Source organism: Rhea pennata, chromosome 14 (genome assembly GCF_028389875.1).
Source record: "Rhea pennata isolate bPtePen1 chromosome 14, bPtePen1.pri, whole genome shotgun sequence".
In the NCBI taxonomy this organism is placed as follows: domain Eukaryota; kingdom Metazoa; phylum Chordata; class Aves; order Rheiformes; family Rheidae; genus Rhea; species Rhea pennata.
The window spans coordinates 21,163,852-21,235,940 of NC_084676.1; the positions used below are offsets into that span (position 1 = coordinate 21,163,852).

Genomic DNA, 72,089 nt, shown 5'->3' on the forward strand with positions numbered 1-72,089 from the left:
TGAGACACAATGTGGAGTAGGGGATGAAACACCTTGGGAAGATGGGAGATTTTAATAACGTCTATTTTTGTATCTGCTAGATGGCAACTATCTGAGCTAATAGAATTTAATGGGAAGACTAGATTTAGTCATTTTCTTTATTATTAGGTCTTGATGTACTTCTGTCAACTCCAAAATACTCATTACATGTAATTAGGAAGAAGATTAGAGTGCAGTTAAGATGTAGAATAATGATGCAGCTCAACAAGGGCCAGTGGAAAAAACAACCCATTTAGGAAAATATCTCAAAAGTGCTGAGAAGAAGAGGGCATTTAAGAAAATGATAAAGATGAAAACTGGTGCTAGATAATGAAGAAGAGACTTTGAAGTGGGAAAGAGTTGATATGCAGAATCAAAGCGTTTGATGACTATATCGCCTTCTAAAATGAATGCCTTGTGTTTATTTAGGTGTTTGAAGTAACATTGCTAAGACAATTCCCTAAGACCCTCTCTCTGTTTCTTTTCCATAAACTCCCATCCCCAAATGGCATAATTAATTTCCACAGTTGTATAGAATAATAATACAAAAATCCATCCTTTGGGATGTAGGTGGTAATTTCTATCTGATAGAAATTTTGATTAGACATAGCATATAAAACTTTCTGGTAATTATTCACCAGAAATTGCCATATTATATCTATCAGAGGGCTGGTGATATGAAACTTAATAAGCTGATTTTTCAGTCTGATTTCCTTGAGCCTGCTCCAATTTATTAAATCAAATTGTAGATTAGCTTTAATATGAAAGAAGTTTTTTTATATTTGAGAGTAACATACATCAGAATTCATGAAAAAGATAATGGCACAGCTAATAGAAATTAAGTTGTGTGTAGAGTGGAAAGAAGGATTAAGAAGAAAAAGGAAAAAAATTTCTGAATTTTCTGAAAATTTTTCTAAATCTAGGGGATAAAAGACAAGAAGAGAAAGCAAGACTGTGTCCATAGCACAGTATAAAGTAGCACACCACAAGGTATTACCAATGTGGGAATCTACTTCTGGTTCTATCATCAACTCCCCATATGACTTCAGATGAATTCTTTCAGAACAGAATCACTTTTCCAATAGATATCTACTAAATAGCAAAAGAGCTGTGTAAACGCAGCCACAGTTTCACATCTCTTTCTGGCTGATTCCTAGCTGCATGTGGGGCCATGCTCACCACTATCTCAGCACTTCAGCGTCTTCATGCTAGCGTGGATGGACGTCCCCTCTGGATGCAGTCTGCCCGTGAAGGAAGTTCTGCCTCTAGCGCACTCGCAGCAGAGCCTGCAAGTAGGTCTCGCATTTATTTTGTTGTTCCCTTCTGTGTGTGGGTGAGCTCGGATGGTTTTGTGAGGCCTGGGACTTGCTCATCCCTGTGCAGATCAGGTCCTCAGCGTGTCCACCACCAGCGCACCATGCCTGGGAGATGGGACTGAAATAAGTGTGCAAGGGAGAGAAAGCCTCCGTGGCGGCAGTGCCGCTTCTGCCTCCGAGCTGAGGGATTCGTTTTCAGGAATAGGGATGGGGAGGCTGAAGGTGCCTCAGAGTGGTCTGAAGCTGGTCTCAAAAAATAAAACCTACATATAAATGGCTTTTAAGGAGCGCTGGGGTCAAAGGGCTTGGGGAGAACAGGCAGATGCGGTTTCCTCACGGCACTTCCCTTTAGTATATTCTGCTTCACCTTCTCCTTCCCCAGGAGAGGAAGGAAGGAGCTACTGCTACTGGTCCGGGTGCAGGACACTCTGCGAGAGGGACCTGGGGCTGCAGGTCCGTGCCGGTGCCCACGAGGAAGGGCACGTGCAGGAGTCTTCTTTCGGTTTTGCTGCTCTTTGCGTGAGTGAACACGCAAACGTGAAGCGTTTGAGGCCGAAGGAGTCCTCTCTCCTAACAGAGACACAGCAGAGCAGTCTGGGAACCGTAAACGTCCTTCTCTTTCCTTCTCCAGACGTGCCTCGTGGCACGCACCATCTGGCTGGTGGAAAAGGCTTCGGCCCGGCCGCCCCCGGCCGCGCGGGCCTGCGGGGCCCGGCCCCGGCGCCGCGCTCTCGCGGGGCCGCCGCCACCTCGCAGCGGCCTCCGCTGCAGCCCAGCCGAGCTCCTCTGGCTGTTTGTAAGTCGCTGTGACTCACAGACGCTTTTCCTGCTCCTTAATTGCCAGTTTCCTGAGAAACCATTTCAGGCAGCCAATGGGATGCAGAAATACTACTTAGCGACTAGATACAGTTGGGAAAAATAAATACAGCATTATTGGTAAATTGAACAGCACTTTTCTAAGTACATCACGTATTTATAAACAACACATACATTGCAAAAACTGAGAACCCCCTCGTCTGGCTGAGCGAGGTCCCCCAAGGCCTCGTGCTGAGGAGCGGTACCCGCTCAGCCTGCCTGAGGGGCCGGACGTGGAGGGACGGGGGTCCACGAGGACCACGAGGTGCCGGTCGGGACGCGGAGGGACGGGGCGCCACGCGGACCACGAGGTGCCGGTCGGGACGCGGAGGGACGGGGGTCCACGAGGACCACGAGGTGCCGGTCGGGACGCGGAGGGACGGGGGCGCCACGTGGACCACGAGGTGCCGGTCGGGACGCGGAGGGACGGGGGTGCCACGGGGACCACGAGGTGCCGGTCGGGACGTGGAGGGACGGGGCGCCATGTGGACCACGAGGTGCCGGTCGGGACGTGGAGGGACGGGGCGCCATGTGGACCACGAGGTGCCGGTCGGGACGTGGAGGGACGGGGCGCCACGTGGACCACGAGGTGCCGGTCGGGACGCGGAGGGACGGGGCGCCACGTGGACCACGAGGTGCCGGTCGGGACGCGGAGGGACGGGGGCGCCACGCGGACCACGAGGTGCCGGTCGGGATGCGGAGGGACGGGGGCGCCACGTGGACCACGAGGTGCCGGTGGGGACGCGGAGGGACGGGGCGCCACGCGGACCACGAGGTGCCGGTGGGGACGCGGAGGGACGGGGCGCCACGCGGACCACGAGGTGCCGGTGGGGACGCGGAGGGACGGGGGCGCCACGCGGACCACGAGGTGCCGGTCGGGAGGCGGAGGGACGGGGCGCCACGTGGACCACGAGGTGCCGGTCGGGACGCGGAGGGACGGGGGCGCCACGCGGACCACGAGGTGCCGGTCGGGACGCGGAGGGACGGGGGCGCCACGTGGACCACGAGGTGCCGGTCGGGACGCGGAGGGACGGGGGCGCCACGCGGACCACGAGGTGCCGGTGGGGACGCGGAGGGACGGGGTGCCACGGGGACCACGAGGTGCCAGTGGGGACGCGGAGGGACGGGGCGCCACGCGGACCACGAGGTGCCGGTCGGGATGCGGAGGGACGGGGGCGCCACGGGGACCACGAGGTGCCGGTCGGGACGCGGAGGGACGGGGGCGCCACGCGGACCACGAGGTGCCGGTCGGGACGCGGAGGGACGGGGGCGCCACGTGGACCACGAGGTGCCGGTCGGGACGCGGAGGGACGGGGCGCCACGCGGACCACGAGGTGCCGGTCGGGATGCGGAGGGACGGGGGCGCCACGGGGACCACGAGGTGCCGGTCGGGATGCGGAGGGACGGGGGCGCCACGGGGACCACGAGGTGCCGGTGGGGACGCGGAGGGACGGGGGCGCCACGTGGACCACGAGGTGCCAGTCGGGACGCGGAGGGACGGGGCGCCACGCGGACCACGAGGTGCCGGTCGGGATGCGGAGGGACGGGGGCGCCACGGGGACCACGAGGTGCCGGTCGGGACGCGGAGGGACGGGGGCGCCACGCGGACCACGAGGTGCCGGTGGGGACGCGGAGGGACGGGGGCGCCACGTGGACCACGAGGTGCCGGTCGGGACGCGGAGGGACGGGGCGCCACGCGGACCACGAGGTGCCGGTCGGGATGCGGAGGGACGGGGGCGCCACGCGGACCACGAGGTGCCGGTTGGGACGCGGAGGGACGGGGCGCCACGCGGACCACGAGGTGCCGGTGGGGACGCGGAGGGACGGGGGCGCCACGTGGACCACGAGGTGCCGGTCGGGATGCGGAGGGACGGGGCGCCACGCGGACCACGAGGTGCCGGTCGGGACGCGGAGGGACGGGGGCGCCACGCGGACCACGAGGTGCCGGTGGGGACGTGGAGGGACGGGGCGCCACATGGACCACGAGGTGCCGGTCGGGACGCGGAGGGACGGGGGCGCCACGCGGACCACGAGGTGCCGGTGGGGACGTGGAGGGACGGGGGCGCCACGCGGACCACGAGGTGCCGGTCGGGACGCGGAGGGACGGGGGCGCCACGCGGACCACGAGGTGCTGGTCCGACATGGCCGGTGCTGCGTGGCAACACTTCCCCGGCCCGGCTGGCCCGCCTCATTCCGGGAGAGCCGCGGGACGCAGCCGGAGCACGAGGGGGCCTGGAAAGCCTCCTCCACTGCCCGGTGTTGGCTTGAGGCTGGAGACGTTGCCTGCTCCGGCGCACCACGTCATCCTCGTGCCGGCACTAGGTCAGCGGAGCGCGCAGGGAGCAGCGAGACGGGGGCTCCGCTCTGTTGTCCGGCTCTTCCGAGCGCTTCGTAGTCCCGATTTGAACCCTTTATCTCCTAAACCGTACTGATTTCCTAGGAGCCTTATGGATCAGCGCAGTCATTTTAATAAACAAATTGAGATTGTCGCAGAAACCATAATATGGTGTTATTAGTATTCTTCAGTATTGTTATAAAAGTTATGCACAAGATCTAAACAAGCGAGATAAGACAATCTGTCTTCAGTGTTAGTTATTGCTCAATTACAGCTTCATTCAAAACCATTAATTGGTAGAAAGAAATAAGCCTGTGAAGTCACTTTAACACAGCATGCTATTTCCTTTATTTTTTTAATACATGATTATGTTTGGGAGGCTTAAAAGACTTCTTTAGCAATCATTTGCTAAAGCTGCTTTAATAGTTGTTAAAGACTAGGAAACACAATGTCAGTTAATTTTGTATGAGATCATTGGGAACTAGGGGAAAGAATAGAAAAAATATAATGGAATAAAAGAAAATGATAAGCTGGAGGAGTGAGCATCTAAACAACTGCATGATAAGTTAGATGATTCAGCAACGCAAGCAAGGTAATTTGAGAGTCATGTACTGATAGGTTTTCTTTTCTGCAAACAGTACTAGTAGTCAATGTACCCACATCATTGCTCCCCTCAGCTGGATACCAGAACTGCCTGTCTGCAGACCTCGAATTACAAGTACCGCAGGTACTTCAATTTTTGAACATTATGATAGTGGGGAGCATGACTCCTCTGTTCCTTGTTCCAGCACAGAGAATATTAATATCTCCCCATCCTCCCTGCACTGCTGGTACAGCTGGGAAACTGAGGCAACAGGACAAACGTCTCCTTCAACGCCACATGTGGAACGTGGTGGGCAGGAGCTTGCATTCCGGCCTTGCCTCCCCGCAGCATCGCCTCCTGCCCGCAGAGAGCATCTTCAGCCCACGAGGCCAGCGGAGACGGAGGTTCGTGGTGGCCGACTGCCATCCTCGTGCCGAGGCAGTTAGCCCTGCCATCAAGGCAGCCCTGGAGATGAAGAATTGTATTGATGGGGAACACCAGCTTTCCTACAGCGAAGCTGAGGCTCCCTCTGTTTGAAGGATAACTTCTCTCAATAATCTAAAATGTACATGTCTACCTGTAATGCTCTGAAAAACTGTGTTCTTCAGCTGGATACAGAAGAGACTTAAAGTCCTAGACTTGGACTAATTTCAGTTAGGGATTCTTGGAAATAAGGCACTCAAGTTCCTTTCCTCTTCCCCCATTCCAAACACGTTTTACTTAAGGCTGACAGTAGGCTGCTTTTGTCTGCAGACATAGAGCTCAAAGCATGGTTCTGATCACAACCAAAATAATTCCACAGAATAATTTCATAGACAGGAAACAACACGGATGCCGCAGCCTTGTCGCTGGAGCTGGGGAAGAGGGGTGAGAACAGCCACTGAAATGTTCGCACAAATGTGCGCTTCTGTTCGCACCTCTCCACATTACTGTCTCAAGCAATATTCACCTCATCTTTCAGGTGCGAGCACCACGTTGAAATCAATAGATCTCTTCACATTTCTCTTAAAAAACCTGTTTGTTTAAGTGTCCAATTTCCTACACTCTCAACCACTGACTGCGCTATTGCAAATTCCCCTGGAAGAAGAACATTCTGGGAACAGGTTATTGATCAAATAATTTGGATCATTTGTGTGAGAAATTTCCGAAACAGAGCCCTTTCTCTTCTTTCCCACAACAGCATTTTTGAAAATTTTAAAATCTTCTATCACATTTTCCTTTGAGTAACCCAGACAAAACTGCAGCTCTGTTCATCTCAAGAGAGTTTTGCCATCTTCACATTCACTCCAGCATAGAAATCCTTTCTTTTCCCATGCAGAATAACCAATATTGAACCCAGCTCAGTGAAGTGCTGAGCAGACAGGCATGGACTTAAGGATGGATATACAAGTTCAGATCTTTCAAAACCAGAAAATAAATGAAGATGACAACAGTCTGAAAACATCAGTTTCTGAAAACCTCAAACTTATGAAAAACAGAAAACCATAAGTTAAGACATTTTTAGCTCCAGTCCCTGGAAACCATGAAATATGTTTAGTACTGCATGTAGGCAGGCAGCAGCAGCCAGTCTCCCCGAGGCTGCTGGGTGCCTTCAGCTGAAGGACAGAGGTGGGAGCGCAGACAAATGAGCAGCGACTGCTCACAGCAATGGGCTGGGAACCTGCGAATCGCCAGGGAGTTTATATGACACGTTGTTTTTTACTGCAGGGTCCCTGTCGAAGCACTGGTGGTGCTGAATGACTGCCCACATCTCCGGCAGAGCAGAGGTGCCTCTGCCCAGTGACAGCCTCGCAGCTGCAAGCTGTTGCTTCGCTGACGGCCGTGCAAGGCAACCAGAGGATTTCAGTGCAAGATTATGCGCTGGGCCGCACTCTTTATCTAAACAAGCACCTTTACTCCCAGAAAATTCTTTTGTACAGGTTATTAAAACCATCTCTCCCTATTCTGTTCAGGGAGTCTTTAACCAGCATGGCAGTAAGGCCACATGATAACAATCCGATGTTTCTGCTTTGCCTAGATAAATTAGCTAAGGAGAGCAGCCAGTCGGCTTTCATTCTTGAGTTAGATGCCAACTAGTAATGAAGACTGATGATAAAAAACAAATCTCTTCAGTTTTATCTAAACCTTAAAATTAGGAACCAAACCCAAATACATGTTCTTGGGTAAAGCCTGATTTAGTTAGTTTAGGTTTGGTTACAGAGGTTGGAATAAAATGCACGCAAAAGTTTGCTTAACATAAAATTGTATTCAGTAATGTCAAAGTAGAAACCTCTGCAGTTGTGTTTTCTTAACACCTTTCCCAAGTCCTCAGTACTGTGCCACCAACCTCAGCGAGACCCAGCCTGAGGGCCACCTGCCCCTGTATGACTCAGCTTTGCGCTTTTCAAGTCCTAATGCTCCAAATTTGCCTGCCTGCAATGGGATGGAGACAAAGACCCAACACAGCGCACGTGCTGTGCGCGGTGGGACTGCAGAACCTGCAGTGAAGCTGCATTTCTGATGCAACGTATTTCCTATCACCAGTGTACTGCTGATCGTCACCTAGCCGTGGAGAGTTAGGGGCTTGCAAAGTGACCAAGTCTCACAGAACCGAGAAGACTGAGTTCTGGAAACAATATTTGGAAAGATCCTGAAAAGAACCCCAACAAAGGAATCATACTATTTTTGATAGCTAGCTAAGCAGGTAGCCAAATAATAATAATAATAATAATAATAATAATAATTAATAATAATAACAACAAAAATAACAACAGTAACAACAGCATGTACCATTAATCAATTATTCAGTGGAAATACATCAAAGTTTGTATTAATCTCATAACTGGATTGCCTTTTCTATTTAGACTTAGATTAAATCTAAATAAGTAAAAGAATCTCTGTGAAATTTAAGCTTAGTATAAATTCACAGCCACTAGTTTGAGCAATTCAGGTGCCCCTTATTGTATTATGTATTTCTCATCAACCACCTTGAGCTGTGTTTTACATTTCATAGAAATGGGAGGAGTAGAGGGTTATACCCAGAGCACACATCTGATGGACACAACAGTCCCAATAACCGTGCCTCTGCTATGCTGTTGTACTAACTGCTCCCGTTGTTCAGCAGCATTTCCTGAGGCCTTTGAAAGGGTATTCTGTTTCAAATTACTTTTAAAATCTACTTCTTTTTACACTTCCCACATCATTTTGTATCATCCTGCCTTGTGCACATGGAGAACGAAGTAATTTAACGTTGGCATCAGAAGACGGACAATAGCTGCCATTGCCCACACCGCAGTAGGTAGTCTGGTCTTCGCTAGCGGCAAAGGGTTGTAAATATTTAATGTGATAGCAGTCTGGCCAGACCCGAGACTCAGAATTTTACCTATTCAGAATTCTGGTGCAGCTCTTGCTGCCAAAGACTATTTTTACTACTCCTGCTAATGTGCAATATAAGATAGCCAAATGTAGTTGATACCAAAACTCTGTGTCTCATCATTTGACAAAATCCAGCTAACTGCATTGATTAACTCTTCATTGTCCAGCCAGTTTTAGCAATTTGCTTGTATCTTTCTCCTGAAACACCCCTTGGCCTTTTGAGACATTAATATGTACTCAGAGTCAGATGAAGCTTTTGCCATTTGACTTCTCTGGAGGCTCAAGCCCCATGTTGGATCTGTAGACAGCAAAAACAGGCAGCAGTTTTAATATAGAGGATTTTTAATTGCCATAAAGATTGTGATAGTGCCTTAGTTTGATTATTTTAGCAAATATAATTATTTACTACATGCACAATAATATCTTTTATTACTCTAACTGAAAACTGAAGGACCTGATTCTGTTCTTCTCTTACTCTTGCTTAGGACAGCCTTGAAGATTTGATTCTCATATATAAACACTGACATGAAGTACATGCAGAATCTGGCTCTAAATTTAAATTATAGCTTGCAACAAAAACTGACTTTGGCATTTTGAATACTGGAGAGAGCAGCAGTTTTAAATAGTCATCCATCACACAGGAAAACATTCAGCTGTGAATCTGAAGTAGAAACCTTAAGGCATGAAGCTAGACAAACATTTTGGCTGAAATCCACCATTAGGATTGTCAGAATAAACATTAAAAAGGGTTTTGTATTCAGCTAGAATATCTGTTTACAGCTATCTTTTGCTGAAGCCGCATATTGTACAATGAAATGAGATCCCCAAAAACATTTTTGTTCTAATAACTTTATAAACTCTGCTATATATTTTATGTAATTTAAATGTATGACTTCTTGGCCCTGAACTTCTTCTGCAGGAGATTATTGGGAGAAAACATTACCATATGTCAGCAGAATGGCAACATCCCATAGATACTCAAGAGGATCTCAGGCTTAACATGGCTCTCATGTTTATAACGTAGCAATATTTCTGTACTTCGTATATGGGTACCTCTGCTTATACAAACAACATTATGGCAATGATTGTCAAAGACACTTACAGGAGTCCAACGAAAATAAGCATACATTTCTTCTTACATACTTTCAAAAAATAGCATGCTTCTGCTAGCACAGCTGGTGAGAGATCACAGGCCGCCATCCCTATGCCCAGCACAGTTATACTGGAAAAAGTCTGTAATGTAGACCTGGACTAAATGTTTTCTGTGTTTCCTTGGGTGGTCATAAGATACCACTTAATCCTGCAGAGTTAGCTGTCCTGCAGCTTGCACACTTTCCATGGAGAACTTTGGAAATTGTGATATTAAATCATGTGCCCATTAACTAGCACTCTTGAGGACTTTACAGAAAACTTAGATATTTGGTATTCATTGATGGAGTTCTCAAAGGAAAATTATTTTCCTCCTGTGAACACCTATGCTTTCACTGTCTTCTTCACTGTTAAATTCAGTGCAGTCCCTGATCTAACCCATACAAAGGCAGAGGTTGAGAGGTTACTGCTTCTCCCAACTTCAGCAGTTACCAGTCGCTAGGTTTGGGAAGCGTTATAGACATACATCTCGGAGAGCATCACGCTGACATGGGGGTGCACATGATCTATAAAACTCCTCCAAAATGCTGGGGAAGAGGTGATAGTTCAGTACTCACATGACACAAGCTCTAAAAAACCAACAATTTTGAAATTAGATTCGCCAGTCTTTCTATTTAAGTTTTTACCTACTCTCATAAGTATTTCTTATATTTAGGAAAAAAAATTGTTACAGTTAATAAGGCAAAACCAGTCTTCTGCTTCAATAGTTATGCTCCTGCATCCAGCAGTACCTTAGAGAAAAGAGATGTTTTTCTTGTAAGCAAAATCCATGGGTTCGTTGCACTATCAGGAGGGAGAAGCAGGTCAAAGTTTCCATTCCTCAGCAACAACTGCAGTTATGGTCCCTGAGCGCTTGCAGACCTGTATCCAGGACAAGTAAATGATGGGGCTGTGGAGAGGCATCAAATGGGAATAGGGCTGAACGTCTGCTCCTCGCAAGGCCAGCTGTGGAGAGACTGGCTGAAGAGTCAGAAAGAGTCCTTGCTTGCAAATGTATAACAGTGTGTAAACTACATAACTAGCTTTACTAGCATGTGATTTTAGCAGAATCTTAAGATACGGATTTTGCTCCTTAAAAAGTTCTCTTTAAGTCTGTGAGGATTTTTTAAAACGAATTCCTGCAGAATATGTTTTCAGCCCTGATAGTTGCAGAGAAAAATTGAGCTTGAAAATGAGGATCCAAAAGTCTAAAACCTAGGTGGCCTTATGAAGAATTACTGTAGTTTTAAAGTCAGTCTTGTGCTTTGTAGAATACAGAGAGGGATCGCTTGGCTTTTGAACATGCCTGCAAGTGTGGGAAGATTACTAATCTCAAACTTAACAGAGCTGTAACAGATTCGAACTCAGGGACAGCTGTTACCCTGGGGACGGAGGTTCGTCCCCACCTGAACTGTACAACAGAAAACCTTTCCGAGCCTGAGCATCCTCCCGCACGAAGCACGGTCCTGGGTGTTCCAGCGCCAGCGCAGCGCGGGAGCCGGGGACGCTGCGCCCGCCGGCACCTCCGGCCACACCAGGGCCCCGAAACACCGGGGCTGCCACCGGCAAAACCGCGGCTGAAGGCAGTATGGGAAGAAACAGGTCAATTCATGCACAGCTGCATTTACAAGAGTTAGGAATTAAAGAAAAGAAAACCCAAGTAAGCCACGAGCGTAGGATGAAATTAGCCGTGTTGTCTTAAATCAGAGATCTGAACTCCTCCGAGCGATTGCACGCCAAACGGTACGTGGCAGTATGTCTGCATGCAGCACCACCACTGTAGGCACTTGGTGCCAGGAGTACACAACAACGCCAGCCACATTTCCTTAGCTTTGCAATTTTTATGGGCTTTTTGGAGCAAAATCAAGTTATACACCTGCATATCATTTCCAACGCACTTGCTACTAGAGCACATTGCATTGTACAAGTGAAAGAAACAGCATCAAGCTGCTTAATCAAACCTTTGGCTCCTAAAGGAATAAACGACATTTTTCCAGCTGCTGCAGAATATGTCTCAGCATAAGAATAGCCATTTATGTTTAAACATACAGAGAGCTGTCATCTGGTTTACTTTTACTACCAAAAGAAAATTGGAATAGCTGAAGATTAGCAGTTATACACGCATCTCTTCAGGAAGGCACTTTTACAAGGGCTCCGCTGTGGAAGCGCTGGACTACGAGGCAAAATAGCTGAGAGCGAGCTCACCATACTCAAAGCATTGCTCAAAAGTGTCATTGCAAGATCTTGGAAAAGCAACACCTCAGTGTAAGCAGCAACATCTTTGTGGACTTACAAACAATTTTAATTCTGAGCAAAAGCAGATGCAAATTCCTTATTTACCTTATAAGAAAAATAAACAGCTTCGTACTCTAGTAATAAAACGCTTTAGATTTAGTGGTTTATATTGGACTCATTTGAGATTGTTATGCGTAATTAATATCACTAATTAGTATCTGTTCCTTTTTAATCAAGTGAAACTCAAGACTGGAAAATGTTTATGTTATTTATTTGACTTTTCTGTGTTAATTCCAGAAGCTCCCTAAGGACAGAACATCAAAGACTGAAGCTGCAGGAACTACTTTGTTTTGCTTCCTTTGGCAAATACCTTTTGTGCACGGCCAATGGATGGGAATGAGCAGTTACATCATTGTCATCTTAAACTACCATACAGAGGCTAGGTTAGAACAATTCAGGCAATTATTGCTAAAGAATTACTGGAAATAAGCCTGTCTTTTAGAATTTTTATATTTACAGGACAGATCATGATCCTAGCTTTCCTATACATATATGTACATTAATGTCTCACTTTTAATTCTGGGAAGTATAATTAAAAATGAATTTATAGCAGATGAGAACAAATCCTCCAAGCAAATAGAAATAGCTGTCTCTGACAGTTGAAGCAAAGCCAAACAGAAATATTAGATTTCTTGCTTTCTGCATAGCACTATCAGTTTTTAAGACACGGATGTTTTTCCTACTTACTTAATGTGTATTACTTAGCCAAAATCCTTTACTTGAAGAGTGGGTGTCCATGCAAACTTTCAAAGGCTTTTCAATAAAGCAGCAATTACAAGTGCATATTATCAATTTTTTTACTCCGAGGCAGAAATGTATTCCAACCTGAATATCGCCACTTTGCTAGAGCTGTAGTTAAGCAACACTAAAAGTCACGTAACTAAAATTAGCCAGAATTTGCTCTCCTTTTACATCCTAGGTGACAGAGGTCAGATCTGTAATTCTAGGTATTTTACGCCTTTTATGAGTGTTTTTAAAGCAGTGTACATTCCTTGGCAAGAATGATTTTTCTGTCTTGCATCACTCTCATGTTACATAAATCCCAAAGAATGGTATCTAAATGCTGTAAACAAGGGTTCATATATATAAGTTAGTTTTATGTATTATCTAAGGGACTAACAACGCTTACTGGCCTAACAGTAAGGTCGAAATATTTCAGTGTGTTGGAGGCGAACGATTCCAGAAGTGCAGCTCATGAAATCGAATTTTAAGTCAAAGCACTCAGCTTCTTAACTCACAACATGTGAAAAAATGCTAATTAATAAGGTTTGTATTGTATCAAGGATTTACAAATGATAACAAGGATCTGTAATTCAGAGATTTGCCAGATAAAATATTTAGTTGTTAAGGAAGATTACGTGGAATCGTTTTCTGTCGCACCTTTCAAACTAGATCAGTCACCTCCCACCATAGTGGTGTGACAGGCTTATTGCTGCAATAAAGTAGTAGCTTGCTACGATTTTTTTCAGCGCAAGACCACATCTGTTTTCATCAAGAGTCTGAGCTGCTAACTGAATAATCATATGGATTTCCTATAATACTGTATCAGACTTGGCTAATGTGAGCAAAACAAAAGCTTTGCTCCTGCATTACGAGGGTCAATTATATACGGGGAAAGTCATTTCGTTTGTTGCAAGCTTCAAGTGTCAAGGTTTGACAGCCCATCGCTACGACCTCAATCACAAGGGGAGAATCAGATCCAGAATGGTTAGTAAAGGGCAGAGAAGCTGCTTCGGAGAGCTGACTTCAACGGCTTGTTCACGCAGGAAGGGAAAATAACTTAGGAAAAATGGAGTAGCATGAAAGAAAAGCTGAAATGTGAGAAATGCAAATGATTATACAGATAGTAGCAAGAGGCGTACGGAGTGATGCAATATAAAGGGCAAAGACAGGTGAACAGAGTTTAGTGTGAATATTTTTGTTGGTTTTAAAAACCTGACTTCTATTTCCTGTGATTCTGAGGTAATGAATTGTTCCACTAGCCCAAAGTGTTTCATATTACAGCTCTTATGTTGTGGGTAACCATAGAGAATATACAGTTCGCTACTTCCCACTGGTAACTGTTTCTAATAACAGATGTGCTAGCATTATTGCACAAGCTTTAGATGCATGTCACACAGAAGGTTTGTTAAATATCAGGCAGTAAATACCAGTTTTCTTTCATTTTGCTACTTCCATTCAGCAGATTGATTCAGAGTAAATTAGAAAACTGGAGAAGCATGCATCTGCGCGTGCATGCAGGAGAGAAAAGGAGCTGGGGAAAGAAGAACCCACCCCCCTTGCCTTGTGAGAATTTAAAAGTTATTTGATTACTTCCACTTTTCTCTAGATCCAGGATTTTGTTGCCCAACTTACAGAAAGCACCCGCAGAGCACTCACATACACCCCCAAATTTCACCTTTGCCTTCGGGGTCTGGAGAACGGCGCTAACCCTTGAAACAGCCTTTGAGTTTGAACAAAAAGATATGAGATGGAGAAATCTATTTTATCAGCGCTTCCCACACTCATTTGCCGATTGTAGCCAGATTTAGAAACTCAAAGGTTATTTGATGATTCCCTATTTCACTATCTAAATGATGCCAGTGCTTTCTGCTGTGATTCCTCATCAGGCTAAGACTTTAGAACAAAATATGTCACTTTTTAAGGGAAGATAAAATATTTCTCAGTGTGCTTTTCTAATCTACATTAATGATTTCACTAAGGGAAATTATTAGTGGTAAGAACTCTCAGAGTAGCTGTTGCTGAGCACACCCCTAGCCCCAGCACCGAGCACAGCAGAGGAGGAAATGAGCCCCAGCCGGAGAAACCAGGAGGAGCTCTGCGAGTGGCGAGGACAGCCGGCTCGGGAAGGTCCTCTGGCTCCCGCACGCGGGACCGAAGGACAACGCTGTTCCTTTGGGTGTTTAGGAAGGTAGACTGGACGGCAAAAGGTTCCTCGAAGGCGTCCCGCAGGAGCGGATAGCGGGAGGCAACCCCTGCCCCGGGAGAGGAAAGGGGGCGGCCCGCCTCCCCCGGCCACTGCGGGGGCTCGGGGCGGCTCGGCACCATGCTCCTTAAAAACCAATTCAAGAACTTCTGCAAAAATCCCGTTGCTTTCCAGTTTTATAAATAACTTTTATTGAAAAGCAATTAACAGGTAAAAAAGCCCCCCCCAAGCCCCCAGCAAACGGACCAAAAACCGCTGACAAAACACCGCGGCGTTATTTCCACATGTGTGATCCTGCACTGTTACGAGCAAATGGTTTAATTTCTATGAGACCAAACAACATTAGCCTGTGCCTCAGCCATCAGTCTCCTCATTAGAGCTACTTCATCAGTACCGAGTGTGTAACGGAGCCAGTATTTTTGCACCGCTCCAGTGGCATGACCCTATGTTCTTTACCTTGTTTCAACTTGTTATTTACCTTGGCCCCAAGTCCAGATCTTGACTGCTGCTGCTTTCACCTGAGTAATACTAATCTCATCTGGAGCTCCCTGTACTTAGCCTCAACCCACAAACATGACCTTGTATTTAAGAGAACGTCGCCCCATCGTTGTTGAGGATATCCTTCTTGTAGTGCCACTGAAGGTAGCGTTCCCTCCTGCAAACCACCTCGTCTGCACACACGGCAGTAAATCAACAACACACTCTCAAAGTCCAACTTGCAGTTAAAGGACAGCAATTCTTACTCCCCCCCCTTTTTTCTTTTTTAAAATCAAATTGCAAAAACATCAGGACTTTACAATTGCTGCCGAACTGCACGTTGTGGAGCTTGGAACGCTCTAGCAAGGTTCATATTTTCTGATTGGAAAGAGAGGCCCCTCGAACTATTAGCAGTATAGATCATCTCCGTAATTTGCACGCGGTCTAGCTTCCCCTAGTACACGTATGCAGGGTAAGCCTGCAGACAGGCTCGCGAATCTCCCTGGCTGCGTGCTTCAGCCCCTCTGAAGTCACTACGTACTTTCTGTCACTTTTCCATCAGAAGGAACTCACAATATATGCCTCTACTTTATGTGTTTTCAATTAAACACAGTAAAATCTTCCATCAGTTATTTCCGTTGGCAGCCCATGTGACTGTCCCAGATTTCTCCCTGCACATTTCAATACTGGCACACACAACTCATTTTTCACCGGAGCTAAGAGTCTAAATACACTTTACATGGTGCAAAGTCCACAGTTTATCAGCAACTAAACATAAAACAATGACCAGACAAAATGAAGAACATGCAGTAAGTAAAATTTAATTTGATTTCCAAACAGGTATTAGAACCATTCAAAAATTATTTTTTAACACTCCATTTCATCCAAGACGAAAAAGAAACTACCTCACCTAGAAGGCACTGCATGCTATTTTCCTCCTGGTAGTACAGAAGTGGATTTTTGGTCAGATGTCTTTTGATCACCCAAATGAAGACAAACAAGTTACAGATTTGTTTCTTGGAGCTGTCACCAAAAGAAATGTAATGGCTCTGGAAATAAGGAACAAGTGAATTGCTCCATTTCTTGCAGGAGATTAAATATACACTACCCAAAAATAGCTAATGTACATATTTTGCTCTGGAAAATGAAGACAACTTCCAAAATCAAAGGTGTCAGCCAGGGATAGAATTGACACTGCAGAGGCAACACAGCCAGTCAATGGAGCTGTGAGCAATTTTCATAGCAAAACCCTGGCAAAACACATCCAATTTTGGATATGATCACAAACCCCAAATTCACTCAGGCTCATGAAGCTTTCAGCCAAGTTAAGCCGTATACGAGTGGTTCCAGTGGGATGCTGCAGAGCTGTGGAGTTCAGTTCCTAGTAGGTGAGGAAGGAATAGCTCAGCACTTTTCAGAGATTTCCTCTTGGTCCAGTTTGGGACAGAAAGCAGGTCACTTCATCTCCGTGCAGAGAGGAGAAGGGAAACTCATCTTGCTAAGCCTTAAGGAGGGGTTCAGGGACAGAAAGGTGCACATTTGCTACGCATGGCAGAAACTGGATGCTAGAGAAATCTCTGGCACATAGAAAATGTATTTGTTAACAAAATAGAGGTACAGTTAGAGGGAATAGTAGCTATTTTTGATTAAAAACTTTATTGCTGAGGTGTGGCTTTAATCTGCAAAATAAAATCATGGCTATATCAAAGAGCTGTCAGTGACTCACAGAAACTATAGGTAAGGACTTATTTTGGACATATTCCTAGGCAACCTGATCTTATTGGATCAGGAGGCTGGACCATGGATCTCCAGAGGTCCCGTCCAACCTAAGTTTTTCCGTAATAATAAGGTTTCATTTCTTTCTTCAACACTTAAGATGTTTATGACAACAGAATATTGTAAATCGTCTTGTTCTTTTCCTCATTAGCCTTTTACCTCGATACATAGGGAAAGGGAGACATATGCTGGGGTGAGTCTATGAAAAAGTAACAGCAGATAAACTCATTTTTTTTTTAAAAAAAAAAACTTAAGTCTGTTGCTGCTGGAAAGATAAAGCATAGATGAAACTGGATCCTGAAAAACATTTAATGTGTGGCTGCTAAGTTTTACATAGGAAAATCTCGGAAGCTACAGAAAGCAATAGAATGCTACCTTAGTGACAAAATTCAGGTCCTCTTTTTCTTTATTTCCAGTTTGAAGGCAAACAGACATTCAGAAGCACACAGTCCTTTCTCTGATGTCTTTTTAAAAAAACATACATAGATACTTCTTTCTAGTGTCTATGAAAGACATATATGCACATATGTGAGCTCTAGTCAATTCACACAGAAATTCTGCATAAAGATCTGAGATTAGAAACTGAGAACTATTTTCTCATCATGAATTCAAGTTCTTCTCTACATAAACTCCCTATACTTAACCTATGTTGTGAAGTGAACAGAGAAAGCAGGGGTCTGAATTTGGAGAACCATAGGACTTGATGAAGACTTAGCATTTCTGAAGTCTGATCTGTAAGAACCAAGGGTATTTGGTACTGGGTCCTTCTGCTCCCCCTGTCAAAATGAGGGGGGCAATTACTGGGCATAGCTGTTTCAAAGCCAGAAAGCTGCCTTGCACACAGTGTTGTTAACTGCTCAAAGTTGTGTTTCACAGACTTTTGAAATTCTGAGATAGCTCTTAGATGGGAAAGGAGCTTTGCTACTCTCATGTGATCTTGGCTGAAAATTCACAAGCGTCAAAGAAAGAGCTACAATGGTTTCAGTAAAGCCACACAGCCGTGGATTTAGAGGTTTTTAAAGTTATATGGTTACAACCTTTGTACACTCCTCACTCATTTCTTGGCCAGGCCTAGGTCAATGGATTTCATTTTCTGAAAAGTATCCTCACTTGGAAAAACTGCAATGAAATAAAACCCAGGGTGGTTTTATTTGGCAAAAACTCATCAGGCAAGTTTTTCACATTCTAAAGCCAAAATCAGTTTTGTGGTTTGCATGAATATTCTATTTTAATTCCAACCTGCAAAGTCAGAGGGATTTGGAAAGTAACTCAAGCTTTGGCCCATCTCTATCAGGAAATATTAACTAGAGTATATCTGTTATTAGTATTGCAGTTTTCACTGGGTATTGCCTTAGGCTTCCAAAGCTTTCACTGAGCAAGACTACTTTGTGCCACTGAAATACCACCTTCCAGCCAATATTCACCCAAGAGCAGAGGCCTTCTCCACAGCATTACAGTCTCCTTCAAACAAATCATGTACAAAGTTTCCGGCTTCTGCACATGCACCTACCCCACCTCATCTGACTCCAGACTTTGGCTTCTCCCCAGGTATGGTTTCAGTTCCTCAGACCTGGAGTGCATCCATGACTACCAGCTTTATCTTCACAAAGAGAAGCTGCTAATGAGCAATCAAGTGCCAAATGGGCAGCCCTCCAGAAGAGCTGCTTGGCACCTTGGACAACTCGCAGTACTGTTCCTGCAACAGACAGCATTCGGGTAACGGCAGGTCATTGACAAAACTTGTGACAGCCCTTTATGGACATTCATTCCTGCTGTCAGCGTAAATATTTTTATTCTGAACAGTAATGTTTAAACTTGCAGGCACTCAACCTAAGTAAAATGTACAAAAGAAATGTTAAATATATTTAAGATTATGCACATTTTTTTTCTGATTTGGGATATGTGATTATTCTGAACATTCACATCTGAACTGACTGCTATAGCCTATGAGAGGGAAACAAAACAAAAAATGCCTTTGCATATGAATTTTAGGTATGACACGCAGCTATTTTAAGATTTCTTTCTCTTCTGTCCATCACTGCAATGACAGAAACAGGAAGCAATCAGTATACCTTATAGTGTCTTCTTTTGGATACAACAGGCCATTTTAAGTAATCTAGCTTTAATATACAAAGCTAAAATGCTGATTCTGATCATTAAAAATTGCAAACATATCTGCCTGTTTGAAGAAGCAAATGTAAAGAACAACTAATATTATCGCTTTCCTAAAAAATGAGCAAATTGCAACTTTCATAAAGGTTTTAAAGGTCAAAAATACCATCAGCATTCTGCATCAGTTTTGTTGTTAGTCAGTTCCCGCATGTATTTAATAAAACAGCCCTCAAGACAACATTTCAAGATAGTGCATGCTCTTCGCCCTCACAATGAGTCATTTTCTGAATACTCTGCTCTTCCTTTTAAATTCAGTTGAATAATATTTGCTTAAAACTTTGTTCTAATTGTTATTTGTGGAAATTGAGCCTTGGTCAGCCTTACCATGCAAGGTGGTTGCAACCGTGCTCTTTTCACTATAATTGCCTAGATTTCAGCATCAGTGGAGAAACAGCAATTCAAAGTGGCTGTTAGCAATACACCAAACTTATTAAGCAAAAAGAGAGAAGGAAAAATATTTAAGTATTTAAGGATGTGGAGTTACATCCTCAAGAGGTTTAGACCTTGACATGTGACATAAATCACAAAGTGTGCTCAACTATTTGCACGTTCAGTTGAAATTTAGTGAAAAAATCCCTTAGAAAGTGGGGAGGGAACATTTGGTAACATTGAATCATTTAATCGTAACTTTTTATTTTTTAACTCTTGGAAATCATACAGAACAAGAAGAAATCATCCAGTCCATTCTCTTGCTCCAAGTCAGGACCAATTATATCTCAATCATTCCTGAAAACACTTGCCAAACTTATTCTTAAAGATTTCCCATAATGGAGTTTCCTTAGGCTGTCCTGGCAACTTATACCAGTGCCTCACTATTTTAATCATTAGTTAGGTTTTCCTGATGTCTAGCCTAAATTGCCCTTACTGAATGGGATGTTTTCATCAGAGCTGTTTTCATGAATAGAGAGTTTGATTATATTAAAAGAAGTTAGCATGCAAAAGTTATTTGTGCAGGAAGCCTTTATTTAAAAAAGGGGTTGTAAATGGTTACCTGAAAAAACCCACACCCAAAACCAAACAATATCCTCCCTACTCCTGCAAAGCCAAAGGAACAGCATGACTGCTGCCAGTGCCCATCTAAGATGCAAGAGAGTCCAGTGGGGCAAATTCCTGCTCTGAGTAAGAACAGCAGACAAAAGGGATAGATTTCACATCCTGGAATAGTCACTGGCTTATTCATTAGGTTACTGTTTGGACAAATGAGCTTACAACCTGGCCCCAAAAAGGGGCCTGGGAAAGAGGAGCAAGAGAATTTAGAAGTCATTTTCCATACTCAAGGGATGTGAACTAAGCAGGCTCAAACCTTCATCCTGGAGAAAAAGCCTGGCATGCTTTTGCACCTGTGCTTTTCCACTTTGCCTTAGAAAAACTATTTATGGCTAAGAGCAAGATAGAAATACCCACTCCTTACTGGATTGGCAATAGAAGCACTGTATGAGTCCCACCCCTCTACAGCCCATTTTCACCAACTGGTCCAGAGGTCTCCTTGCAGCCAGCTTTTGATGGTACCACTTTTAGGCATATCGCTTTTTTCAATCGCTTTTTTTTATTATTTTTATTTTTTTTTAAATTTTTCTCTCTTGTGTGGGAAGTTTGGAGTCTTAGCTGGAAAGGGAATAGGGTGCCGTAGGCTAAACCGCATGGATCTGAGGCCTGTTTACTGGGCCACAAAAACAGCTGAATATTTATTACAAGAGCTGATAACACATTTGAAAATAAATGAACTCACAAGCTGGAGGTCTTTGTATTTCCAGGGCAAGCTGGGCCCCTGCTCTGGGTTTTCTGCTGAGGCCACAAGCCTAGGCACAACTCTGCATTATCAATAATAATATCCAATAACAACTGCAAGAACCCCTTAACACTGATTCTAACAGCATCCTGAGGGAATCCCATCTGCAGCTCTCCAAGGAGAACAGTTTTTCCACTGATATTCCCCAATAAAGAGCCTTAATTCCAGCAGATTGGAGATGATGCCAACCACAAATTTGCCTGTGCTGCAACTAATTTTAGAGGATGAACAGATGTATTTGGTATCAAGCACACCAATGGATAAGGTGTGTGGATAAAGAGCATAGCCTACAAATAATAAAATAATAATAATAACAAGCTAAACAAAAACCAAACATTACTTGACATCAGCTGGAAAGCTCAGCAGAGCTTGCATGGGAACACATGAGGGAAGGTGTCTTGGTTGGAAAGCAGCTTGGGAACGCAGCAGGAGGCTGGAGGGTAGCGCGGGGACTTGCTGGGTGCACAGAGGAGCACGGTGCCAGCACAGTGCTGCAGCCATCCACCCCACATCAGCACTTGGTTCAGCACCGGGCCGCATAGATGTGGCTATGCAATATCATTTCAGTCTGATCTACACACCTCTGTCCCAAAACAGGCCTGTGTTAGCATGACGGGGTGCAAGCAAAACCACATAAGTGGTACAGAGTGCAGAAAGCTGTGCAAAATACTGTAAAATAGAAAGCGGTTTCCTTACAGTCAATGGAACTATGCCAGTGTATAAGTAAGCAAATAAGATTAGAATTAGGATCATATTACTTATTTACCAACTACAAGAGTTAGGCAGTATAGAGAGTTGCTTTTTAATTCATTGATTTAGCCCAATTCTTCAAAAGATGGAAGTAAAACAGATAAATACTATTTAAATCAAGGATTTAAATAAATTTATTTATTTGAATACTATTTACTGATTCTCAGTCTGCATCCTAATTTAGTGCCTTGAAAAAGGCAGTTCCTCCTAGGCTGCTTGAAATGAATAGAAGTTACTTTTGTACTTTAAAAGCTAGTCTAGGAGAAGAAAATTGCAAGAACATTTTCAAGTTAATGAGTATGAAAAGGAACATGACACTAATCACTAAATCTATGCGACTCAGCACAATTTTGCCCTGAAAGTCTCTTCCTTTAGCTATTGTGACAGTGTAAGAGCAGCAATGAAAGAAATTTGTCAAATAAATTATATTAAAAAATAAAATGGAATTCATCAAATTAAGTAACAATTATAATGTTACTAGTCCCAGTGATAAACACTTGGTGCAAATTTTGTGAGCTTTGAAGATAGCTTGGGAAGCGTCTTGCCTTATTTCTAAAGAATACTGGATGTGCCTCTACGCTTTTGTTTATAATAGATCATTTGCTATGGAGCCAGTACAGGAACTGGCGTAAGAGATAAGGAGCATTCAACACATGAGCCAGGACAAGGAGGTCTTCTTGGCCTCACCTATGTTGACATAACTGTTTTGCCAGTGGTAGAGTCTGTGGAGAGACACCGCGAACAATCTGGTGAGGATGAGCAAGCCCTAAGACACTACAGACTGACTCAAGATACTTTACACAAACTAGGGGAATTGCCTAGGGGAACTGGAAGAGGTAAGTCATGTCCACATCAAGATTTATGAGAATACCAAAAAGAGATGAGTTAGTGCTTACCCAGGTCTCAAAATCACAGAATGCTTGAGGTTGGCAGCAACCTCTGGAGATCATCTAGTCCAACCCCCTGCTCAAGCACGGTCACCTACAGCACATTGCCCTGGACTGTATCAAGACAGCTTTCAAATATCTCCAAAGGAGGAGACTCCACAACCTCTCTGGGTCTCCATTTAAAGTCAGTCCTGTGATCACCACAAATCCTTTTGTAAAAGGAATTTTATTTTTTCCATTGCTGAAAAAGCTGCTTTGGTATCGCTACCTATCTGTACTTTCTCAGGCTCCCAGCAGGTCAGCACAGCAGGCGCTGGCTGCACGAGCTGGGGCACGAGCACAATGGCACAAGACATGCAGGGTGGCCAGGTCCCACCAGCGGTTCGAATCACAGTCCATAGACACCTCAAACACCACATCTCCTCCAGGGCATTCAGATATGCCTTTGGATACCGTCAGATTAATGCACAGCACAGCTCTTCTCACAGGGATAAATACAAAGAACTGCCAGAGAAAACCACTTACCTGTACCGCATCGAGCCCTGCTGGTCCTCCAAAGCCCAGAAATGATGCTGCATATTCTTGAGTGCCATCTACTGGCACCACATCCTATGCCAGTTTATATTTACACACTCACCCACCTGCTTTCCCACAGCTTCAGAGTGAAGAGATGGTATCTCAGAACCACAGCTTTCAAAAAGGTTGAAACACAGGTAAGAGCAAATGGCCAAAATGTCCCCTCTGTCTGCTACATTCCCATAGGCTCTGTCCCCACTCACCATGTTCCCACTGCTACGGGATGGAGAGTTGGATAACCTTCTGCAGGTCTGGGATTGGCCATCACTCGGGCACAGCCTTCTTCTGGCCTCTGGACTCCTTGGACTATAGGGAGAAAGAAACAATGCTTTTCTACAGACAAACTAAGACAGCATTGAAATCTATAGATCAACATTCCTTATTTTGCAGATGTTTTAATAACAGCAATATACTTAAAGGAGTTTGACATGTAAGAAGAGTCATCGTTAGTCAGAAGAATTATCATTTTGTTGAGAAAAACAAGTAGCAACACTCAACTCTGAGAAGCCAGTCCAAGCTGCCTGCAAATCACACATCTGGTTTCTAGGTAGGACCCCTTGAAGTCCTGCAGGACGTGTTACTTTCTCCCCTAGTTCCCTCTGGTACATCTCAGTTCAACAGTGCTGTGCCCCAAACAACATTTATCTGCCCCAAACACAAGCTTGTTTTGCAAAGCCTTATCTGTAATGGGCTTAGAAACCAGTAGTATATGCAAGCTACAGTATTCAGCCATTCAAAAATCTCCCCTTAAGCAAGAGGGATCGATTTTAAAGGTAAGCATGAAACAGGCTTTCCTCTCTGGGGAAAGCCAGAATGCAAAATTGGGCTCTGCATCATCCCTCAAGGGGACGGTCAGGACTTATGAGCCAAAGAGGGAACCAAACCTTTCACTGAAGGCCACCTTCTGCCACGTTCAAACAAAACAGTCAGCAAAGGCATCCCACCTGAGCTCAGCTTTACAAGGGCTCCTACCAAAAAAAAAACCCTAAAGCAACCAACCTAGAGAGGTTTCTCACCCACAAAGCCCTCATGGATTTCAGGTTATCGCTTCCTAAATGTAGAACATAGCAAACAGAGGCCAGTAGGAAACTCCTCTAACACATGGGACTCTAGTGAATGTTTCCTATCTGCTAAGCAGGGAGTTGACATTTCCAAGTATTTATCTCCTTTGACAGTATCATTGAATAGTTACTTTCCATGAATATTTTTGTACCCTCCCCTCAAACTTTTTTCCTCAGGCACCTTTACTTCTAGACAAGTGTTACAGCACTGGAAGCAGCTCGGTTTTGTGCTTGCAAATGCAAATATTAACAGCAGCTGCCTGGGTAACATTTCTTCTTTTGGCAACACAACATGAGCTTTCCACCTGCAAGCACAGCCGTTACAATTTGAGCAGCAAACACTAAATAACAGTGGAAAACTGTTCAGAGTGAATCCAATAAAATTAAAAAGGGAAAAATGATTATCAGTACTAGAGGAGGAAGAATAGAGGAAATCAGCAAAACTACAACAATACAGTTCGAGCTTAATTTTAATAAATTAGAGAATAGAAGACACTTTTCAAACTATTAAATTTACGCGGGTCCGGTACTACTCCGCTGAAATGCTGAATAAGTTGGTTTCCCTCTCCCACTGTGACATCTTGATCCTGTTCGCTAAAGCGCAAATTATTTAGTCTGTTTGGTCTTCTCCTTAATCTTATTCAAATGTTTTTTTCAAGGCCAAGCATGCCTATTCACATGCACTTAGCCTTTGCTGTTATTTTCAATTTCTAATTACACACAACCAGTAGGAAGAGAGAGAAAAAAACCCACCCCACCACCTCAAAGCCAGCCTCCAAGTGGAAGAATTATTTCAATTATTTTTTTTCCTCAGAAATCTACCATTTTTAAAGTCAGGTGTAGGCAGGAGCATTTTTATTCTTCTCTGTAAGCAAATAACTTCCACGGGCAGCACTGCAGGCTGCAGGGTTGCTGCTGCCTTGCTTGGCTCGTCCCACCTCCCTGCCCCCGGCAGTACTGTGTAAAACAGTGTTGTTTGCACGGCAAATAAGTGTCTCCTGCTGGTTAAACATATTTATTATTTACCCCCCCCCCCTTTTTTTTTTAAACCAGCTTTCCTTTATTTCACTCTTTCGCTGCAACTTCAGGTTTAAACCTACGGCACCAGCAATCTCTACTACCGCGTGGCAGGTTGAAGAGGGCTGAGTACTGCTCTAGTTCTAGCTGAAATTGTTTTCAAAGAAAATCAATGCTGAGTATAAACAAGAACATTTTTTCCAAGCCTCTGTGAACATCACTCTGGATCGGTGACACTACTGCCTCCACGTCCCTGTGAACTGTCCCTCCGCAACTGCCACAGAAAGGCTGGAAAGAAATATTGTTCGACTGAAATTACCTGTTGCTGAGAGTAGTATTTTGTTATTTGCAAGCGTTCTATTTTTAATTTTGCCTTCTGCAGCCTTCGTGCAATCCCTGCAAGTTCAGCGTGCGCCTGGCTGACGTGGCGCCCCGAAGGCGAGGTGCTGCGCCCGGCGGAGACGCGGCGCGCTCCCCGGCCCGGCCCGGCCCGGCCCGCCGGGGCTCGCAGCGGCCGTGCCCTCGCCCTCGCGGATGCTCTCCTCGCGGCGCGCTGCTCGAGCGCCGGCGCCCGCCCGAAAAGCGGGACTGGACACCAGAACGGCGAGAAGCGTCCTCACGCTTTTTACCAAAAATGAAAGTTTCACAGAAACAAAATTTTAGAAATCCAGATGAATACTGCCAGAAACACGTATGCAGTGGTGTTCTTGGAAGGTGCAAAATATTCCCCTGTATAACTGCTTTTCTAAATGAACACACTGCAATTTTACCCTGTAAATTATTGTCGATCTTCCTGATCTTACAGCTTGGCAAGAGAGTTTTGTTTCCCACAAATGAAACCAGCACAACCGGCAGTGGAAGCCTTGGGAACGACCCTTGCTCTGTTTGAAGCCCAAGGTGGTCAGACGACACCGCGTTGAGCGGCGCCCAGGCTGCCGGGGGCCGAGCGGAGCCCGGGGAAGGCAGCAGGGCCCGCGGCACCCGAGGTTAGAGTTGGCTGCTTCTAAAAGCAGAACGCATTTGTTAAAACCTGGACTTTCAGAGACCAGAACTAAATCAAACTAGAGCAAGTCATAATTGATGCAAGAGGAAGGGGCAGGGGGAAGAGACGCACAGAAATGGGAGTAAAAGGAAGGAAGTACATCTAAAAGGTGCTGCAGTGTTTAATTATGGTATTTTAATAATGCTTAAATATTTTATTTCATTATTTTTTTTCCAAATAGCATTTGATTAAAAATCAATTCAATTAAAGAAAATATTTTCTATTGTTCTAAGCCTGAAAAAAATATATATTTCTGAGGCAGAGAAAAATGATCAGGAGTTGACCTGAAGCAAAGCATTCCCCAGGCCTGAAAGAAGTCATAGCTGCTCTTTCTGCCTCGTTCTGCTCAGTCACCGACTCAAATCCCTATTTCTCCCATTCTATTTAAGGGCTTGTCTTCAAGTTTCGCATGATTCTCACCCCTCTGGCGAGGTGCAGAGATTCCCACGTCGCCTTCTCAAGCGCTCTGTCTCAGCCAGCTGTACTGCAGCCACGCAGTATTTGTCAAATTCGCCTGCCTGGAGGTAGTACATCGCACACACCCTTGTGGAATTTCATTTTCTTTTAAACTCTCCTTTTTTCAGAGCCAGGCAGAAGAGAAAGCAGAAATCTTCATCTTACCTTTCAAACAGGAATGCAATCTTGCAAAACAGCGGTAAGGATTCCTGCGCGCTGTTACAAGGTCAAACACTGATGTAGGTTCACTTGGTGGTCACTCATCCAGCAGATGCTTATAAGGGAGCTTAAAAGCCAGTCCCTCACTTCAAATAAAATTGTGCTTTGCTTTCAATATATTGTAACTTAATTTGGAAGAGAGAAAACCTGGGAAGAAATAGTTTTTTAAAACCCTAAACCAACAACTAAATTCAGATGTTTTTCCTGCATATCTATTTATGATCAAATAAAGAGCCTGGAGTCTTAAGATGTAATTTGAAGAGCTGGATTCATGGTCATATAGGAAACAACATGCCTTTCTATTGATTTGCCACTGTTACTCATCTTCTCTTTACTGTTGTCAACAAGACAGAAATAGAATGAACAGGCAGCTAAACAATAAGGAAAAGTTCTGCAGCTGCTTAAAGCCAATAAAATAACTGTATTATTGACAAGGTTATCAAAATGTCAGATGTGCCAGCTCAGTTGGCATTCTTTTTTTGCCTTTTTATTAAAGCCTCATTACAAAGTAGAAGAGAAAAGCCAGGCAAACAGAGTTTAGTATTCAATCCCTTTTCTGACCCAGTTGTTTGGACTGTCTTTTTAAAGATTGGTTTTCAATTTGCACCTTTAAATCAGTGAAGCCATCAACCCGCATGCATTTTCTTGGTGTGTTCTTTGCATACAGAGTCACCCCTCCTCCTCGAGGCGCACTGCTGAAAGAATATTCTCTCCCCAGGCTAAGTTTAACACCCGTATTCTTGTTCTGTACAAATACGCTCCTAAGATCAGCCCAGACCTTAGGAAGGTGCAGGAATGACGCGCGAGTCGCTGCCGTCCTCCGGCGCGGACGCGGAGCTCTGCGTCACGCCTGCCTCTCGCGTTACGGCGCAGAGCGTCGCTGGACTCGTTCCTACGGCTGCTTTCACTGCTCAGACAGAGCAGGAAACCCACGTTCACGGGGTTTCTGGAAAGAAAGCCTGCTCTGTTCTACTGTTGTTCTACTGACCCTATTTAAATGACTGCGAGGAGAAAAGCAACTAAAATCTGAGTTTAAATGAAGACATCAGTGACAGGAAAAAAAAAAAAAAAAAAAGATTACACCTCTGTTGTCTGGTGTGAGAGTACTAAAATTTATAGTTCCCAGCACAGGTTTAGCTGCTGAGATCTGTGGCACTAAATGCGGCATCATTGCGTTGGCAACATTTTTTTTATACTTTGATTAAGGAGCAACTGATGCAATATTTCAGGAGATGAGGGGGAAAAAAAGAAAGGTTTGATATTGAGAAAAACATTCTGGCTGTTCTGTATTGTCCTTGAGGACTTTACTGTGTGCCGTCACTAACTGCTTAGCAACAGATTGATAGTGGCTTGCAAATCAATCTTTTCAGAGCAGAAAGCACAGTATACAATGCTGCGTGTTCCAATTCAAGAGATGCTACTGGGAAGCTATATAAGCATCAATTATGGTTTTTTAGATGTAGTTAATTATGGTTGGGAGAACTCTGATCACAAACCAGCTTTCCTTACTCCCTCTTTTGCCTTTTAAAAATCACAGGAGAATTACTATATATTAACAAATTAGAAATTGCAAAAATGTAATTATCCAAAATTAAGATGAGTTGGCAAGCACTGTTTCAGGATGGAACTGAGCCAGAAATGTGCAGGAAGGAAAAATGGCATCCTTTAAAGAGTTTTAAACATAATTGTAGTTATTTTGCTGGACATTTTTTTTTCCTTCATAAAACCTCATTTCTTAAACAAGGTTCTATTTGCAACAATGCCCCGGAGTTCGGAAAAAACATACACAGAAATCAAAATAAAAAAAACTCAGAAAATTAAAGCAATACGGAATGGAAAAAAAATTAAGGCAAACAATACAATCAAAATAATATACATCAATTAGAGGTTATACTACAGCCAGGAATGAGCTGCCCGGGCATCGTAACATTTGGTTTTCCGCAGGAACGAAGATTTGAAGCAGACGTGAACAGTAGCTCATGAAAAATCATGCAAGTCCACCCCACTGGCCTCCTCCAGCTTCCCTCCCGCACTCGGTGGCTGGAGCGGGTCGGGCGCTGCAGCCGCGCTCCCAGGGCCGTCGGGGGCGACGGGCTGAGCCACCTTCGTGTCCTCATCCCTTAGGGCTACACGGGCAACAGGAGTATCTCCACCCAGCCTGGTCCCGACCGTCACCGACGCCAAGGCCATAGCTGCGAACGAGGCGGACGCCGAGACTGCGCGCGGGACAACAGCTCTTCACGCCTTTCTAAGCGATTTCCTGACCTCTATCAGTGTTTATCTCCAAACGCAAGCGCTCAAAACCACACGCAGATGAGCGTGGCACATGCACGGAGGGAACCCGGGCGCCTTCCCGGCAGCCGGGCAAGCCTTCGGGCGCATCTGCTCTGCAGCAGACGAGCAGCCCCGGGCAGAGCAAGGTCGTTCTTCCCTCCTCAAGGAAACCACGTGTTGCAACCAAAGCAGCCCGGAGACACGCTGTGCTGCCAGCTGTGCACTCAGTCCCCCTTTCAGCATTGAATTACAACATCCAAAAAACCCCAGATGAGACTGAAAGGAGGGAGAGAAGCCCGGGGAGCGGTCAGTGCCGTCTCCCGCGGCCGCGATGCGGGACGCGTTTCTGCGGTCACCGCTTTCGCCCCGTTGTGTCTGCTGACATACGCGCTGCCAGAGCGGTGAGAGCGCTCAAGGCGTCGCACACATTTCCAGAGCTCTAAGCAGCAAGAGCTTCGCCCTGTTAAACCAAACAGCAGGAATAACCAGCTGAAGGGCTGCAACGTCAGCGGTTCAGGTGTTCAGATCCCTCCGAGCTCCACGAGGTGAGCACCTCGCACCTTTAAGAGTCGTGTAAAATCCCAGCCAAAACCCCTAATCAAGAGTTTTTGGAAGAGCTGCCACGCAGAGGTAACCAGTGCTGCAGTTCTTCGTATGGCTCAGAGCAGCACTGTGCTGCGAGTGCACCCTACGGCACCATTTCATCTACTGCTTTCCTGTAGCAAGAAATATATCCTGAATACGTGACCTTTAAGTGATACATTTGTCATTTAATGCGTACTACACATCTCCCCATATTGCTTTAGTGACTCTGTTAGAAGCCTGCTGCGCAGAAAAGTCTCCACAAGACAGATTTTACAGAGAGGTCTTAAAACGCAAGTTTAATGGTAGTTTGAGTATCTGAACGTTACTGCCCTGCCGCAGCTGCGGGGCGGACGTGCTAGGAGTCAACACCGAGACAGCTTCACGGCGGTGCTGCTCCTGGATATTCTTGCAAGAGATTAGCCGGAGCCAGACCTTGGTTTGCACATCTATTCTCCACCTTCACCAGCAGTTTCAATTAAAAATGCCTGCTCTTGAGTGTGGAGTGAAATGCATATAATCAGTCTCCTGATCTTGGGGTACTTATCTAAATTGCTTGCATTTGCAGAAGTAGACTGGAAATCAGGCCACCCACTGAGATTTCTTACGTCTTGCTTTTGACAGAGTGAAAATGGTGGAAGTGGCATTCTGACGTTTTGGAGTCTTAGCCAGCACCTGAAGAGTTCAGCATTGTGTCAACTTACAAATATACCCCTTCAACTTTTTAATGCCTCAAGTTTTATTATTGGCTGGTTCAGATTCTGAATGGTTAATATTTTATCTGAAATAGCAAAATTAGAGGTTGCAATGCACTGATATGAAGAACTCATGTGTACTGGCATTCAAAGGTAATTTCATTTCCCTTTTGGAGCTTCCCCTTGAAGTTGAGGCTAGAAGCTTCCCTTTCCTGCATGTATCTTATCAAAAGATTATTTCATATCTCTGTAGCCTTCTTGAATCCCTCAACTATATTCCTTTAAATTCTTTGCTAATTGAATTTAAAATTAGTCCCCAGTGGGGGCTAAGTAGAAGCCAACTGATTTAATGGTCAGATAATTAACAGCTCTGTATTAACTAGATCTTCTAAACAAATGTTTTTACTAAAGCAAGCAGACTGTCATACTATGCATGCTTGTTCTCTTCTTAAGAAAAAAGTGAGAATCACAGTCCAGTGCTATTAGTGAAAACACCAATTTCCCTGCCATGGAATGATTAAACATGCTGGATTTTTTTTTCCACCGGATAGAAGCAGCTTTGTGGGCTCCCTCTGTTGCGTTTTCTCTTCGTAATTTCTTGCATGTTTTTAAATGTCTGATAACTCTGTGCCATTTTTGAAGTACAGTCATAGCAGACCAGGTAAAGCATTATGCCTTTTGTGACAGGCAAATGTTTGATTATATCACAGTATTAATTCAAAACAGCTTTTGAAACTGCAAATCCATCTCCACAGTGTGTTTTGGAGCCATGGAAATGCCAGCGTTTTTAAAGAGAGAAGTCAGCCCACATGGATGCAAATATAAAAGCATGGCTGCACCTTTTGTTGGTATGTAAAACCACTTCTAAAGCATATAATAAGGTCTCCTGGAGAGGCCATTACAAATAGCTGCCTCTACCACAGTTATGACTTTATAACCTTCATTAGTTTGGTTACAGGAGTGGAAGTCTAGTATGGACTTGAACATTGAGAAGCGCCTTCTCCACAGAGGACAGGAGAATTTGTCTAACTTGTGCCCCAAATGCTTCCCCACTACATCACTTCGCTGTAATTGTCTTTCAAAATAAGACTTTTACCTGTGTAGATATGCATTTTAACTAGATCTCAGTTCCAGGCTAAGTTATGGCTCTCAGTTCAGCATGCGTTAGACTTTGGTGTTGCAAGTCGCAGTCTACTACCCCAGGATATTCCCGGTGGGATTAGCCTGGCTGTGAAATAACACGGTCCAGCAACCCAGCCTGGTGATGCAGTGTGAGCTGCTCTGGGTTACGCAGCCCCTGACCAAGTATAGCCCTTGATCTTTCGAATGCTCCCAAGCTTATTTTATTTCTCTTCCTTTACTAGCTCTGTTTATTTCAAATTCATTTCTTAATTAAGGTTAAGCACAATAAGACGTATGCTCAAAGGTTTGTAAGGTGGAAGTCTGGGAGCCATCTGAGCCAGGGTACACAGCATCCTCCTACATAAACACCAGGTTCTCTTCTCCTCCTCCTCCCAAAGGATGAAAAATACTATTATTCCTTTCCAGTGTAGAAGTGCAGCAAGAAGGTGGGAATAAACAAACATGCAAATCTGCAACAGCGTCTTTCTCAATAGGGGAAAGAATGGATTTCAACACCACTGTAACTCTTTAGTTGCAAAATACATAGGCAAAAAAAGAAAAATACAGATGGGGTACTTAAATACTTATACCTCTTAAAGAAAAAACGCATCTCATTTACTACATTATGGCTTAGCAAGGATGAGGGGGTAACTCAGTACTTTGTTCTTTTTTTCCCCCTATCCCTAATGTCCCTGCTTATATTTGCCTTTGATGATTTGGCTCTTACTATTGGTTTTTGGTACAACATTTTTCCCTATTTTCGGGGGGGGGGGGGGGAGGAGCACAGACAGTGGAACGTGGCCTGCTGAAAAGCTTTCTGAATACGGCAGGATTGTATAAATAGAAGTATGAGGCACCTAATGATGAAATTGAAGATAGCAGCTGAAAATACACTCCCCTCTCTAGGTGTGCAAAAGATTGTTAGGGCAAGATCTTAATTGCTCAGGAATGCGACATCTATTATCTTATTCATATAAAATAATACTCTATTATTTTATTCATAATGCCTTGGAGATGCCATAATTTCAGATTAGCAATATTGTGATTGACTACAACTAATTAGGAGGGGGTAATAAGAGGAAACAGCAGCCCAGCTGTTATGTTTCACTCAGTCCCCACGCTTCCGCATGGCAAATTCTCAAAGAGGACCTAGCAGAGAGCAAGCCCACCTTCAGCAGAGGTGCTCCTTGTTTAAGGAAGCCATCCCAGCAAATACAACAACTCCAAAGCTGCAGCAAGCCCTGCCCTCGTGTTTCAGGGCTGTTTAAAACAAACCACAGGTGCCCCAAACCTGCCCTTCGCTGAAGGGGTGGCTCCTACACAGCATGCTGCCGAAGGCAGGGATGGTTTCTGCAGTGCTTTATTGCAATCTCAAAACATTAAATCCAATTTCCTAGCTACAATTAGGCAAACCTTTTTGAGTCCATGTTGCTGAGGAGACCAGGCTGAAGCATGATGCAGTGTCACTCCTCTTCTTACTCTACTACTTTTCCACGCAGGCTGGTGGTGTGACTGCAAAGGGAAGAGTGAAGTAAGCACAACGTTCACAGCTGTAACACTCCACATTCAGCCACAACATTTGCAGTTTTTTTTTCCCCCCACCATCTCATAGGAGAAGCAAAATGCATTTCAAATGCTAAGGCAGATCAAGTGTTTAACTGCAATCATTCTTTCATTTTGCTCAGCATCTTCAGTTTGTAATTAGGTAGCATGCTAAGGAACAAGCTGTAAACTCCTAGTCACCTGTGCTCATGCAAGGGAAATCACTGAAGTACAAATGAAACAAATTTTCTCATTGAATGAATTTTTTTTAAATCAATATCAAAATCTATCAGATTTGGAACATGCATTTCTTCTCTAAAAGAGAGATTCAGCCCTAGATGTCAAAGAATTTTTATTTGACCAGTCACAAGGAGTCATTCTCCTGTCATCCCAGAAAAGGCAATTTCTCTAAATTTAATAAGGACATCACTTAAGTACTGCCAGAGAGCTAATTAACTCCCTGTAAGCAGCTCCTTGCTGATTCCAGCATAGGAGCAACAGGCTGGTGCCTCCTGCTCAGGAAGGACCTTGTGTCATACCTGCAGCTCCTCATGCCACTAGTCTTCAAAAGACATAGCCAAAACCCCCTCTCTTCTCACCCAGGATTACAGAACCTCAAAACAACCTTCCTGCACACCTTCTGCTTAAATACCGGCCCCAGGAAATCGCCTTGTCCTGTGCTCCCGCCCGAGCGTGGCTCCCAGCTGCAGCCCATCGCCGCCCGGCTCAGGGTCCTTACGCTGTTGCTGCAAACAGAAACCCAGTTCTGCTCAGATAGGTTCCTCTACAGCTAGTTCATTAAGAATAGGTTGCCTTCACAGGTTTTTAGAAACTCAGCTTGTTTTTGTTTTTTTTTTTTTTTTTCAAAGAAAGTCATGTTTCTGTGAAACAGTGTGGTGCTTCTGACACAAGTGTCTTCTTGATCCTAAACCAAAAACATCCTCACACTTCTAAAGTCAGCACTTTCAAAAGCAAACATCTAGCATGGTTTCTGTACTTATTCCCTTCTCTCTCTCTCAGATCTACAACCTACCACATGAAATACATTTAACATTTGCAATTAGACACTTCTATCTAATATTCTATACAAAGCATAGAAACATTTCTTAGATGCCTTGTAGGTATCCTGCTAATTGAAGAGAGAGAGATTTTTTAGAAATCTCCCCAGTTTCTTACTTATAAATAAACAACGGAAAACATACGCCCAAAATACTGTTTTCTATGGAAGGTGTCTAAAAATGGAAGATCTTAAATTTAGTAAAGGGATGTCTGCTGATTTTATATTACAAGAATAATATAATTACAAGAATTTGTTGGCGACAGTCCAAGGATAGCTTTGGCTAGCTTTGAGCAAGACTCAGTGGACTCAATGACCTCTCACAGTCCCTTCCAGCCAGCATCACCACGCTTTTGTGATAATAAATTCTGCTGATTTTGCCAACAGCCATTCCAGCCCCAGCAGAAACGGATTTACAGTAGAGGCATGCACCTCAGAGCTGTCTTCTCCGCAGGGAAATCTTCATCTCGACTATTAGTGGAGCTAGAAATAGATGTGTCAAGGCTGACAGTGGTATTGGCTGTTAGTAAAACTGGTGGGATTTTAGAAAAGTCTAAGAAATAGATTATTATTCTACAAACAACATAGTCCGTTTTTGTTTCGTGATAGAGCCATCACTGTTCTCTGCTCGCTGTTCCACAGACTCCTTTCTTTCGGCGCCTGATGGCAGGAATTTTGTTTCTTGTGATTTGTATGCTACTTGCAGCAAGTGCCATTTATAACTCAGACAGGCTGTTTCCATTTTTACTTAGACCGAACTCCATTGGCTTCTGCAGAGAAATCCTTGAACTGCCTAGGCAAGAGGAAAATTAAGCCTCTCCAACTAGATATATGTCAGCTTATGTAACATGAGGATTTAACCCATTTTCCTTCTCCTCTTTTGTCCATTGTGTTTAAGGACTTGCGTTGATGCTTGGATTTTACTGAGGTATTTATTCCCTTTTTCCAATGGCCCATCTTTTTCATGGTGTAAAGTGCAAGAAGAAAATGCAGATAGGATGAGTATAGCGTGAACGCAGGAGATGAACGGATATAATCAATTTTGCAGAAGGAAGAAAACGGACCTAATGTAAGGCCAGGTACGGTAACATATAACATATAACAACTTCCACAATTCGACCACGCAAATATAATTGCAATTATTCTAGCTAATAAATCTCTCACCTCGGTATCTCTATATGAAGATGGGGTTAAAGCTTTGAAAAGGAAAACCTTCGGGTAGGGCCTGAATTTTTAGCTCTCTCAAGCACGGCTGCCGCAGAGATCGCCCACCTTGCTCTGCACCAGCGCTTCCCTCTCCCCGGATCCCGCGTGCGGGACTCGCTCGCTCCTAGACTGGTCTCTGAAATCACCGACTCGTAGCTTTATAGCAGCGCAGGAAAAGCTGGTTTCACACACCGGAAAATTAATGGGGATTTGGAATTTCATACTAAAGCTTGGTTTAATGAGCGTGTTCCCCAGATCTGCTAAATAGCTCTTGATTTACACACTCCGAAGAAAGAGGCACGTTGAGGAGAAGATAACTACGGCATGCACGTGAGTGCGTCGGCCCTTCACCTTAAACAGTAGCAATGAAGAGGGTAGAGAGCACCAAATATAATTTCAATGTCCTTGCACAGCTAAAAGTGTAGAAAAAACACTGTTGTGCTACAGAAACAGATTAAAAATGCCTGCAGAGAAACGGAAACGGGGCAGGTAGGGTGTGGGAGCAGAGCAGCTTGCTGCTTCCTGCAAACGCCAGCACGCATCCCTGGAGACCCCGAGCGTGTCTGCATTACGGAAAAAATTCCTTTGGGACCCCTGAGGCAGTTCCAACCCCCCTCCCGCCCAAGGCCTTTTCTTTAGAAGACCCTCACTGGACTCGCCTGCGGCTGCAGAGGATGGTTAGGGTCTGTAAATATTTCGATCCAGGCTCTTGCAATGGAAATGTGCTGAAGCAAGACGAGGCACGCTTGGCAGGCTTTTAAGGACAGTTTGGGGAGCTCCTGTTAACGACAGAGAGAAGGAATTTTGAGGAACAAACTTCCAGTGTTCAGTGCTTTCCACACACCTTCAGAATACTTTTAAAAACAGTAAGTGAAATGAGCTAGGAAGTCTTACATTAGGAGGAAATTATAAGAAGTGTAAGTTATTCATGGAATCAAACTTGCTGACAGTATTTTTTATTCCAGACTTTGGCACTCTCCATTCAAGGATCCATGGGTTAATTGCTGCACGTAACATCTTTATTTCAGTTTATATGTTAAAAAATAACAATTTCACAGTCACATTATTTGTTTCTGTAATTGCTGGTCCAGACAAAATGGCATACAGCCATTTCCTTCACATGACTCCTGCATGGAAAGCCTAACAAAAAAAGAGACAGAAAAGAAAAAGCCTAAATCTTCCACATCTTATTTTTAACTCGCAGGGAAAAGTCCCAGTAAAAGCTGCTGTGGGTGGCGCCTTTACGTTTCGATGCATAATCCAGTCAAAGAGCAAAACCCACCGCGCTCGCGGGAGGTTTCCGAGGAGCAGGCGGCTCCGCGGGCTCGTTGCACGCGCGTGTCTGCGAGCAGCAGCCTCTCCGGGGAGTCCGGACCCGCAGCCCCCGCGGGCCACCGGGCTGCTTCCCCGCCGCGGCTCCGGCCTCGCCGGGGCGTCTCCCGTCCCCGGGACGCCGGGGACACGGCAGGGGCTGGGCTGAGGGAGGGGACACGGGCTCTGCAAGGGTGTCCCGCTCCGCTTTTTATTTTCAGACCAGCCAGACTGTGGGTTAGACCGTAGCTTTCAAACGGGGAAGGCAACTTTCTCTTCGCATCCTGAGGCTGCCCGGTCTGATAGGTCTTTAATCAACGCGAATACCTGCCTATCTGCTCTTCGGAAGAGAGACTGCAGAACCAGCCCGGTCAGCTGGGTTTGCAAGAACTTTTAAACAAAACCTATGTTTTTTTTCCCCAAATCTTGCAAGAAAAGTGCAGTCCTCCACAGTTCTTGCAAACCAACAGCAGCAACTTCATTATCAGAATGACTACATGTCTTGGAAGGAAATAAGGTGATACCACATGAAAAATAAGTGAAAATATTTTATTTATGAGACATTTTTAGGTGAACTCATTTCCTTCTACATGGTATTAACTTTTGAATTTTTCTGCTGTTCTTCCACTTCTCTATACAACACAGTTATCTAAAGCTTCAGTTTATGGTTAAAATCAATAGACAAAATTTAAAATAAATATTAATACATCATTAAAAATCAATTAATAAATGCTTTCAATCTGTCATAGATATTAACTTTCATTTTAAGTTTGCTTCTTACACTATCTGTATATATTTAGTTTTGCTTTCCAACAAAATTGGTTTATAAACAGAAATTTCTGTTTCTACTGCTGCATTTGAAGTAGGCCTGGGCATAATAAATTCTATAGGTTTTTAAAAAATTAAGAGAACTATCACCAGAAGATGAAGTATGACACCGTTTCCTAATGCAAGGCTCCTGAAGCATGTGCTCACCCAATCTTTTACCGCAGAATATTCTTCAAAGAAACAATCTGTATCTATATCTTTATGTCTAAACAGAAATAAAAGTTTTCCTTCAAACTGCATCATAACGAACCATTCAGCCATTTTCATGTTTGGTGAATCAGTAGCTGCAGAGAAAATGCATCATTTTCAGGCAAGCCTGTGAAATTTTCCTGAAATGAAAGAGAAACTTGTTAATGGTAACTTGTGACACTTTCATCCTACCAGGCTATATAATTGTAGCCCTCAGTGTGTCTGAGAAGTAGTGCTACCTAAGTTGGTCTCACAGTCAGTTTGTCTACATAAATGACAGCGGACAGAATTAATGCTACGCTTTCATTGCTCCTGTAACAGACAACTTTTTATACTGATTAGCTACAAAAAATGATTCAAGAATTTTATTCTTAGAAACTATGCTTTCGAGGTTTGTTTTAAAGTATCTGCTCTGTTTGTGTACTGCCTTGCCTCTGACAATCTATCAAGGGCAACTAAGAAAATTCTAAATAAACTACAACAAGCATTATGCCAACAATTGCTGCTATATTTACTATTATGAGCACAATAACATTTCCATTCATCCTGGGAAATGTATGCTTTCTGCTTCTTTTTAAAAGATACGTCATAGAGAAGTTTTTTGCCTTATGCCTTTTCCTGAGTTATCAGTGCAAGCGGAGAGATTTGGAGTAAGTGCGTGATTTATATTCTAGGTGTACAATGTAGTCTCATGACAACATAAAATAATTTTTTTTTTAGACTTTTGGGTTAATTTTGTTAGGAGATTAGGTGGCCTTCAGGCTGAATTCTGCACTAAAGCAGTGCTTATATCAACAGTCATATTTCTTAGGTTTGGCTCTGTGAAAGTTTTGACTATTTTATTCATTCAGCTTTCCTTGAAGAAAACACAGGATGCCCTTCAAGAAAAATTATGGCTAGTTACTCTTTCTGTTTCAAACATATAATTTTCTGAGCAGTCGGTGACTAATGCTTTACTTGCACTCTTGATGACTAATAGATTGACACTACTACAAAAATTTATTCTGGGCATATGATAATGACTTGCAGGGCGCGCTTCCTCTTTTGACATCAAGTACTTAAGCAACTGTTTTCACTTCTGATCTAATTCATTACACCCCGTTCAGAAGGAATTCGAACACTGTGTTTGCCACTTTTAGTTATCCGACCTTCTAGGAACGCTGGACGTGGAGCTGGTTGTCTCTACCTTCTGCGGAGCCTTTTCACATGATGCACTCGTATTTTAAAAGTCTTGGATTTTAGAAGAATTATCCCCTGGGGAATAATTCCAGTCTGATGAGTGATGGCCATTAGTTAATACTGTAATGAGATGAGACTACATCTGAGTTTGTTTTCTTGCCCTTGGTATTTGATACTTTATAATACTGGTCTATAACAAGCTGAGCTAAGTCCACATGCAGGCAGTATTGCCAGCTAGGTTTCCTAAAGAGGCGTTTTCAGCCTTGACTGGGGAATCTGTTCCTGCAATGAGCCAAAGGAAATGAAGTATGATATTAAGCCAGTAGTTAATGTTATATAATTTTCTCTGAAATAGAAATAGCAAAATCAGGCATGGGAAATAAAAATCAATCACTATCTTACTGGAGACTAAAATAAGCTCTGCAGATTATCTGCATGCTCTCCTGATCTCACATTCCTGTGAACTTTAAGATTTTTAGGTATGGCAGTTCAATCCTGCAGCTCAGCTGGTTACAGGAGATGAACGGTGGTTGTGTTGACCCAAAGAAGGAATTATGTGCCCAGAAGTTCGTCTGGTTTTGCCAGCTGTATCATTTGACTTAATAAAAGATACTGGCTGTCACGGCAAACCTTTCCTCACATATTGGTTACCTGTCATTTCACAATATTTGTATGCATTCAGAGGGCATTGAATAAATTACTGGCCAGGCTTGTGTACGTGTTTGCTGCTGTGTGTTAAAGGGACCCATCGGAGATGCCCCAAGGACTTTCTTTCTTCTTCTCTTCCTTAGGAAACAAAGTTCTGCCCTTCCTGGCCCTGGGGCAGGCAGCCAGCTCATATTCAAGCTAATCCGCTTTAGTGACCGACTTGCAGACTCGCTCCCTTGACCTGGAATTAAAATCCAGGCTGTTTTAGGAGGTGTGTGAAGACACACAGCCGCGCTATGTTGCGAGGATGCAGAAAGATCGTAGGAGGAGGTGGTCTTGAACGTCTTTGCACCACAGCAGGAACATAACCCACCAGCAAGTATGAGGAGAAATAAATAAAATCACATCAAACTCAGCTGATCAGTTCTCCACCCCCAGCGCCTCATGGAGCCTTTCCTTGGTGCCTGCTCGCCGGGGCACGGGATACTTCAGCCTCCGCAGCCGTTTAGTGCAGCCTTAGTCTCACACGCTTATCATTAACCCGCAAGCGGATGAACCTTTATCTTCCGCTGGGTTTGCACTCGGACATTTATTTCCAGTGCACATACGGGGAAAATGCAGAGAAGCAGATAATGCAGACCCAGTGAAAGCAATGTTTTCCTCTGAATCAACGGTAGTGTAAAGAGGCTGCTGAATTTTAAGGAACAGTGAAAAAGCAGTAGCAAACTAGTCTTAATAGATGTGTGTCCTATGAAGGAAGCAAACTAGTGTACGTACCAGTTTGGTACCAGGGGCGTTCAACAGGGACTAAGCATTTTAAACAAATTATTTTAGTAAAACTGATTTACAGTTGAAACCAAATTCTGTGTTTTAATAGCATGCACACCTTTCACCCGCACAAAGCTCACTACTGCTAAAACACCACGTCCTCTCGCGGGAAGGCAAGCAGAGGACGAACGGCAGCGGGATCGTGCGGGACACTGCAGTTCGGTCCTTTGGAGATTTAAAATCACGTCCTGCACGATTTAAAATCATGCAGAGGGCTGCAGCGGGGAAGGGGGACACCCGGCGGCAGGAAAGCAGGGCGGCTTCTCACCCGGCAGCGCGAGGAGCCCGGTCACCGAGCCGCACACGCCGTGGGGAAGGACCGGTGAAATCCAGCAGTGTTTCGCGTGTCTGGTATCTCCGTTCACCTGAGAGATCATTCTCTGATAAGCTGACTACAGCCACAGGAACGAGGCCCAGGAGCGCGTTTTGACGGGTGAGATCAGCAGTGATCTAAGGGGGCTGCAATCTACCCTGCAGCGCGCGCGCAGCAGTGACCTGAGCGTCTTGCCCCAGTGCAGACACGCGCACAACGCGTATTTTTGTAAGCTGACAACGAAATGGACACGCGTGATGGGACTGAAACGGGAAGGACGTCACGGGCTCTCAAGCAGTCGAAAGCCCCGCGCTGCTCCTCGGCCGGCTCTGCCCTCGTGCAAAACCCCCGCGGGTTTCCCAGCCACAGCCGCGAGGGATCCGCGTTCGCTGGAGCCCGCACCGAAAAACCAGCGGCAGGACGCAAACGCAGGGCTCGATGACTGCAGTATCACCAGAGACGAGCAAAGAAACCCCAGCCTCACCTGCGCTCCAGGGGCTACGGACAGATGCCGGTGTGCGAGGCTAATAAATGAACCTCAGTTAAAACCCCAGAATATTCAGAAAACCGTGGGGTATTTTTTTTCCCAGAGCTCAGAGAGCAGGGATACAATAAACTGTTTATCTTATGGCAGCTTGACATAAGGACAATTAGACATTATTGTTTACTGACTGCTGACCAGGGCTATATAACTGACTTTATCGTTAAGATTAAATTGAATTAAATATTTTGACCTGTATATTTCAATATTTTTATTCCAATTGCTAATTGATTTCTAAAATCATATAAAGTCTCAAAGAAAAACAAACTAAAACATTTTTTTTTCCCACTTGTTAAAAAAACTTAAACACTGAAATCCCCTCTAAAACAAACAGAAGCCTCAATGGAGTTTTGAGATTTTTATCCCACTTTTTCCAAACAAAATATTTGTTAAATTAAGTCCCAAATAATTTCCAGCCACTTCAACAGAAACTGAACGTGAATAGACATTCACAGATTTCCTTCATGTGCTGCAGAATAAAGCAGGCATACAGCTGAACTCCGGAGTCTCCATTTGGCTCTGAAGGTGATAAGGAAAGGTTTTAGGAGCAAGGGAGGGGCTTTCGAGCTTTCTTAGTCTTTGTTTGTGAGCAGAAAGCAGACATTTCTCTGGAGCCTGGGCTCTTCGTTTGAAAAACTCCAACAATACGAATCCTAAAGTAAATTATTATTGTTCAGGCACCTGGCTCAAATTCAATAAAGGTAAATGTGAATATCTAAAAATCCTACATAATTGTATTGACGGGCACTTTGCGTGTTTGTGGGACGCATACAGCACACAGAGGCATGGCGCAACGCAGAGCAGCTCATCTGACAAACGCAGATGAACTTGCCGGTCTGCAACATGTAAGAAAACTTCTTTTGGGCATGAAAGTTGTTCTTTCCCTATTCCTAATGTCTTAGCCAAGAATTTGTGCAGTCTGTAACACTTTAAACTGGAAGTCGATATATTTTAAGTAACCTGAAGATGTTTTAATGCCAAACCACGTTAGAGAGAGAACTTGGCAGCTAGTGTTTTCAAAAGGCTTGGCACCCAAGCTGGTTATCATGGTATTTTTGCTGATCAGTAAACACTGTGCAATTTGTGTCATAGAGATGATTTGCAATTAAAAACTTATTAACAAAGTGCAATGATAACAAGAGGGATAAAATGCCAAGATGTAGAATTGCTTAATTATGTGAAATAGTTCTACCAAACCCATGGCTCCATGGAACATTTTTTCCTCTCTCTAACGAACAATCAGTTCTCGCTGAATTCTAATTAGCTTCAATAATGTTGATCCCACTAAAGTATTAGTGGCAGAAAATGCAAACTGAATGTTTCCACTAAACAACTGCCTTCAGGAACAACTGTGCTCTGCAAGCTGTGCAGCGAGTTGCAGAAAGCTCGTGTCCTAGGCAAGCTCCAAGAGCGCCCGCAAGCTGTCCGCAGGGGACGGGAGGACGACCGGGATGCACAGCGTGATCTGCGGCCGTGCCGGCTGGATTGCCCAATCTACACCTTTCAAGCAGACTAAGCCTGCGAGCTTATCCAGACCTGTTTTAAAGCCTATTTGATCCTGAAACAGGAATGAAGAATCTAACAAGAAGAGACTTGTAGAAGATTTTCTTGTTTAATCAACATTGGAAATACAAGAATTGGAAACTCAAGAATAACTCCCTTCAGCACCTTTCTTTTGCCAAGATTTCGAAGCACTGAAGCATATGAAAATGAGAAGATGACAACTCCAAGTGCTAAACTGCCAAGACTGAACTGCTCCCCTTCCCCAGTAATGAACAGCAAACAAAAGTATGACTCTTGAGAAAGTTCTGGTGATTTTCATATCGCATGTGCCAGATCTCTTCTCCTTTCTTTGCAACATCTCTTCTTTGCTCAGGCAGACAAGTGCTAGCCTTGCCATTTCCGCTAATTCATTTTACTACGTCGTTCTCGATGGCTGCCTTCGTCTGCAGCACTTCGCACTCAGCCGGTCGCAGTGGGGCAAGACGTCACCCCAGGAGCACGGGGTTGTTCCCCGCCTCGGGGCTGCGGACTGAGCTGAGGACCCAGCACCCAAAGACTTTCTTGGAAACCTCAGGTCTCCGCAGGCATTTCTGCAGGCTCTGGCTCTCGCTGATGCTCTGGCAGCTCAACACGGCAGGGGCCAGGCGGTGCGGAGGGCGCTGGCTTCGCAACGCAGCGCTTCCAGCCCCCCAACTCTTAACTTGCACGTGCAGACATCTAGACCAACCAAAACAGCAGCTGCTGCAAAGCAATTTGCTTCCTCTAAAGCCCTGTTGTATTTGAGAGTCCCTAAACTCTGTTCTTGTCTTTCTTGGAAAGCAGAAGCCTCTCTTCCCCTCTCTCTTCCCTCCATGTCTTCCAAGCATCTCCCAACCAGCAAGGTCAATACAATGTTGCATTAAACAGAGGTGGACATCTACAGTTTAGGTCACTGCATCATGGAAGCAAGAAATAACTCATATGCTCTAATATAGTTCCAAAGCTGTCCTATTCCTAATAACATAAGGAAATGTATTTAACACGTCAACTGACAAAGTTCAATATATCTATGTACAAAGGATGCGGATGATTGGTTGCTGATGATGTCCACAGCCACGAGGATTGAGATGTTAGCAGTTTGCTGGAGCTGAATGTCCTCAGAATGACAAAGGAAGTTTTAATTCTGCAAATATAAACCTGTTATCACAATCATCTGAAATGATGTTGTATAGGGAGTAAATAAGGTGACTATACGTGAGAATATTTGCTTTTCTCACATTATTGGATCGTCAACAGAGATATTACATTTTAAATGGCAACCAAACCAAATCCCATCCCTTTAACAAAATTCTGTCAGCCTCCAATAACAGCACGAGTCTCTCTCTCGTACTTCAAACACTTAAACTGGAACAAAGCTCTCTCTCTTGATCCACTTTCTCCCACTCCTCCTTGCCAGCCGCTGCTTTTTTTAGTGCACTAAGGCATTAACCCCATGCAGACTTGCTGCTTTACACGTCCCAGCAGTGAAGAGCAGCGAAACACGTGCTAAAAGAGGAATAAAATCCAGTTCAAGCAAAACCCTGTGAGAGAACTGGGCTTCTTTGTATTAAAAAAAAAAGAGAGAGAGAGAGAGACCCTGTTCCTGTAACAACTTACCATGGGTTGGACTGCACTAAAGGAACGTAAGAGCTGCAGTCCCCAGCGCACGGCGCCTCTGCCCTGAGGTGGAAACCGGCTGTCTGCGCCCGCGGAATACAGGCTTTGCTGCCTCCGGCGTCGAGCCGGCTCTCAACGCCGGAGCACGGTACCGGAGAGCGTTTTCGGCTACGTAACCGTACCGAAGAGACGTAAAGTAGCACGGTTCTGTCTCCGGCCGCATCTGGGTCGGCCAGCGGCGCAGGCCGAGGTCGCGCCGCCCCACAGGCAGGCCCCGGCCCGGCCCGGCCCGGCCCGGCCCGGCGCGAAAGCTGCTCCGGGGGTCCCGCCTCCGGGGCTGCCCCACGCGGAGGGGCTACGCGCGAGCCCCGGGGCAGCCTCCCTTTGGGCTCCTCACCCGGAGGACGCGGCACAGCCGGGGCAGCGGCCCGACCTTGCCCGGCGGAGGCGGCGGGAGCCGGCCGCCGCCGCGGTGCCCTCGTGCGTCGCGGTGCCCTCACGAGCCGCGGTGCCCTCATGAGCCGTGGGTGCCCTCACGAGCCGCGGTGCCCTCGTGAGCCGTGGGTGCCCTCACGCATCCCGGTGCCCTCGCGCGTCGCGGTGCCCTCGCGAGCCGTGGGTGCCCTCACGCATCCCGGTGCCCTCGCGCATCGCGGTGCCCTCGCGAGCCGTGGGTGCCCTCGCCCTCGCGCGTCGCGGTGCCCTCGCCCGTCGCGGTGCCCTCGCGCGTCGCGGTGCCCTCGCGAGCCGTGGGTGCCCTCCCCGTCGCGGTGCCCTCGGACGTCACGGTGCCCTCGCGCGTCCCAGTGCCCTAGGGCGCCGTGGTGCCCTCGTGAGCCGTGGGTGCCCTCGCCCATTGCGGTGCCCTTGCGAGCCGTGGGTGCCCTCGTGCGTCACGGTGCCCTCGCCCGTCGCGGTGCCCTCGTGCGTCACGGTGCCCTCGCGAGCCGTGGGTGCCCTCCCCGTCGCGGTGCCCTCGGACGTCACGGTGCCCTCGCGCGTCCCAGTGCCCTAGGGCGCCGTGGTGCCCTCGTGAGCCGTGGGTGCCCTCGCCCGTCGCGGTGCCCTTGCGAGCCGTGGGTGCCCTCGCCCGTCACGGTGCCCTCGTGCGTCACGGTGCCCTCGTGCGTCCCGGTGCCCTCACGAGCCGTGGGTGCCCTCGCGCGTCGCGGTGCCCTCGCCCGTCACGGTGCCCTCGCGCGTCCCGGTGCCCTCACGAGCCGTGGGTGCCCTCGTGCGTCACGGTGCCCTCACCCGTCGCGGTGCCCTCGTGCGTCGCGGTGCCCTTGTGTGCCGCGGTGCCCTCGCGAGCCGCGGTGCCCTTGCCCGTCACGGTGCCCTCGCGAGCCGTGGGTGCCCTCGCCCATCGCGGTGCCCTCGTGAGCCGTGGGTGCCCTCGCGAGCCGTGGGTGCCCTCACGTGCCGCGGTGCCCTCGCGAGCCACGGTGCCTGGCCGCGCTGACGGTTGGTGCCCAGCTCTGCGCACTTGCACGGTGACCGCCAACGCCCCCCTGCAACCTTCGCCGGCGTCCGGGCGCCACGCGCGCGGCAGCCTCTCCCCGCTCCTCCTCCGCCGCCTGCGTCCGCGGGCGCCTGGCTCTGCTCGCGCCACGCGCGGTGAAAGCGCGGGTGCTCCCTCCGCCAGCGACGCTGGGTGCCGGGAGGATCGCTGCTTCCCGCCTTCCCAGGCCCAGCGAGCCCGGCTGCCGCGTTGGGACTGACGGGGATCCTGCCCCTCTGCCAGGCTCGCCGCTGCCCACACCTTGCTCCGCACAAGGATTTACACGGCTCGTTTTTGCCCTTTCCTGCAGATTCAAAAAGCAGAACTCGCCCAAAGCTAGGAAGGAGGCTCCTTCTCCTTCTTGATGCGTTTCCCGTTGCACCGAAACCGGCAACGATCCCTCTTCAGCTCGCGTAACACCCTCTCAGCGGAGGACGGGGCAGGACGTGCAGCCCACCCACATCCCGGAGCCCTGGCCGAGGGCAGGCTGCCCGTGCCTGGGTTTGCGTTTCCCCACAGCCTCTGGCCACCTACTGCAGTTCTCGTTCATGTGGACTTTCAGACTTCAGACGTAAACTCCTTATTGCTTTGGCCTTTCAGTCTCCTGTGCAATTTCCTTCCTTTCTGCATACAAGGTTTTATCCACAAACTCTTAAATTACCATGCTGCAGCACCTCCTCTGCACACATCCGCTGCAGCCCTCCACCCTCCTGGCTGGCTCACCTTACCCAATAAACAGTGCGTCTCCCTTCCAAAAACTTCTCACCTTGTTTACCTTACCTGAGGAGGGCACTCTTTTTTTCTTTAAGTTCAGAGTTCTTCATCATTCTCTGTTTTATTTTGACAGCAGCTTATAGGGGAAATAGAGGAGGTAGAGTTTTTTCAGAGGATCCAAACTTTCTTCCATGTCTGGAGCCGTGGCATTAGTTCGGATCCTCCATGTATATATATTTATATAAGTGGAAGTAGGCTATATATTTATGTAAGTGGAAGTAGGCTAATTTATGAAGTCTTTAGATGTATGCCTGTGTGCCCGAAGCGCGCTGACACGATAGCAGTAACTGCGACGTCCCGGGTTCCCTCCTCCTGCGCTGCTGCACCGGGGCGGTCGCGGCAGGTTACCCACGGATACCAGCCGCGGCTTTCCGATCCTTACTGCAAAGCTAGGCGTGCAAAAGTCCTGCAGACAAAATTCTGCGTGTCAAGCTCGTTTTACAGAACACTTGACTGAACGTCCTCTGGGGTTAAGTTTTAGTTAGGCAAACGGAAAAAACGTGTTGAAGTTCACCAGCTACGCAGTTACTTCCCAGAAAACATCCGTTCAGCAAAGAGCATGGCAAAATACAAATCCTTATAGCCCATATTTTAAAATACAAAAATATTATATGTGTATGTCATATACAATAATCTCTATATATGTATATGTTTTCTTAAGCACAATGAAGTAAACACATGGCTTGTGTTTTATGGGATATTAAACCAACAGAGGAAAGAACAAGTTCATTAAAATCAAATTAAAGTGAAAAAGAAGGTTAAATGACAAGAGAGAACACAAGTAAAACTTCTCTCCTAGCAATTTTTCATGCATATCCCAACTGATTTAAAAGCCAGTTTGACTCCTGTAAACTCATGTATCAGAAGAAAACGAAGAGCAACAGAGCCTACTTGCCCAGCAAATCTGCTGAGCCATTTGTTCCAAAAGGCAGCGGCTTCACATTTTTCATATTTCTAAAAACAACATGCAAACAGCAACTTCTGTTCAAATTAATTATTTGGCTCTATTGACTTCGAAAGTCAATACACGTTACAGAGCAGCAATTTCTGACACGGGCCAACAGCAGCAGTGCGATCCTCCACTGTTGGTGTTGGCTCGGGATGAAAGCTGCCAGGCACAAGCCCTTCAGGGGCGCGTTCGAAGACACCCTCGCACCGCCCGCCGCTGCAGGCGGCACCCTCCGCCGCCGTCAGCGTTCGCCTTAGCGCGCTTCTGCCCGGAAGAACGCGGCGCCCGGGAGCTTCATCAGCAGCTGGGCTCGTGCACGGTTTTTCAAGGCACGGCGTTTCTCAGCGATGCGATTTTGCAGCAGCGGCGGGGGGAGCTGCTGGGTTTTAGTTTTCGGCTCATCCTGGAAAACCGCCGCCTGGGCCAGAGCGTTTGGGGGCTGCCGGCCAAGCCAGCCCCGAGCAGAGCGGGGCCCTCGCCGCGGGCACGGCTCCTCCGCCAGACCGGCCCCGGCGCCCCGGGCTCCGGCTTCGCGGCCTGGCCCCGGCCCCCTGCGCCCCTCGAGCTCCCCACCACGCCGGGAGCACCAGGCGAGCAAACTCCCGCGGCTCCTTCCGTCGGGAGCGCGACGCAGCTGCCCACCAGCGTTCGCCAACCCAGCGCGCGAGGTAATTAACCACCGAACAAGTCGTTCTCCGGAACGCACGCCCAATTACCCACTAGTTAAGAGGAAAAGTCGTTATCTACTGCAGGAAGCTAATTAAAATTTTTGCTGTTTTGCTTCTCAAATACTTAGATCGCAGCGTAATTAGCTCATTAAAATCGGAACCAAACGAAATCAAAGTCTGAGATGTCTCGAACAAATACCGCTTCTCGAGTAAAACCGGACGAGCGACCCGACGGAAACCGCTTTTGAAACGTGCGCCGCAGCGGAGCGGGAGCACCGACGGCGGCGCGGGGCGCGGGGGGACCCGCCGCCCGCCGCCCTCGGCCGCGAAGGCTGCGGCAGCCCGGGTGTCTCTCCGCGGCCCCGGCCGCCGTCGAACCCGCCCGCTGGGCGCCCGGCGGCGGAGGGAGCCGGCAGCGGCTGCGGCGCGCGGCTCGCCGGAGGGTCGCCTTCGCGGTGATACCGGCAGTTCTGCAGACACTTGTCATCTTTAACATCGCCCACGGAGAAAAACCTAAATTTAAATGCTAAGTAGTACTTACGAGGAGCTTATAAATTCAAACTCCCACTCTGACACAATTTGAGGCAGGCTGACGCCGAGGCTCCTGTGATTTCAAGCTCCAACTTTGCCTAGTTTCTCCTGCTCACACGTCACTTCTTCCCTTCAGCGCGCAAGAGCGGCTCTGCGGCACAGACGCGAGCCGTTTCCTGCAACGGGCATCGCGCAGAAGCCGCGCGCGGTGGCACCGCTGCCAGCCGGCTCAGCGGAAGCCGCTGAAGACCGGCGCGACCACCCAAGGCAGGCCACGCGCGGGCCCCGGCGGAGCACGTCTTCGCCCCGTCCCTTCCTCCGGCCGAGGCCGGGGCCAGCACGGGAGCGCCGGAGCCCTGCCGCCGCCGGGGCTCGCACGGGCCCCCGTCCGCGCGACCGCGGCGCCGGCCCGGCAGAGGTGGTTCGACCGGGTGCCGCTCTCCTGCCCCTGCTCCTGAGGTCCCCTCTCATTCCTGGAGGGCTTTTTTTTTTTTTTTTTTTTTTTTTTTTTTTTGACTTGTTTGGGCAAATCCAACAAGTTTACAGAGTTCCCGCAGAGATGCTGCGAACGATTTGCAGAGGTGATTCGTGCTGAAAGCACACCGACCGCTGCAGTGGGCTGGTCCCCGCGTCCCCATGTCCCCGCGTCCCCGTGTCCCCGCGTCCCCATGTCCCCGTGTCCCCGCGTCCCCATGTCCCCGCGTCCCCGTGTCCCCGCGTCCCCATGTCCCCGTGTCCCCGCGTCCCCATGTCCCCACGTCACCGCGTCCCCGCGTCCCCGTGTCCCCATGTCCCCGCGTCCCCACGTTCCTGCATCCCCGCGTCCCCGCGTCCCCATGTCCCCATGTCCCCATGTCCCCGTGTCCCCATGTCCCCGCATCCCCGCATCCCCACATCCCTGCGTCCCCGCATCCCCACATCCCTGCGTCCCTGCGTCCCCACGTCCCCGCGTCCCCGCATTCCTGCGTCCCCGCGTCCCTGCGTCCCCATGTCCCCGTGTCCCCATGTCCCCGCATCCCCGCGTCCCTGCGTCCCTGCGTCCCCATGTCCCTGTGTCCCCGCGTCCCCGCGTCCCCACATCCCTGCGTCCCCACGTCCCCGCGTCCCCGGTCACCGCGTGCCCTCGGCGAGGCTGCATGCGGGGCGTCGCAGCCGACGGGCTCCCTGCAGGGCCGGGGTGCTGCTCCCGTGGGAGAGGGTCATTCTGGTTATTATTGCTGCAGGCACCTGGACGTATTTTTTTAAAAACAGCAAAAAAAAAAAAAAAAAAAAAGCTTTTGCTTACAAAGACTCTGCTCAGTTGGGACACCACACCGAGCACGGGGCTGGCGGTGCCGACACCGGCGCCTCCCGCTCCGCTGTCCGCGGGACGCCTCCGCCGCCGGCACAGAGCGGCCCGCGAGGCAGCAGGGGCACCGGAGCTTTCCAGCGCCTTCGCCACGTGCCCGCTTACTCTGATCAGCGCGTGTGTGCCTTCCTGGTCACGCCTGAGAGCAGGAATTAAACGTAATCCCTAAGCAAAGGGGCAGCAGACACTCTGGGACGCAGAGACGCTCCGCCGCTGGCGCCGCGCTGCGTTCAGGCTCATCGGCTCCGGCGCCGCGCGCGGCCGCCGAGCCCGAGAACTCCTTGCTTTGCAGAAAAGGGTAAATACTTCAAACCTGACATTGTTAAATTCGACAGTACGTGGGCCAAAACGCTCGGCTGCTCTGGGAGTGCAGTCGTCTATTTGTTTCCTTTTAGCAACCACTAAACTAAAATCTAACCGCTAAAACTGTGAAGTGACCTTAACCAATCTTCTGGAAATCTTGTAATCCCTTAATCTGATGAAGCATCTTGGCCTCTGAGCGTTGGATGGATTAGTGCCCTGACTGCATTTGCGATAACTGCACCTCAAACTCTCTTTGAGAAAGCAAATAACTCAAAATAGCATTTTTACTCTAAACTTTTTTGATGTAGTAAGAAACCTACCTTTATTTCTGAGGTTACAATTAAATATCTCATATTTTTTCACCTCGTTTTGAAGGCTTGCAGTGTTGCAAGCCTGCTGCACCACTTCTCAGATAGCTTGAAAGGCAAAAATAATAACTTTGTTTTAATTTGTTCATTAAAAATGATTAAAATATATTATGCATATTCACAATTTCTCTCTTTTTTTTCTTACAGCAGGGAGCTTACCTTTTTACTTCCTGACAAACTTTGTTACTATTACTGTATTTTAAGTGATTCTTTCCTAAAAGAGGGTGTGTTTTCTCCACAGCTGGTAAGACATCCACAGCAGAGTGCTTTTTCAAGGCTTTTGTTAAATAATTACCAACTTTGGCCAAAGAAAATGCTATTCATGTGGATACCTGTACCACAGGAAATACAAAGCATTTGTAACATACAGCTAGCCACATTGCATTAGGTGGAAAAGATCTGTCTTTGGCAAGTTAGATTTAGCAGCAGCCTCAGAAACGAAGTCAGCACTTGAAAACCGGGTCGAGTTCGTATTCACCTCTCGAACGGCCCCTGGGTACCTCCCCCGCGGAGGGTTTCGGAGGAGCGGGCACCAGGCTGCACAGGCTCGCGCTGGCCATCCGGATGGTAACCAGCTTTGGCTCTGCTCCTCCAGCATTCTCCTGGTGTAAGTGAAAAACAAATCTGCGTTGCACACACATTTGCGAGAAATTCGTTTCTCCAGCTTCCTGGCGGCCCAGGCGGACGTCGCTACCGCACCGAACGGCGCAGATTTTGTCCCAGGCTCCGCGGTCGATTTGCAGGAACCGCTCTGTGCCTCAGCCGCTCCCGCTAAAAGCAGGATACCTGCGCTTGTCGGTCACTTTGCTATCTCCTAAGGAATAAAATCCTAAAACTGAGGCACTATTAATCCTAAACCACAACGGACGCTGGCTGGCACGGCGTGGCACCTGCAGCGCTGCTGCCGGGCGTGCTGCCTCGCAGCCCCGCTCCCGCCTTCGGCTTCGCCTCTCCGCGCTCCGCCTTCTGCAGCAGTCCGCAAGCGCGCAGCGTGACCGGCCGCTCGGTACGCTCTTTCTGTTCGCAAGCCGCAGCGGTAGGCAAGAGGTCTGCGATCTGTCTCCACGGTCCAGCCACATACACACTGCAAACAAACAGCATAAAGCAAATATTTTGACATAGTCCACATTTCTGTAGTTGCGCTGGTGGTGCTCTAAGCCGCAGAACAAGCTCTTACTAGCATTTTTAATTAATTCTTATTTATAATGTCTTACAACATTCGTAATATTAACATATTTAAGCCGGACCTTGAAGGAAATACTTCTCATTTGCTATCATCATGTTTACGATGCCTGGACTTGTTCTAAGACCTCAGTTATCTTCACAGATGAATTCATGGCTCCTGCAATGCTCAAGCTTCCACGTGAGTAGTAACAAGAATTAATTAAATAAAAAGAGATCTGATTGATTACAGCTTGATTTCTTTATCACGGTCTTTGCAGAACTAAACGTGCAGTTCTGGTGAGCGGTCCCGCAGGGTCGGCGGTGCCCGAGCGGCAGAGACGCTCCACCGTAGATCCATCCCCGTCCGCCTTCCCATCGTGGGAATACGGGAACACTCTCGCTCGCAAAGGCTCCAGCACGCGAAGCAGGGCTCGTACCTGTCCTCAGTATCAGTACTTCGCGTTGCTGTGTCCACGCCAGAAGCTTTTTCACAATATTGTATGCGGGTAAAATGCTTCTAGCATCGAGGTGGCTTAAGGAACAGCAGAGAAAACATTTTTCAGTGATGACTCACTCACGAGTATTTTGCAGATAAATCTCAGATCATAAAATGAAAACACGTGACTCTCCATTATAAAACCCATCTATACGTGGTAGTTATCACCTTCCAGGTTTTCCATGTCATCCAGCGCCGAGAAGGACAAGAAATCTTGTTGCTGTTCTCTGAAAACCCCAAGTCCCCACATTCATTATTGGAGTGCTCTCCTTTGAGCTCTATACACCGCCATCCATTTCACCGGTCCCCATCCCAATTTAGTTAACGAAAGCCAAACTTTTAGTAAATGCCTTTTAAAATCAAAGAAACTGTTAAAGATGGTATTTAATTTTATTACAAGCAGTCTCCTCTATTTGTTAAATTGAAAAGTATTTTCACCTGATACTTGGGAAATGAAGTGGTGACCTTTAATAACTCCATTTAATCTAAATGAATAAATAGAGCTAGAAATGAATTGAGAGAGTCTTTCCAAGTGCTAACCAGAGAATATCCTATATATCTTGCTGTCATTAATAGCTGATGAATTCAGCTAATAATGTCAGAGGACATTGTCAAGGTTGATGGACCTAAAACTTGCCCTTGTTTTGACAGTTCTTCATAGCAGAGAGCTCTTTTAGGGAAAGGAATCACCCAAAAGAGTGAGATTGGATAATACAGGACTTCTTCAGGCAGACTTGGAGTTGTGGGCAGGAGCAGATGGATATATTGAGGATTTTTTTTCTTTTAAAAACACAAATTGTGATTCACTCTGATTTTCAGTTCTGGATATTTGCCAGCATTCAATGACAACCAATATTACTACAGACTTTTATGACTCCCCAGAGTGTCATGAACAGTAGAACAGAGAGAACTCCTCCAAAATTATGTCAAGACTTGTTGTTTGGCCTTCAGTTTATTAATCATCTATCACCTAGATCTTTTTTGGCTCCTTTTGAAGAAACTCGCACAATTTTCCCTTTCCACAATGCAATCCTAAATACGGAAGAAAGCTCGCAGAACTGTAAAACACCGCGTGTCGACGGACTGCCCTTTTCTCGCTCGCTCCCCTGCCCGGGGCGCGGGGCAGCGCAGGCGGGCGCCGGGCAGGGCGCGGGAAGGGGAGTCGGCGGCGGCGCTCATCCGCGGTCGGCAGGCTGCCTCCAGCTTGGCCTCCACATTCGTTAGATTAATTACTGCCTGGAGCAGCCTCGGTATCTACGCAAGGATTAAAGTGTCATCGCAGCAGCGTAGCGTTGGCACACGCGTGCGGCATGGCTGAAATTCAAGCCGGCGCTGGCTAGGCCGTTAGTTTTTCATGCTTGGGATGCGTCTGCTTGTTTCGTCCGTATGCCCTTCCTCCTTGGGTCAGCGTTTTAATGCATCATCACCGCGGTTATTTGCAAAATATTTAATACCATTTAAAAGCAAATAAATGGATGAGCACCAAGGAAAACAGAAATCAACAGAGTAATAAAGACAACGTAACTACCAACAGATGCTCTGACATACCTTTAAAATTACAAAAATATGAGTATTAGTAATGGCAACTCACCTGAGTATACAGCTAAGGTAGCGTCTGCTAATCTTTCTATATTTAGCAGAGTGACCTGACTTCAAACAAATATTCACATCGCATTAAACTCAACAGGATTTAACATGTGCCTAAATGCTTCGCTGACCAAGGATGGCTTATTCACATTTTTAAATGTAACTAGATACTGGCTCTGTTGCTAAATCAGAGAGTATGATTGGAACATGCACTTTAAAAATAATTTGCATTTATCTAGCAGACCTTTAAATTGAGAGAAATATTTATTTGTTTGACAGTATTTTTAATTTAAAGCTACTTTACAGGCCTTTGCAGGGAAAAAAGATCTGGGGCCACAAATCACTCTTCAGTGTGGAAAAGAAAAAGATGTTGGACGTGTTTATATGCTTTTCATACTGTTCAGTGCAAGATAAAGTCTTGCTTTGTTTGGAACAAGCTCTACACTGATCTTCCCAACGAAGACAGAAAAGTCAAGTTAGGGGAAACCTGACCCTCACCAGGGGATTTTCCAAGGAAGTCGCGCTGCCTCCTTGGAGGTTTCGACGCTACCGAAGACAAGTTCCCACCGGCTTCGCTGGGAGGGGGAGGAAACCCAGCACCCACCCTGCGGCAGGCAGAGCGCCGGCCCGGCCGCGCGGCACCGCTCCGCTCCGCTGCTCTCCCTGCTCGCTCCAGTGTCGGTGTCGGGCTTGGTGCTATTTCGGGTCTAAAAACGTCCAACACGGGGAGAGCGCAAGGGCTATAGCCTGTCAGCGTAAAACCAGTGTTGGTGTTTGCTGCCTTCTGATTCACGGCAGAGCACAGTAAAGAGAAGCACCCACCAGAAAAACATTAAAGTCCTTAGCTTTCCTTTCAGAGTCACAAATACCGAGCTAATGGGCGCCCATTAGCATCCTTGCCTCCTTTCCCGCCTTCCCCTCCATCCTTTCCCTGCTCCGAGTCCTTCTCCGCCTTATCCCCGATGCTTTCGTCGTTCCCAGCCCTTCTGAAGACGGGAAGCAAAGAACGCTCAGGTTCTGTAGTGTTAATAAAACAGCATCTGGAAAACACCCAAAGCAGAGCACCACGACAAGCTCGTCCCCGGATGTCTCCGGCTCCTGCATGTTTGCCGTCTCTCTCCCAAGGAGGGGACGGTTCTGCACGCTCCTCAAGAGCAGCCAACGTGCAAGTCAACACGCAACGCGCAAGCCGTGCTGCTCGTGGGGTGCACGCAACAGCCGCCCCGGGGCGCGGAGGAGCCCCACGGACACTGCCGCGTGCTCCCCGGCGCGGTCCCTGCGGCTCCCGCCGTGCCCAGGCCCTGGCCGGGTTTCCCTTGCAGACTCTGACAGCCTTAAAGAGCTGGAAGGAAAGGAAAATAAAATGCATTCAGACAGTAACGACCTTCCACGTCAAGAACATAGGACCACGGTGAGAAAGCGCTGAAGAGCTCTCACGCAGGTCTTCGTTAAATGAGTATATCTCAAAAAGAGAGAACTACGTCTGGAAATCCACCACCCCATTTTCCTTCCATAACAGCCTTTCTCTCCCCAAACAGCTGAATAACGCATGCAAGCTGGCAGCTTTCCAACTTGCTCTCTATCCAAACCAAACGGGCTAAAGACAGGGATGCAGCAAGTTTTTCCAGTTCCCCCTAAACTCGAGCTTGATCTTTTGGCAGCCGATGGGAGGCTTACCTGAAGAGACGCGGGAGCCCCGTGAGTCAACTTCTTGTTCACTTAGCTCTTCTCATTTGTATTCTAGCTTAGTATCGGATCAGTTCAACAGCATTTGCACATATGGGCATTAGAGAGACATTAGGCACCTCTGCCAATAAGAAGGAAATCAGTATTGATGTCTAAACGGCCCTGGCATATGCAAAGACTAATCAGAAACGCGAGTATCAGCATGCCTTCAAAATCCGATTCTGACTTGCTTTCGTTTACCTGGATTACACTCTTTTATCAATATGGCCTTGAAATAATAATCAAGAAGAGCTCATACAGCTGCATGCCCAAATGATTGAGCAGTTCAGGGCTCAGAAGTTTACATCTTTTATTTTTTTAATGACATGATAATGTCACCTAGTGTAGGGCCAGGCTGGAAATGTATGAAAAATCTATGCCAAAAGAAGTATATAGGAAATTTGTCATTATCAGGTTAAGGTTTTCTCTTGTTTTGCCTACAAGGGAGTTCTTCATGTATGGAGATTTAAATGTTGTGGCTCCTGCTGAACCGTGAATATGTTATAAAGTGAATGTCTATAACCATTAAAGATAATGTTTGGAACTGGCAACTGCTAAATGTTATTTTGCAATATGCACTTTAATCATTTTAATCACAGAGGTCAAATTCTGATCTCAATGATACCAGTATCAGTTCAAAATAAACCCATCATTACAGTGGGAGAATGACTTTAGATTTACATGAGTGCAACTGAGATTAAGACCTGGCCACTGGTTTTCAAGCGCTAATGAAGTTCGATTGTACACAACACTTGAAAGATTTTTTTTTTTTTTTAGTCTGTAGTGTGTACAATCAGGAACATTGGTCATTTAAAAGATAAAAAAGATAAACACAAAACCTGAACATATGTAGATGCTTAGACCACCGGGAATAAAATTCTCCAATTAAAATACTAATACATGCAGAATATCCCCTTCCTTAATTAATTGGTTAAATAAACAGTGAGACTAGGTGAAATACTTCTATGATTATTTAACACAGAGAAAAATCAAGAAGGTTGACTGAATAACAATTACTCAATTAACACACAATGAAGAACATTTGAGTTTTAATTAATCCTTATTGGCACTGCAGTAACTTCCACAGAGAATCTATTTCGATTCATTTCATAGGCAGGCGTTTCAAGCTTAGGTAATTCTAACATTTGGTGCCCAATATAAATCTACTTATTAAAACTGATAAAGATACATGGGATTCAGATCAAACACAAAGGGCAAGTACACTCTGGGAGTTAATTTCTCCAGGCAGAGCAGCGTCGCTGCAGAGCACGCTTCGCCTCCTCGCTCCGCCACCCAGCCGTTAGACTCGGCTCCCGCAGCTTTTAACTACTTCAGCAGTATCGTTCCGCTTATTATTATCATGGGGTTTACATTCTTTCTTGTAAATGCTCCGAAAAAGATAAACCGAACTAAGCTGGGCTGGTGGGTGGGACGCAGCGTGGAGGCGACGCCAGCGGCCGTGCCCACCCGAGGACCCGGGGCTGCTCCAGGGCCTGGGGCGCTCTGCTTGGGGGGCTGGGAGCAAGCAGAAATAGAGCTGGCTTATTTCGTGCTCAGTCTGCAAAACTGGAAAAAAGATTTCAGTAGTTCAGGTGTTTGCTGAAAACCATGTTATTGCATATATGCCTGAGATCTTGACTTTTACTGTAAATCCACTGTAGCAGTCAATGCAACGCTGGCATCCTCTCTGCTCCCCAAAACAATACCACCACTGTAGCTGCAGCCTTCTCTTCCAGATGGCTGCCATTTGGAGCAGCTCTTGTAAGAATGTCTTATAAAATTTAATACACTTAACTAATAGTTTTCCACAGAAGTTTATTGAAAAGTCATATAAATTTAATAGAGTTCGCTATTTTATCAAAGGCAGATAATTTTCTATTGGGTTTGTCAGAATAGTCCAGAACACCTCTGGCTTTGCAGCTGTCCTCCGTGGACCTTTTGGATCCAGGAGCTACTCTGTGGGGCTCTATGAAAAGTAACTAAAGATAGCAAAACTGTTTTCAGCAGTCCTAAATTCACTGCAGAGACACATGCTTCCACTAGAAACAACTGGTGCAAAGAACCAGGCCTTCCATCACATCCTGGAGGGCACTCATGCCACTTGTCAGGCACCTGAAGTATCTCAAATGCCTCACTGATAGAGAGCAAACCTGCTGTCAAATAAGCAGGAAAAATACTTTCCATTTCTGTTTTTGGTTAACTGGACATGGGTAGTCCAGTGGAACAACTGTTTAGACATGCCGAAAGACAACATTCAGTTTTACAGGTAGAACTAAACAAGAAATATTTTAAAACACCTTTCAAATAAGATATAAAGAGCTCAACAACCACTTGTTTATGAAAAACACCTGCAGCTATTTTTGCTGTTGTGCCGCCTTTCATTCCTCATAACAATTTTTCAGTTTTATGTTTTCAAAGTTAACGAAAAAGCTTCTTACCCTTCAGTGATACAGGAGTGTTTCTTAAAAAATATTACTTAAACCCTTTATAGTAGTTCCAGATTTTTCATACGTTAATTGCTTTTTCTTGTTCAACAGCAGTATTTATATTTGGATTTATAGCGATCTCGCAGAATTTCTTTTATATTCTAGATTGCATGAATTCACAAAGCAAAACCTATGATATATTGTACTGCTGAGCTGATCCAGAATTAGGATTACACTGCTGCTGGACAGGGCTGTGAAAGTCTGGAGAATTTCTTCTTCTCTTTTAAACACAACCAGGTGAGTGTTTTCTGCCTCCTGAAGTACAGAATTTTATGTTTTTCTTGGCTCTGATCTTCTATTATTACATGTTCACTTCAGACTAAGACATGTTCCGAACAATTCAATAATGTATTAAATTCAACACGATACTAAATCCATAAACAAAAGCAGGATGGTCAACAGAAGAGCACAGAAAGTCTTTAGAAAAACCAGAGAGAACAAATTTCGTCCAAACTAAAATATGCTTTGAAGAGCATGTAGCAATGGCAAAATCAGAAATAAAAATCTCCGGTTTATTTGGGTCTATGTGATGCATCCCACTTACCCTATTTCAAAAACAGATCTTTCACTTTATGGAGAGAAGCTGTTGAGTTTTTCCAGGGGTTGATCCCATTTCAGTGAGCAGAAACATTCCCATTGAATTGGCTCACATCCCAGGATGCATATTAAGTCTTTATATAGCACTTGCACAGGGAAGCAGAGTTGCCTGTGCTGACATTTGCGCACAGTTGTGCTATTTTAAGGAGTTCAGTAAAGTAGGTTCATTCAGAGGAGTCTGGAATGAGGTGGAAGGGAAGAGTTAACTTCCACGTCCATTTCTGCAGAGGCAACGTGCTGGCGTTACAATTTCAGCCCAGTCAGCTGCTCCATTCATCAAGGAGACTCGGGGAGATTCGGCCCGGGCCGCTGCTGCTCGGCCAGGCAGCGCGGGCCTCGGGCTGCCCGGGGCAGCGCCCACGGAGGGCCCCGCCGGCGCTTTCCCGACGCTATGGGAAAGCCAGAGGCGTGAGGGACCTGCTCTGGCAACGGAAACCCACTGCTGCGTCCGAAGGTTAGGAGTCTCTGTCAAGTGTTGCCTTGGAGGACAAATTGTTTCTGTAAAGATCAGGCACAAGTCAGAAGTCCGGCAGCTAGCTTTGACCTGGCTTCTTGGTTTGATTCTACTTCAGTCACGTGAGAGCAAAGCAAGGAGAAATACGAAAATCCAGTGAGACGAGAGCCCTCTCCGATTTTGTGCGGAGGCCCTGAGACTTCCCCAGCTGTATTTTTTAAACGAAGTCACCAGTGCCCACCGCACGTGCCTCTGACAGCGTTTATAACGAACCCAGAGCAGTGCAACGCTCTGGAAAGGCCCCTGGAGCCCCCCGTAAGCGACAGACGAGGAAAGATGAAGCACGAGGCAGGCAGAGAGCTGACAGCAGCGCGCCCGGGAGCCAGCGGCAAAGACCCGGCGCAAAACCTTGTCTTTCGGTTCAGGGCCCTCTGCTCTAGCTATTAGAACGCGTTGCCACAGTTACAGGGAAATTAAAGCGTTTCCACGGCGCACGGAGGGGTTACCCCCGGACGGCGCAGCCCTCGCAGCCGAGCCCTGCGCTGCGCCCACGCGAACGCCGCCGGCCCGCGGCCCGGCACCGCGGCCGGGGCATCGCCCAGCGCCGCCGCGGCCCAGCGCCGCCGCGGCCCGCGGGAAGCCCCCCGCGAGGCCGGGGCAGGCAGACCAGGCGGGTTTCCGTTCTCGTCTTCCACGCAAGGCCTCGGATTTGGGCAGCTGCGGATCCTTGCTCAGCACGGGCGCTTTCTGAGGGGCTCAGCGTTTTCACCTCACCCTTTACTCGGGAAACCCAACGCCCGAATGGCAAAGCTGAAAATACATCTGCAATGGGGAACGGAAATGAATGAATCAAATCACCCCTTTAAAAGGGGGGGCGTTAAGGCAAGACATACCGCGGCCGATCCCTCTTCCGGGGGCACGTCTGCGTTACAGACGAGAAGGCCTGTCTCGCAGTCAAGGGTGAAGCAGAACACGGCACCCCGGAGGGCACGCTTGTCCGGGCAGTCCGACCACGTACGGGCCCAACGGCAGCTGCAGAGCTGTCCAAACTGCTCCTCGTGCGGTCGGTCACGGAGCCCTGCCCAGAGCGAAGCCCCTGGGCTCGGGGTTATTGCTCAAAACCGCGGAGCGGGGTAATACGAGGTACCGCGACGCAGCGCTCGGCCGCAGCCCGCTGAGCCAGTTTCTTCAAAAACGTAATCGCCGCGTTGACTGAGTTCACGCGTTTAAGACGGCTGCTGACCGCTGCGCCTGGCTGCACGACCACGCGAGGCTTCCCCCCAAATTTAAACTTAGTTACTATGCCTTACTAAGAGCCCTGGAATGCTAAAGCAAGAGTTGTGCAGAAACATTCACAAACACCGAGCACTCGAAATCCATCCTTGATTATAATCTGCTGAAGAGCAAGAATGAGGATATTTACTAGCTTATCTGGGAGCGTGAACTTTTTAGGAAGGAAGGTTTGAAAAATTGCAGTGTGCTAGAAACCTGCCGCATCTCCACCACTGTGCAAACAAAAGTCTGGTCTCTTCATTTTGCACACAAGCCTGCAGTGGAGAACGCTGGAACTGCTTGCTCCCCGGTTCCAGGGAAACTGAGCACCACCACAAGAAGGCTAATGACACAAGAAGTATTAGTTTTATAAGCATTTGATTCTTAACTGTTTCTTTAAGCATCCTGCCTTACAGCCATGCTACTCTCCATCTGTTTTTTTTTTTGTTTGTTTTTTGTTTTTTGCATATCCATGTGCAAAACACACTCAGAGTTATTTAACACTCTTCCCTTCCCTTTCTCATCCTAGCAGCTCCTCTGCAGGTTTCTACCAGATGGCAGTGGCAGCCTCTGTTGAGTTTCTGGGTCTGCAATAGCCTATTGAACCCATTTCTTTCAATCGGTCTAAGAGAATGTGCACGGTGTTGAGGCAGTGGCATTTTGTCACTCCGTTTAATTCTGTTGGATGGCTTCATTTTAATTCTCTGCATTGCTTATCTTCCATTTCTGACTCTCCTATGCCAGGACATCTACTTACAGAGGCTTTTTCTGCATTGATCTGAACATATCTTTGGCCATCGGTCCAGCTATCGTTATTCCACAGCTGGCCCTGGTTTCATCTCCAAAGCTTCCTGATTCGGTAGATATTTCCTACCACCCATAATTCAGTAAAGTTTCATTTTTACTGCTGCTTTTTGCAAATCTTTGACTGTCCATACTGATTTCTGGCTCCCAGCTCTTCCACAGCAACCATCCCAAAACTTAAATCTAGGCCTAGTTCTAGATCCAGACTTAAGTCTTGATCTTCAGCCTTTGGTAGACTAAACCCTAACCCATTGCTCATTTTTAATCCATCGTCATAATGATTTCTTGATTCTTATTTTCTTTCAGTAATAGAACACTCTGCAAGAGTTTAGCTTACTAAGAGCTCTTCTGATACTCCACAACCCTGAGTATGCTAAGCAATACTGACAGGTCAACAACCTGCATAATTAAGTCTTTTTTTATATATATAATATGCTTTTGTGCATCTCAAACATTCAATAATATAAACATGGAGTCAGTCATGGACCACCAGTTGGGGGGGGGGCAGTTCTTGAAATAGAAAACAGTCACAAAACCTCTTAAAGATTTTAAGAAAATCTTCTAAAACATTGCTAAGCGAGGTGGGTCTAAGTACATAAGAATCACGTGTCCCGCAAATGTGTTACAGGACTGAACACTGAGTAAATGAGTTTCAGTTTCCTGCAAGCACAGTACAAACGTAACACAGTGAGGAGTGAGAAGTACACATCTGGCCTGGAAAGCAGCCTACCAAAACCCCCTTTTTGCAGTTATTCTCAGCGTAGCCCTTCACTATTCGCCTCCGATTTGGAAAGAGGTTTGGCTTGTAGCGGTGGGGGCAAGCACGAGCTGTCTAATAGCAGCGGCTGGCTGGCGGCAGATTTTGCAGTTTTTGCCCAGGTTGCTGCACAGAGCCACTGAAAATGCCATTTCCATGTTAACAGCACCTGAAAGCCAGGAAGCTGCAACACCGTGTAACCATTTTCAACAACTCCTTCTTCATCCTCCTCCTCAGGAAGGGAGGAGGCGTAACGCTTCTGTATTCATAGCCTCGGATTTATACAATATGATGTCACAGCCACAAAGATTTTCCAGAGTTAGCTGGATCTGAATGATTTATTATCAGGTGAGTTTAGGAGCAGCTTCATCGTGCAGAGAAGACCCTCTTGTGCCGTATACTGTAGTCGCAGAGAACAAGGGAAAAGGTGATCTAATTCCCTTTGTACTTAGTCACGCTCACAAGGAGGGAGGGATGCTTTGGGAGTTTCAGAAATACTAAAAGAACCTGGGTCCAAGCTATAGCCTAAAGGCTCGGCAGGAACCTGTCATTGCTTGCCAAAAAGGTCACATAGATTAGAAAAGATTTATCTCAATCTATAAACCTTCATGATAACATGAAACAGCTTGTGAGGAGGATTCCTGTTTTATTTAAGAGTGTCCTCCAGCTGCTCCTTAGCAGAACTACTGCATTCTTGTGAATCCTGCTTGTAAACGATGCAGCTCTTTGCGTGACCAGAAATTGTAAAGAGATCCATTTAAGGGCAGACAGGCAGTACTGAATGCACAAAATCAGCGACATATTTCAAATGCTGTTTTAAGGCAGAGAAGAAACCCTGTGTCTAGAATATCTTTGCTTATCCAAAACTCTCACCAATTTCACCGAAGGACTCGATGGCCGAGCTCAATTCCAGGCACAACTCGCAGAGTTTTAATTATGTGCCAGTATCTTTTCTCTGCAAAACGAACTGCACTTTTCGACGCTGCTCTTTCAAGACCAGCTCAGACACTGTTCCATTTCGAGTAAGAAGAGCTGTTTCCACATTAATGCTGTCCGTGAAACCTGTTGCTTAGGTGACCAGCCACGAAGCACAGACACCACTGCCTGCAAAGAGCAGTGCTAGCCTGCTGCAGGATGGCGCGCGTTCACAGGCTGCTTCGTGAACGCTTGCAACTACCAGACACCGACCGAGCGATAACGATCAAAGAACGAACTGCATGTTATTCACAGCAGATGATTTTATCCATTCTAGCTGGGAGACTTGCGCAGATGGCAATATTACAGTGGTAGCTTATGCATAAGATGACAAAATCGTTCCAGAAGCAGCACATAAAGGGAGCCGGTGTCCTATCAAAAAGCTCCATCTTAAAGAAATATTTATTGCTTTACTCAGAGGTATTTAAGAGTCTTCGTGTGACCTCTCCAGGTTCCAAGGACAGAAGTATTTATTATTTATTGCATAAATTACAGAAATATTCGCCTCTGGGCACAAATTGTGTCAGAATGCGCTATGGGGAAACCACACTAGAGTGAAGGACGCGTCGGACCTCACCGCGGGATCAGGCTCCGTCGCCGCACACGGGTAGCGCCGCGCCGGGGTCCGCTACCGCGCACAGAGCAGCGTATTTCAGAACCCCAAGGCAATTACTTAGGTTATGTGTTCCACTAGTTTTTGAAGTATGATTTCCAGCCACATCTCGCCCTTCAGGAGCGCGCAGTAGCGTACTCACTCCTCACTTCTGAGCACCAAAACTGCCTGAACGCAGTGCTGATCAGCATGTGCTTCGGGAACACTGGAGTTTATCAGCGCAGATTACTTCAAAATATCTTGTAAAGAGTATATTTGGCACTTGTCTATACTTTGTAATTTATTTATTTATTTTGCTCCTTCTACTAATATTTGAGTTTCAAATCTTCCCACTGGGGACATTACAATACTAAACTTGTGAAATGAGATATTTTACCTTGGTTTGAATCCCAACCAATGTAGTTAATAGCTATGATGAACTTATTCCTTTAGCCTCCCTGATACCGTGTGGCAGTGAAATCCACAGTTTTTGTGTGAGAAAACAGTTTTAGTCTTTGTACACTACCAAGCTATTAGGCAGCAGATTAAATTATCAACCTCTTGTTTGGTCAATATATTAGAAAGGTGAATATTTTTTCCCTATCCTTTTTCCTTCATACTGTTCACAGATCTTTATTTAGCCTACAAAAATCAGAGTGAGGAATGATGAAAAGTCATTTGGGCATCTCATTATGAGGCAGTTTTTTTGGAAATCACGAGGGAGGATGTAGCTGTTTAAAACATACCTCTCTGTGTAAGCAGGAAATATGTAGGAAGGAAATATTTCCGTTACTAACCTTTGCATTACAGTAGGAACATATCAGTAATACTTACCTTTGATATAAAATAAAGAAGTTTCATAGATATGGAGAAGGGAAAATGAATGTTAAGCCACGTTTCCAGTAATAGGTCCCATCAAGGGGGGAGGTTGCACACCCACGTGGACACGAAGTACCAACGCAGCACACGTGGACACAGCCCTCCCTGGTGAAGCGCTAGAGAAGACACTGAGAAGAGGAAGAGAAATAAAGAAGAGCTTCTGGGGGCAGTACTCAAAGATGCAGTTTCTGCTGCATTTGACATATCCCTTAATTATGTTTAAAATTTCTGCACAATAAAGAAGTTACGAGGACAGGAAATGCAACTGCATTTTGGCAACCATCACTACTGCTATGCATATTACAACATATCACTCAGTCTCAAACCTGATGTTCTTGAACTTCTTGTTCTTATTCTACTGGTGCACAGACTACCAATGGGACTTCTCTTTTTTCATGTATAAACCAGAAATTAATCAGTTTTCTCAGTTTCCATTAGCAGCATCTTGCCCCTTTACACAACAACATCCTACTTGCTTTAGGTAACCGCTGCAAATATGCACAGAAACAAAACCTAGGAGCAAGCCCTTTTCGTGATTGCATCTGAATGATTCATGCCTCTAAAAGCTGAAGAAATTAAGAGGAAAATAAATTAAACACCTACTCAGAAATTGGAAGGTTTTAGGCCCTAACCCAACAAAGCATTCAGCATGTTTTGTTTTTAGAAGCACGTTCAGCTCTGTGCCTCAGGATAAAAGCCACAGGCACACAGATTTGAGGCTGCTGCCAATGCCAGAGGAAGGCCACGGAAAGACAAACACTGACTTTGGTGGCAGCGGGACCTGGCCCAAGCGCAAGGCTGTCACCACCGTTTTCTCGCAGGAATGCATGTCACATCCGCTTCCCTCCACGCAGCCTCCCAGCTGCAAGCAAGTGGAGGATCAGGGACTTCGAGGCAGAAGCTGCAGCCCTGTCTTTAACAGCCGTTGGATCTTTCTTACACTGGGTTACTCAGATCTCCTTTGAATCCATGCCAACTTTCAGCACCAACACCACTTTCGGTGAGAAGTTCTACAGTCGTGCAGCATGTGCTGAGAAACACTCTCTGCTTCACCTGAATCCGAAAGCTGCTAGTTTTACATTTTTACCTCTACTTCTTCAACTGGGAGCAACAGCAAACACTTGTCCTCTCCGTGGCATTCATGACTTTATAGGGCTCTCTCATATCCCTGTCAATCACCTATCTTCAAGGCTGAAGAGCCTTAACCTACTCAGACGTCCTTTTTAAAAAACATACTCCTTATCGTCATCCATAACCTCCTCCATACCTTTTTGACTTCCAGAGTTTCTTATTTAATACAGGAGCATTAAAGACACATCAATGGCAAAATGATGTTTTCTATGCTGTTCTCTTCCTTTACTAGTTTTCCTATCCCTAATTCTCTACATGTTTTGTGAGCTCATCTGAGCATTTTTGTAAAACTGTATACTGTATCCATGAGATCTTATCCTCAACAGAACTAGTCAGCTTGGAGCCCATCAGTGTGTTTGTACAAGTCAGACTGGATTTCTTTCCCCTTTTTATGTGCTTTACATTTATTTACGCTAAATTTCATCTGCCCTTTTATCACCTAGTCACTTGCTATTAGGAGGACCTCCTGCATTTATTTGCAGTCAGCTTTCATCCTTACTGACCTGATTAACTCAGCCACATCAACAGACTGTCATGCTTTCCAGACCATGCATGTATTCCACTGCACGCTCATTTAGCTAGCTGTCTACAAAACAGCAGCTTTGTCGGGGTTAAAGTGTATTGCTACATTGCGGCAGCATAATTACATCAGCAGCAATAAAATGCATACTCTGCAGATTTGTACTTCGTCTCCCAATGTCATTTCATTAGCTAGACCTTACGTCACCACAGTTAAAATAGTTTTGTGACAGGGCAAATGCATTGCTTTAAAAATAATTATATAAATTACATAAATTTGAACGCTTATTACATTTTCTCCACCACTAGTAGTTTTAACTCCGCAGTAAGATATTCCTCGTAAACTTTACGGCATTATTTTATCAATGCTTGAAATCAAGTATTGATCACTTTCCTCAGGTTCTGTGTCTTTTTTATTATACATTTTAAAGCCAGTATCACCTCTGCTCGGAAGTGGAGGAGTCCTGCTCCCCTCTGCTACCCATTTCCATAGACCAGCTCTGTGCCAGGAGCCCATTCTGCCCTGGCACACGGCACAGACCAGCAGGATGAAATACAAGCAGAAACTGCTGTTTGGGAAACAAGCCAGGGAAACAAGAAAAATACAGACTGCCCAGAAAAGGGGGTATCCGAGAGGAGAGAGGACAAGCTATCCCGCAGCTCCTCCCAGCCACCCGGAACGGGAGCCTGCGGGAAAGGCAAGGCCACCCGCTGCGGGCACCCTGGGGACAGGTCCAGCCTGGGCTCCGCAAGCAGAGGTGGAAGCAGTCCCGTCACGTGCGCACTCGGGACAGACGTGGGCTCGTTAGAAGTCCAGGAGCGGCCAGATTGCGGGGGAAGTTTGTTATTTTGATGTCTTCGCCAGCAACACTGCAGCTCCCGGCAGAGGGAGGCGGCGGGTGGGCAGGCGCTCAGCCGCGGTGCCCCGGGCCGCCGGCAGCGCTCCCAGCTCCTCCAGCACGGTACACAGGTCCAAGTCCCGGGGAAGCCCTTCCCGTGCAGCTCGGGCTCCCAGTGAAATGTTAGCACTATTGTTTTGTTCTGCATTAAAATTCTCACTGTTTTCAGCAAGGCCACAGCTTTACCTCATTACTGGTGATAGGGTCTACCAGGGTGAGGAGCAGTGTGTCAAGAGCAGTACGCTCTTGCTGCCGTCCCTCCATCCTACTCATATTTTCCACTCTGAATCCCACTGGAAGAGAAATATTGTTGTCAGTCCTCACAGCAGCATCATTAGAAAGCACAAAAGAGAAACTATTTCAGCTCCAGCATGAGCGTAGTGGCCAAGGAGCAGATGAATAGTGCCCATTCATGCCCGTGCCCGGCATCCGTGGGACAGGCGCCAAGAGATGCTCTGGCCCATCCGAGGGGAACGATGCAAATGCCGTCCACTGCTTTTTCCCTTGCAGATCCGAGCAGTTCGGGAATTGCCCGACTCTTCGTATCCTAGAACTGAAAGCTGACCATGAATATCTCTGCACGTGCATACCAGCCTACCCGTGGCCTGGGACAAAAATCAATATGCCTATAACCCATCCAGGCTGCTAGGAAACAGCTATTTCCAGCTTAAGTGTTATTCTGCACCTGCCCATATCAGTCTAATTCTGATAATCTGAAACTCCATCTGTCTGCTGCCTTTATCAGCATGGACACAAATCTGGTGGACGGAGCCAAAACTAGCACCTGCACTTCAGAAGTCAGCACTTCCCTTATACCAAAAGGGAAAAACAGCAGAGAAAAGGAGGAAATGTCTTTTGGGGCAACAGAGCCAAGATACTGGTAGAGTCCCCTGCCCGTACTTTCTGTGATGGTCCCTCCCAGATAACATGACCAATAAACTGTTTCCTTTAGTTTCTTCCTCTAAACAAAATACTATCAATGGCAGGAAAGTTCTTACTCTTTTTTTTTTTTTTTTTTTTTATGATTGGGTTATAAAACCAAAAATGAATTTACATATACTAAGTCAGATGGGAAAAATTACAAGCAGACCTTGAATGAAACAAGATGCCTCCTAGTAAGTTCACAGCAGATGATTCATTAAGAAATAATTGAAGAGTATGGATACATCTTTTTGTTAAATATTTTATTCCAGCTGAGACTTTAATCAAGCTTCTAAAGAATGTCTCCTAAGGCTTCATAAATTACCAAGAAGATTTGCATAGGTAAAAAGTATTGCATTGAAAATAAATGTTTTTAAAATTTCAATAATGTAACTAAATATTTTCATTCTTAGCTTTTTTTTAAACATCTTTTTGTAACACTGTTAGAAAAAAATTAACATAAGCTCTAAATAATGAAAAGATAGCTATTCTAATATGTAATACGGAAGCAAAAAACAGACTATTTGTCATTATCAATTTCATATTAACTCTTATAACTGAGCAAAATTCCATTTTCTGCATTCTGCATAATACCAACATTTTGAATGAACAGAGCATGTTTTTACACTAAGACTAGATGAAGTTTTTTCCAGGTAGGTGAATTGATGCTTATGAATAGCCAAACTTAAATTCTAATCATATTAATCATTATTAAGTGCCATAAAAATACGATATGAATTAATGGATAATAATAATAGTAGTTAATATTTACCTAGCTCTATATAAGTATGCAGCCTGAATCTCAATTACACTGTCCTGTTGTGTGCCATTCTCCTAAAGGGCTTCATTTTCACTGCTTCAAGGTTCCCTAATAATGTGAAAAGTCTTAAATGAAAATCAGATCCTAATCTTTAAAGCAATTTGCAAACATTAATATTTTATTATAAATATTGAGTAATCTCACAAAGCAATGAGAAGAGCTAGGAAGAACAAAATCCAATCTCAGACAGGCTTTGGAAGAGCGAGGGCTATGTCACACACGAGCAGAGGTAATTGGGAACCTACAGCTCTGCTATTACCCTGATAAATCCTCACAAGATGATTTTAAACCTCCAAAGAGTCAGAAAAAAAAAAAAAAAAAAAAAAAAACAGCGGAAGCCAACCGGCTGGTCACCACGTAGCAGGGAGGCTAGAACAGAGTGAGAGACGTCTACGTGGCCTGGACAAAACAGGCTCAAAGTCGACACCCCTTAGTGTGCACTTCATCTATACGCCTCGCACACTGCTTATGGCAAGCTAAACTGATCCACATATTTGAATAACCTTCTTGAATTCACCCCAATTGTCAGTCTGACATGTTAGTGCTAGCCAGTCAGCACCCCTTCTTCCAAAACACACGAATGGATCTTGAAGGCTGCATAACACTAGCAGCAGTTTTCACCACTTCGGGTAACTGTAATGCAATCTCTTCTCTGCTTTTGTATACAAGATTTATATGCACTATAAAATCGTAATTCAAACAGTAGCCTTTAAGATACAAAATACTAATTTTTTTGCAAACACGTTTCTTCTCTTAAAAGACCCTGCACTTACTCATCTTTTGCCCCACAATCTCATAACAACTGCACTGGTTTCTCATCTTCATGTTCTCCTGCTGCAGCAGAGCACAGGTTGGTTCATGATCACGTTGCCACCTCCAGCACATGACACTTGTAATCTCCGAGAGTGCAATGTAAACTGTAGCCATGCATATATGCATTTATGTCATATAAGTGTAGTGAAAGAGTACTCAGAAGTAATTGCTTAAAACAATTAGAAAAGCTAATGAAGTACAACAACTATGGAGATTCCCCCCACCACTGACAGTTCTCAGCAGAAACTGCATTGACTGGACCTACACAAGTTGAGCAATGCTATACAAAAATCGAAGTTACTTTTAGCACCAGAGAGTCAAGTGCCATGTGGACAGACTTTGTGTGATAGGCATGACTTGAAGCAAGAGACTCCTTCGAGAGCAGTATGACACGACTCCATAAATACAGCCAGGTCAATTAACTCTTCCATTCTCTTGGCAAGCAACTGCTCTCTTTTGTGCAGTTCTCCCTGTCTTCCCTGTAGGAAGCTGTCAGAAAAGGGAGGCTTTTGAATATTCAGCCAGGAACAGACGGTTTCAAGGCACCTCAGAGCTACAACACAATGGAGAAATGTTCCAGAGCATAGTGCGATCCTGGAAACCTTGAAGGCCAAGTCAGGCCTTTGGGTCATTTGTAAAGGGTGAGAGGTTGGAGAGAAGGTATTTCCTCTCTTCCATTTGAGAAGTTTGGCTTCCAGCACTGATTTTCACATGTGCATGGCATGATGAGAACATACACTGCTCAGGGCTTGAGTTGTGGCTGTGTCCCAGCTACACCAGGGACAGCCAAAAAAGCAATGCCTGCAGCCACCAAGGAGCCTTCCTGGCTGCTGCTAAGTCCACCCAGATCAGGGTTTCATCAAACAAATTATCTAGAATAACTGAGTAAAATTCTGTGGCCTACTTCATACTAGGAATCACACTGAAGTAGCCAAAAGATCCTTCTGAAGTTCTATGAAACACTGGTGAAAACTAGCAAGAATACATTGCTGGTATACGTGCTCTGCTTGAATGGGAATGCTTTTAGTCTGGTCCTTTTCACTTTTAAGATAATTTTGTACAAAATTATCCTAAAAGCAATGCAATACAAAAAGACAAATATGAAGAAGTATGGATCTTATAAATCACCTCATTCTGAATTCACAAACAGAAGCTCAAATCTTCTTTTAAAAAGGAACAGCAACAAAAAAATTCTGGCCTGATCAAAAGCTAATATAAATCATCATGAACAAATCTGAAATCATCTTCAAGCACAAAGAGATTCTCCAAGCCAAAGAGATTCTCATCCCACATTCTGGCAACACAAGATCCCGACCTTTCTGAGCAGGGATACATTCTGCCCGTTTTTCAGGGACAGATGTGTCTGTTGGCATTCTGTGTTCTTTTCATGGCTATTTTTCTCAGAAAGGTTCGAATTCTCCACAGGTTTTAGACATGAACATGCAGAATTACTTCCTTAGAATTGAATCATTAGCTTTTATAGATCCAGTGGCAACACTTTAAAATAATGACCAAGCTATTATTCATTCCCCTGACATTTATTTTAATAACATTAATCATAATGAACTCATTTGGTATTAATGTAGGTGTCATAAGGACTTCTATAGAATTCCTAGGGCATTAATTAGCCAGGCCATTATTTTTATTATTTTTCTAAAAGTTAATCTAAATGTGCCTGAAAGGTGCTGGGCTGGCAGAACTTGGGAAAGAGTTCTGTGTTTACCCACGGAACAAATATAAATCACTTCTTAAAGCGTAGGTGCTTTTTGGCTGGATTTTGACAGGATATGGGGCCAGGAATCATTCCCGCTCCCGGCACCGCAGCCGACCTGCTAAGCAGCCCAGGCTTCTCACTTCGCCCTGCCACTCTTCCCGACAACGCAAAGCTCGGTCGTGCCTCAAGGTGCGTTATTTCCTGAGGGCTTCCGCATGCACCTGGCAGAACTGGAGCCTAACCTAATTTGTGGCATTTATAAAATAATTATTATTAGAATAGTATCTAAGTATATATATCTGTAACCTTTTTTTCCCCCCTAGACTTGGGCATGCTGCCAGGAAACTGAGGAATGCTGCCAAATCAGGGATCTTTGATGGAAGCTGTAAAATGAATCTCATCTTTCTTTGGGCTACTTCTTGAATCAAGTGTGCAGTGTGGGATCAAGGCTGTAAGATACTATCTTAAGGATATGCCCATGCTCTTAACATTTGTTCTCTTGAAGATAAGCAATGCAGCCGTTCAGACTCTTCATTACCTAATCCGAACGCTGCCTC

General features: G+C 46.0%; 1 long non-coding RNA gene across 1 annotated transcript; it reads right to left on the minus strand.

Moving 5' to 3' along the window:
- Positions 1-4,711: 4,711 nt before the first annotated feature.
- On the minus strand, positions 4,712-23,812 carry LOC134146960 (uncharacterized). The gene is made up of 3 exons (XR_009959927.1): positions 23,736-23,812; positions 23,441-23,543; positions 4,712-5,572 (listed from the first exon to the last, which is right to left on the minus strand). It is a non-coding gene; the product is annotated as an uncharacterized LOC134146960 (long non-coding RNA).
- Between the last annotated feature and the right edge of the window lie 48,277 nt (positions 23,813-72,089).